The sequence below is a fragment of the Amblyomma americanum genome, chromosome 8 (genome assembly GCF_052857255.1).
Source record: "Amblyomma americanum isolate KBUSLIRL-KWMA chromosome 8, ASM5285725v1, whole genome shotgun sequence".
Lineage (NCBI taxonomy): Eukaryota > Metazoa > Arthropoda > Arachnida > Ixodida > Ixodidae > Amblyomma > Amblyomma americanum.
In genome coordinates this window covers 76,968,501-77,034,558 of record NC_135504.1, presented here as the reverse complement: position 1 = coordinate 77,034,558, position 66,058 = coordinate 76,968,501, and the positions used below count along the sequence as shown (strand labels likewise).

General features: G+C 47.0%; 1 protein-coding gene across 1 annotated transcript; it reads left to right on the top strand.

Annotated features, from left to right (window-relative positions):
- The first annotated feature begins 22,416 nt into the window (after window positions 1-22,416).
- LOC144102512 (sodium-coupled monocarboxylate transporter 1-like) lies at window positions 22,417-54,515 on the top strand. The gene is made up of 8 exons (XM_077635770.1): window positions 22,417-22,544; window positions 24,905-25,014; window positions 30,312-30,379; window positions 32,444-32,530; window positions 33,853-34,022; window positions 40,876-40,976; window positions 45,392-45,486; window positions 53,152-54,515. The coding sequence occupies exons 1-8, from the start codon at window positions 22,417-22,419 to the stop codon at window positions 53,305-53,307; spliced, it is 915 nt and encodes a 304-aa protein (XP_077491896.1). The 3' UTR covers window positions 53,308-54,515.
- Window positions 54,516-66,058: the final 11,543 nt, after the last annotated feature.

The window sequence follows — 66,058 nt, the reverse complement described above, 5'->3', positions numbered from 1 at the left end:
CGAAATTTGCTGATTTGTTATGACTGCCTCCAATATTTTTATCAGCGTTTGCTTGCCTCTTGGGCCAAGTTCATTAATTGGCTTGATTGGAATTTCGTCCATCCCTGCTGAAGTACATCTTGGAATATTTGCTTCCGCCTTTTTCCAGTTAAGATTCGTCCGTTCCACGCTGTTTTCTATTGTGCGTTCCTGTGTTGCTCCCTCATTTGGGGTGATTACTCTATCGTCTTTCTTAAATGGCTCAGCTATAACTGATGCAAGGTAGTTCACAGCGTCATCTCCCTCTAAACATTTTCCCTCCGCATCGTGAATCTGTTCCTGCTTTCTGTGATTCGCTTTGCCCAGCCAGCTTATGTGGTTCCAGAATTTTCTTGGCCCCCCTTTAGTTGCATCGCAAACTTCAGCCAGCCAGCGATCAGAGGACTGCTTTATTTTAGCCTGGACGAGGACCTGCACTTGCTGTTTCTTTTGTCGATAAGATGCCCGTTTTCGGCCTATTTCCTCTTCAGATAACTGCGCCCTCTTTGCTTCTCTGTGTTCCCGTGATGCCAACCGTCGTTGTTCGATGGCCTCCCTTATTTCCTTATTCCACCCACTTCGTGGCTTCCTCTTTCCTCTCCAGCGGTTTACTCCTTTTATTTGTTTTATTTTTGTACTAATGAGTAGTTCTAACTTATTATAATCCCACTTTTTCATGCGATGTGTCTCTATTGTTTCCCCTATGCAGGCCGCTATTTGCGCTATTTGTTCGTCATTTAATTTTGCGTACTCTTTTTGGCTTCCCTCCATTTCTCTTTTGAGGAGGGCTCCAAACTGTAAACTCATACGCTTATGACCACTACAGAGGCTGTACTTCTCCTCTACGTCTATTTCTATCATTGCGAACTTGCTATACATCCCCTGCGAGATTAAGCAGTAGTCAATGGTCGCTTGCCTGTTACGGGATTCCCACGTGATTTGTCCCTCACACTTAGTCTCTCTATTTGCAATAACTAGGTTGCGTCGCTCACAGAAGTCTAGAATCAACTTCCCGTTACAATGTGTGTATCCATCCCGATCCTCGATGTGGCCATTCATGTCCCGAAACAGAATAATATCGGCGCCTTCTCCAAACTGCTTTATATCGTCACTGAGACACATAACTAGATCCGTGTTCTCTTGCCTGCATTTGTCCCCTGTCCATAAATAAACTACTACTAGCCATGTCATTTTACCGGTAATTGTACCCGATACCCAGACATGTTCTTTGCAAGTTGACTTTATTCTTTGCCAATTTGTTCGTTGATGTATCAGCATACCTACCCCTCCTCCCTTCCTCCGTTGTTGTTATGTTGCTCCCTTCCCAGACGTAGTCATCAATATATGGTGGGTCTTCTAGATCCCTGAGATGTGTCTCGCATAGCGCGTATACACCTACTTCTTAGTCCTTCAACTACTGTTCTATCTCTAACCACTTCGCTCTCTTTCTACCACCTTGCATGTTTATGTACCTGATCCTGGTGTTAAACTTCTTTTTTTGGTGGTTTTCTTCCTGGACCTCCTAGTGGCCATTTTATTGGTGTCAGCCTGCATTGCTACACTTTCTACTTTGCTTCTACCTACCTCTACGCCCTAAGCCGCAGTGGACTCCCTAAAAAAGCTACTGCCCTGCCTGCGAGGCGCCACCCGATCTCGGCTCCTAGCTTTCCATTAAAGTGGACACCATCTCGTGTAAAGCCTCCGCCAAAGCCTGCTCTATGCACTTCCCTGTTTATGTCTCCCACTTCAAAGCCTTTCTCCTGGCTTAACTTCCTTATCTCTCGATTAACAGCCACAAAGTCCTTGGCAATTTCTCCGTTCCGTCCTTGTACTTCCGGCACTGTGCACACCACGACCTGTCACAATTCTTGTCAGCACCATCTGACTGCGCGTGCATGCGGGCGATATATGTCAGGCGCACCTTCCCTGATGTGCTGGCCTGTTCGCGTGCGCATTTCAGACAGATACGCCATTTTGGAGCCAAGCTGCAGATGCTGCTCTTTGCTGACTCTGTCGTGCAGACAGCAGGCTGTCTGCACGAGGGAGTCATCATGCGAGAGCAGCGTAACCAGTCAATCTGTATCGCAAATTGCCACCTCGGCACAACTTCTCGCTTACGTTATGCATGCTGTCCATGAAACGGATCGCTTCAACGGCAGTAATTATTTCCACAAGACCGTACTGCAGCGTGCAAGCCATGTCAGCCACCGCTCTAAAACCGCGTCCGATGGGCAAGGCGTGCGCGAACAGGCCGTGAAATTAGGGAGAGCGCATTGCGCTTATCTCGACAAACAAAAGTCACGCCTCTTTGGATAGCGCCGAGAAGCAGTTCTGCCACCATTCCCGTCGTCTTTCCACTTTTGCTCACGCCTACACATTCAACATGTGTTGATATTGTGTTTCGTACATGTGACCTCGGTGATAGCCTGAGTGGCTTTTCAGCCTAGCGACAGAGTTCGATGGCTTGCGCCGTGTTCTATAACGCCTACCGACTGCTGGGCGTTCGTACCGTTTACGGTGTTGCTGGTAATGACCCGCTTGAAAATACATCTCACCCCTTGGTACCAGGATTTGATACTGTTCGTAGGTGCTTTTATTCGTGTGGACACGTGTCTCCTTTCCTTTCGTTTTGTCCCCGGAGGCTACAACGCAGTCGACCCGGCAAGTGGGGCGATAACGACACTGCCTGACCGAATGGCCAAACAAGCCGAATACGGTGTGAACGCCCCTGGGAGCTGGCGGTTTGGAATTTGCTATGCACAACGGGCCTCAGTATGGCCACAGCGTCACTTTATGAGCAGTCCAGATGCGAGGCGAAAGACTCCGCATTGCCTGCAATGCTTCCCGTGCTCACTTCCTGTTGTTGCGACGGCCACTTAGCATAGACGCGGCAATAGCCTGTTACCGGAATCTGCCAGTGGAGCTGGCACATGTAACATACTTCACGTTTACGCAACTTTCTCGCTTAGCAAAGTTCGGTTCTCGGGGTAAATCACGTATTTGCTATTTCGAGACGCTAATTCATCAATTTACCTTGTTTAATATTTATCCGTTGGTGACGATGCTCTACAATTCTGTATGAATTTCTATGCTATCGACGAAATGCGCACCATGTGAGGTTCTGAGCATCTGCGTAGCTGGAAAATGTGCTAAGTCACATTTGGCGGAAATGCGGGTACTTCGAAAGTGTAGACTGGACAAGCTACACGTCCACAAGGGTATAAAAAAAACTGCTTAATGGCGCAGCTTCTGCACAGGCTTGAGACCAAAGCACAAATTGCGCAGGCAAGCACTCAGGTATGTAGAGCTCCTGCCCTAACTGCATAAATGACCCCTATATGCGCCCTATCTGTGCGGCGACAGCCAATACCTTTGCTAGAAACATGTGACAGCGTTTCCTGTTCGCGGCGCGATTTTGCTATCAAAGCAGGAAACTTCTGCGCCGACACTACAAGAAAATAATATTTGTTATCATTCGATACGATTCCAAGAGGGCAAAAACAAGAAATCAGCGCGGTCGGCAATTCGATGAATGTTGGTCAAATATTTACCACCACCACTGCAGGCGCTGTTCCCGATGTGAAGCATTGCTGGCCCGGCCGCCATGTTCATCATCCGGTCCTCTTTTATCCGTGTTGTACCCGCACCCTCCGGAGGGGCATGTGCACGCGACGAAGACAATTTTTTTCTTCTAAATTTATTGCAGCAGTTATTTATTACTCTTTTACCAAGACAAGCGCCACCTCCTCAGAAAGGTCAGCAGCAAGTTTTAGAACGAATAAGTGGTGTTTGAGACACATTAACTCCAAGACACGAAGCCTTCATACAACGAAATACATTGTACATGCGCTCCCGTAGCTAGTACTGTTGCATAGCGCTTTTGAGCATTGCTCTAAAACAACTCGCAGAATGTCACAGTCTCAATCCGCGCACGCCTATCACAGGTTTATTAAATGAGTGACTGAATCCGAAAGACCAAGAGAGGGAGAAAGCGGTTGAATAAAAAAAAATTTCAGCCGGCGTGCTTAACTGCCTGCCAGCTACTCTGCACACAGGACAGAGACACGGGCAAAAAAGGCGCAAGAGAAAGATTGAGAAACGTAGTCACAAAAGAGAAGATTAATAAAAATAAAAATGGGCCTTCTTAAGTTTATAGTGAAAACATTTCAAGTCATGATCAAAGTATAGCTATTCCAAAAGATCAATGCTTGGACAAAGGTAAGGGAAGCTTGATGCATGGCGCTGCAGTAAGAGGCAGAGCGAAGAACTTGGTACACATTTAATTGACTTTGGTATCATAGTAAGCGCCTCCATTTTAAAGTGGTAGCCGTCCTCTCACCTTCATGTGAAGGCTATTAGAGAAGAATTTGTTCTAGAGTTCCAATTGGGCCACATATCTCACTCTGCGGACCGCCACTTTGTCTGTGTCAAAGCCGACGACCGTCACACAAACATCGCAAAATCAGACGAAAGGGCGGCCTGAGCGCAGCTCTCTCGAACCGTTGATATTACCGTTATATAAATGACACTCCCAGGAAAAGCTCATCACTTTCCTCGTGTGTCGCTGTTTCACAACGTCAAACTTGACGTTCAACATCCTGGGAAGCAAAGGTGCAGTACAAAAAGCCGATAGCTACAGCACATGCGTTCTAGGCGAACAGCGGAACAGCGGTGAGGCATGGACCATACACGCAGCTGTTGCGTTGTTCCCCTGCAACGAATGCATACGAAATCGCCCAAATTTCAGCTCTACTCCGCACATGTGTTAGTTGCAAACCATTGCCAAGGAGCATCTAATGATCACACAGCAATTTTTTCTTCAGAAGTAGCGGCCTTCGCTAAGGAAGCTTTGCTTGTGAACAGATGTAATGATAGAAAAGCATTGCACTAGAAAATATGAGCGTCGCTCTGCTGCTGTGTTGCGTTACGCCTCTACTCTTCGCCTTCGTTTTTTCGCACTGGTAGATTATGAGACCAGCATGCCCGTCTCTTTATGCCAGCACAGTTGGTCGAAGAAGTGAAATCTGCGTTTTCATGTAGGCGATTACTTTCTACTGAAAGGTGCATTTCCTGTGTCCGATAGCAATACTGTCAAAGGCACATGGCTTCTTATTTCTTCCCAATGAAAGCCATCTGTACAATGCTTGCGGACGAGGGGTTTTACTCCTAAGGTTCACACTGCTATGTCTATAGTAGACAGGATAATAAGGAGGCAAAACGCTAAGGCTCCCGTGTGCTGTGCGATGTCAGTGCACGTTAAAGATCCTCAGTTGGTCGAAATTATTCCGGAGCCCTCCACTACGGCACCTCTTGCGTCCTTTCTTCTTTCACTTCCTCCTTTATCCCTTCCCTTACGGCGCGGTTCAGCTGTTCAAATATATTTGAGACAGATACTGCTCCATTTGCTTCCCCAAAAACCAATTATTATCACCAGTTCTGAAAAGTGTGTTTCTACCTGCGTAAACCTGGGGAAACAATCTATTTCTGCCACCTCCTACTGTCCTTGTTTAGAAGTTCTTGTCCTCGACCTATTGAACCTAAACGGTAGCATCTTCGTAACCGCAAGGAATTACTTTTGCCGGTTCTCAGAGGTTGTGATACTAATAAGCTAAACGACTCAAGTATTCACGGACGTACTGAAAAGCCTGTTGGCTAGTAAACAGAGTACAGGTGCTGACAAATGCAAACAGAGCACACTATTGGTTTCTAATATTTTTCACGCGTTCTGTAATTGAAATTGCCAGCTGTGGTTCGTACCAGCTCATACAGGACGCTGGTGCACTTTCTGATGGACAACGAATGTTTCTTCTTACCTTCTTTTTCCCCAGCAGCGGCTGAGAGCCATCCCTTCCTTTCAATAAAGAATTCATTCATTCATTCATTTCCGGTAGAGAAGGCGTGGTTGCACTCGAATCGGAATAACGTGCTCTGTTTACTTATGTCCGCGCCTGTATGGGCCACTGGAAATGTATTTTCTTTAGCGCTTACGAAAGGAAAAAGAAGGGCGTGAAGGCACACACGACGAACGCTTGAAAGTTAACGCTAAGATGGGCAGAATGCGTTCACGATTCCTCAGCATATGCGGGTCTTGCGATTATCTCCAGTTTTCTTGGCGAAAGTCTGCCTCGTTACCTGTGTCGTTTGGGTTTTAACAATTCACGGAAACCCCTACCTATGCTCAGTCAGACGGCGATGTGCAAATGATGATTTGCACGTTAAAAGGCAAACTTAGAAAGGTAAAACATCCAGCGAGGAGGACACACCAGGAGAAACAGGTTTCTGCAACTTGGAATTCTCAGTTCTAAGAACAGAGAAGCAGTCCCGTCCGCGCTATCGAGAACGACAGAGATCGCAAGTTGAGATGAACCCTACCAGCTCAACCAGCGTGAGCAGACAAGAGTGGGTCCGAGGTCATCCAGGAAACATGTGTGTAGTCCGGACCCCGTAGATATCAGTTACGGGTCCCGATTGGACTTATTTTTGGAAATGTGGCGGGGAGTTTTAAGGTTGCTTCACTTCCACCACCGGTTGGCCCGCTATTGCACTGCCTCCGGGATCGGCCTTGTTCTTTATACCGCGCGTCTTTACTATCCTGTCTTTCTAACCCATCTTTCAACTCTCCTACTATCTGCACGCGGTAGCGATTGTAGCTCGGCTTGGGCCAGTGGGCAGGCTTGTGCGTTTTCCTTTTCTTTCTTCCTGGCAACAACAGACAGACAGACAGGAAACATGTGTTTCACTGCACTGAGCCACACTCAGATTCAAAAGTGCTTGGTTGTTGAGACCAAACGTGGCACAGTTCTAGAGCACAGTGAAAACTATCGCGTGCCTTTTCTTTTAAAGACATCAGGTTCTCCATTCCTCCACGCCCACTATCTGGCACAAGTGGCAGAAATGCTTGATTCACGAATCGTCACTGGAGAGCCTGAGCTATCGCTTGAAGGCGGTGAAGAGACAATGCGCATTCGTACCGACAGCCGTGTTGTGCAACCGGACCGCTTTAGCTTTGCGGCCTACTACTAGAAGGAAGAGGTGTAGGGCCCACCACATTATAGAAACATTGTGAAAACACAGGCCACTGCGAACGCCACAGGCGCCTCAAGTGCATGGGTTTATTCCAAGAACCTTGATGCTTGTTTACCTACCTTCTTATTGGTTGTGCAATCCTAAGCCACTTGTGCCGCTTCTATATAACACTGTGCTTGCTGCGCTAGCAGTGGACCGTAGTCCACTGGTTTGGCTAGTGTCTCCTCACTATTCACACTGTACTATTCGCACTATTCACTGTACTATTCACACGGCCCCTTGGCAAGCCAGGGGCAACTTGCCATCTCGAGGGTGCCATGTGCTCAACGTCTGCTCCGGACTGGGGACGTGGTGCATGAAACATGGCCGTTACCATAAATGCGGCTTGTGACGCCCACGTTCCGCCATGGCGGTGGTTAATGCCGATGGTTAATGTGAGTGTTGCCATTTCAGTGATCAGGACCGACGCAGTCCGGAAGAACAAGCTTGCTCTACCTCACCATCGATAACAAATAAAAAGAATTAAAATGAAGGCGCCCAAAAAGCACTCTTTAATTTCCTAGTTTCTGGGTATCTTCTCGTATTATTCTTCATACCCGACTGTCTGCAATGCTGCGTCTTGCTATGGACCCATACGGATGCATCTCACGGAAATAGCAGTGTGCTTAACAATTATGAAGCAGCTGTTATTTCGCGCGTAATGCGCACTTATCAGTTTTGCGTCTCAATGAAAAAAAAAGTAATAGCGGCTAAAGGCTTCATTAAGCTTGCTCCAACGACAACAAGCCACTTGCGGTGACACGTGCGCTACATCTGCATGAGACCTGCGCGCATTAGCTTAAAGCTTGATTGTGCGCAGCTACCCGGAAAACGCGAAAGCTGACTTTGCCACATGGTCGGTCTTTCCTAATTGGCGGATAATAATGCTGCTCTACCGCCTGAGTGTTAACGCCACTTTGCGCCGAGCACTGCTCCGGCACTTCAGTCTGCTGTCCTGCATCCTTTTAAGGGGACGGCATTTTACCGTAATCAAGTCAGCCGCTGCTCCCTCCGTTCTCAGCATGAGCTACGAAGCGTGAGGGATTCTCCAAATTATCGATGGCAGTGTAGGCTAGGAAGGTCAACATAGTGCAGAAGAAGAGTTGAAAAAAAAAGTCACGAAACCAAGCGCCTACAGCCACTGCAAGGACGCTACCACATAAGGTATATGTAAGCAGAAAAATACTTGCGCCCTGAAGAGCGCTATAGATTTCGACAGCCTGCAATATGGAAGCTTGAAAAGCTCCTGGTGTTTTCCTACTTGGGGGACCCAGAAATTACGCCGACAACAAGCAGGATAAAAAGTATTGGCGAAAGAAAGCAATATGTTGTACCAAAATTTACATTACCACTGCATCAGTAAGTCACGTAGACGAGTGCTATATCTAGAAAAAAACCTGTAAGATGTCTTCCTCGGCCAATGGTCTGAATGCCGCAGACTGTGCAGTGTTCGGAGTTCTCACCGCACTGCGGTACATGGTTGCCCAGCTGGCCTTTTCTGTGGTTCGCCGATGACGTCACGTATGTATCATAAGTTTATGACGCAGTTTTCTTCAAGGACTTTACCGTAGCTCTTATTACTTTGCGTTTATAAGTTAGAGTGTGAAATGCGTAATTGATCATGACAAATACTGATTCCTAAACTCTGCGTGCAATCTAGCGTGTTGGCTAAAAGTGACCAGATTTGCAATATTCTGGAAGCTGATACCCAGGCAATATCGTGCAGCCCTCCACTCATTAACAAGAATGTTTTGTATGAGGCAGAGTTTTGTAGCGACAGCTACTTTACGGTAGCATTTGGAGCCTTCAGCGTGGCGGCGCCACCGATGGATGGATGGAAGGCAGGAGCGTCCGCTTTGAAACGGGGCAATGGAAGTTGCCACCATGCTCAGTTTTTTTCCTTTATTTTTGTTTAACTCTTCTATAAGTTGTTATTAAAATTTGCAATTTTCTTTAAAATACGTCTTCCTACACTTTAAAACTTATGTCACCTTTCTGCTTTTGATCCACCAATCCTCCAATCGCTTTTTGCTATTTTCCTCCGCTGATTTATTTGCATGACTATTGTTATCTATAAACCCTAAGACCCCAGGAAGAGTGACTCTGCCTGCTTCGACATCGGGATGGTGTCGCCACTTCGCGCACTTTAGCGTGCGCTCCCAGACACCCTTAGAGCGTGTGGGGGTAGCGGTCTTGGTCACAAAGGAGATTCCCTCGACTCAGTGTGGCAAGCTCAGCCGGAGACCAGCTACCAAGTGACAAAGGGGTTGGTCGTTTGGTGCCCAGCTTTCACCGGTCGCAAGCCAGAGAATGGGTCGGTGCCAAAAGGTTCACAAAACAAAACAAAGTTTATACAGCTGAGAGACGATACGGAGGATTTCACTATCACTCGTACGAGCATATACAAAGTGATTTACAAATACAATGCACTCGTGCAAAGTATCAACAGAGAAAGATAATAATTCAACAGAATCTTTGCACCTAAAGTGCTCTAACACAGAGAGAGACCATCAAATAAAACACAATTTGTTCACCGGGCACTGCGACAGTCCGACGCCCTGAGGAGCACGACGGGGCCGATGCGCAGACTGGCGCACGTTGCCACGCTAGTCCGTGGCTGGGCGAGTGGTGTTCTCCCGGGAGTCGAGCGGGCGCGCTTCTCGGAAGCTTAAACGGCGGCTCGGGCTAACAGACAGCGGTTCAAGCCCCTCATTTATAAGCGCAGTACGCGTCTGTTTGTTCTTCGCGCCAAGGCAGGAGCGTATATGCACTCAGCTTCAACTGCACAAAATCCTTCTACTTCTTGAGCCGGGCGCGCGACCCCATTGGTCGAGCGCGGAAGCCACCTTCTACAACAATCTAGGTCATTCGCGGCACGATGAGTCATCGGTGCAGCAGCGAAGGGGAGATGGCATCACTTTGGCGCAGCCAAGGGTACCCCCTTTCCGTCGACAACGAGCAAAAACTTCTCCGACATTCCAGAAAAATCGACGCCGCGCTTGTCTATGTTTACTTTGGCGCTCCGCCGGTGAGCTGAGTGGAAAGCCCACGCACGGTTTACGCGCTCTCCGGGGATTCTTTCCCGCTGTTTTTTGTTTTACTTTACAGCGAGCCGGCGCGATTGCTTAGGCGCAGCGCCGGTTTTTTTTTCGAAAATGCGCCGAATTTTGTGACACAGCGCCGGGTTTTTTTTTCAGAAATGCGCCAAATTTTGTGACAGATGGGTACCATCACATTTTAGAACGAGGGGTTCTCTTGTTTCTACCGATTTACCACACACAGCACACGTGTCATCTCCTTCGTTAAATTTCTTTTTGTAGCTGCGCGTTCTAAGACACCCTGAACTAGCTTCAAAGAGGAGGGCACTGCCTCTTGAGTTATCATAAAACGTTTCATTCCTAATCTACCTTTTCCAGCATCGATATAATTCTACACTATGCTTCTTTTTCAGTGATTCTATACAATTTTTACCTTCGACGTTTTTAACCTGTCGTTTAATGCTCATTCTCTTTCCTCGTCTCTGGCAAATTTATTGGCCAGCTTTCTAGTTCGTTTCCGCCACTCTGTGTCAACGCCCTTTCTGTGCAGGTATTTAAATATCTTAGCTGCTACCTTTTATCGTCCAATTTCCTCAGGCGTTCTTCGTATAGTACTTTACTCTGAGCTTCCCGTGCTTCAAACGTTGTCCAGCCCATATCCCCATGTACTGCCTCGTTTGTGGTTTTCCCGTCGGCACCTAGTGCTAATCTTCCAACAGTTCTCTGATTTACTTCAAATCGCGACTGATCTTCAGCCCTTAAGCATAGAACCGCATTCCCGAAAGTTAGCCCCGGCACCATTATTCCTTTCCAAATACCTCTGAGGAACTCATACCTGTTGTACCCCCACAATATCCATTTTTCATTATCCCGGCATCTCTTCGCCCTTTTGCTATGAGAGACTGTTCGTGCTTTTCTGTGTACACATGCCCTTTGTTTACCCATACCCGGAGATATTTGTATTCGGCCGCTCGGGGAATTTCATGGCCTTGTATTGTAAGCTCCTGATCAGTTGTACAGTTGAAAACCATCACACCTGACTTAGTTGCGCTAAAACAGAAACCTAGACTGTCTCTTTCGTCTCCACAGCAATTCACAAAAGTTTGCAAATCTTCCTGGCTATCAGCTAACAGTACAATATCGTCCACATACATTAAACCCGGTAGTCGTTGCTCAGCAACCTTTCCGCCTAATGTGTACGACAGATCATAACCTAGATTGCTTCCTTGTAGCCTTCTTTCCATACTTATCATATAAAGCATGAATAGCAGAGTTGATAGAGGACAACCTTGCCTTAATCCTTTGTGTACGTGGACAGCTGTTGTACTCTTAATTCCCTCCCATGTAATTTCAACTTTATTTTCTCAATATATTTCTGGTAGAAAATTAATTACCTCATGACCGACACCTTCACCTTTTAATATGTTCCACAGGATTTTTCTGTTCACGTGTTCGTATCCACCGCTTATGTCCAGGAAGGCTAAATACAGAGGTCTGTTTTCCGCCTTAGCTATATCTATGATCTGGGTAAGCACGAACAGGCAATCATCTAAGGTCCTGCCACTTCTGAACCCGTTCTGTAATTCTCCGAGTATTCTATTACTTTTTAACCATGACTGCAGTTTTATTTTCACCGCCTGCATCGCCAGCCTGTATGTAAGTGATGTTATCGTAATCGGTCGGAAGGATTTTATGTTCGTCTTATTGCCTTTCCCATTATAAATTAAATTCATTGTACACTGTTTCCAGCTGTGCGGAATTTGCTGATTTTTTATGAGTGCCTCCAATATTCATATCAGCGTTTCCTTGCCTCTTGGACCAAGTTCATTAATTAGCTCGATTGGAATTTCGTCGATCCCTGCGGACGTACATCTAGGAATATTTTCTTCCGCCTTTTTCCAGTTGAGATTCGTCAGTTCCACGCTGTTTTCTATTGTGTTGTCCTGTGTTGCGCCCTCATTTGGGGTGGTTACTCCATCGTCTTTCTTAAATGACTCAGCTATGGCTCAGCTATAACTCAGCTATGACTCAGCTTAAACGACTCAGCCCAGGCTGCGCCACCACGCTGTGACGTGGTTGGTCACGTGGTGCGGAGCAGCTGCCGGCGGCGCGGCTCCGTGGCTGATCACGTTGTTTGTCACGTGGTTGGTCACGTGACTAATTTCCACTCGGCCAGCTTTAGCTATCGCGTCCCTCCAGGTCTAACCAGAGCTAAACCACCGCCAATATATCTCATGGGTGACAGTGCTGCAGAAAAGATACTATTGTCCAACCTAGCATTGAAACCATGCATCTTCTGGCCCGAAACTATAGTGCCTACACAACAACACAGGTGCTCACTTCGCCAAACGGCAAAATCGCTACGCATACAAGCTGCACATGGATGTTAGATGTACACTCGTACATCCACTAAACGGGCACGTAGAAAAGATATGAAGCACAAACAAATCATATGACTTGTTCTATTGGCGTAAGGCACGTTCTAGCAAGTTTTTGTGGGGGGCGTTGAGTTTAATATATTAGGATTCTCAATGGTGTCCAAGGAGCCGCTGAGCATTTCCACCCGCATTCAGTGCAGTCAAGATGCACCTGCCCCAAATATTGTGAAGTCACCGAACCCACCTGTAAACAACCAGTGCTTGGCGGTGATGCCGACGTCATTAGGAATGTAGTAGCCTACTGGTTAGCCGTTAGACCGTGACATCATCCTGCACTTCGCTGGCGTCGACAGGAACAGCAACTGGATGTACAACATTGTGCGTAATTAACTTTTCACGCACGCACTGTCTTTTAAAGCCATTTTTCATGATGACTAGACCCATAGGCCTCTTTGAAGGTAGAAAAACAGACGCCAAAAAAATTTGTTCCTGCACCCTTTCAACTATTTGGCACTGGTGCACTTGCGATAAGCTCAGCGGAGAAATACTGATAATTAGATTAAATCTTGTAATACTGCAACGATAAAATCTTACATGAGTTTTTCACTAAGAGATACCTATGAAGGAATAAATTGTCACAGACTAAGTCATAAGCATTCATATTTACAAAACTGCCACATGCCTTCGAACACACAGCCGCCGCGGTGACTCAGTGGTTCTGGTGTTCGGTTGCTGACCGGAAAAACGCTGGTTTCGGAGTGGCCGTGGTGGTCGCACGGCCACGAGGCCCGTGTGCTTGCGAAATCAGGTCAAGTTAAAGAGCCCCAGGTGGTTGAAATTATCCGGAGCCCTCCACTACGACGTCCCTAACAGCCTGAGTCGGTTTGACGCGCTTCATGCTTTCCCTGTGTTACGATCCCCTCATGTTCACACCCTTGAATGCTCTCTTGAAGTAAATTGTCTAGCAGTCAGCGCGTATCACGTTATGGACCCTTTCGACACAGCCAGATTTTATTATTTGGCTGCAAGGTTTGAACTCCCCCAAATATCGCAAACTGAATGATTGAGTTCAAAAAGACCGCGTATTAAAATCTTCATCAAAAGGCGCGTAAACAGACATAAAATTTCTCCATTCTTTAAATCGATGTGCGCTCAGCCGCCGCACAGGCGAATAGCAACCGTGTCGTTGACCATAGAACTTCAGTGAAAGCTTCGAATTTTGCTAAAAAACTCAAAATAAAATGACTCATTCTCTTTCTTGAAATCACACAGGCAATGCACGTTGATCCGAATACAGATGAACGCGGCAAAAATGAGAAATGCAACACCGACCGAGGGAGCGTAATATGCGCCCGAATAAATCAGAACTCCTAATAATCAGAAAACGGAGAAACGGCAACATCGTCAAGGTGGGGTTAACGGAAACAGATTTTATGAAGTCGCACGGGCCAAAATCCTTGAGCTGACTGTCGCAAACATCAATATCAGATCCATAGGCTAGACAGACGGGAATACGCGCCACGGGATGTAGAACTCCACAAGGGACACGAATTGACTCTGAGGAGAATAAAAACGAACACATACTCAAGCACGAAAAGACTTTACGCAGTGTACCCAGAAGGCTATAAAGCACAATGCGCATACTGTGGTATATAGACGACATATACCACATTATATAGGCCTGGCGAAACAACACAGAAATAGGAGGGATAAAAGAGCCGGCGATTGAGCTTTGGGACAAAATTCTATCCAGCTCACACCCGTTCAGCAGGAGCTGACCGAAAGGGCAACAGCGGCTGCAAGGTCCAGTGGTCTCCCGTAATAAGGAACCAACCACCAATACTAGCAAAAATTAAAATGTTTTCATCATCACCATCAGGATCCGAAGTATCCATTGAATGAAAAAAAAGGCTAACGAAGGCGGTAGCCAAACATACTCAGATCGTTCTGTGCAAAGCAATGAACGCTTTTATATGCGGTGACAAAGCGCACGCCTCCATAATTTGAGTGCAACAAATGCACTCAACAAACATTACTGATCGTTGACAAAGAAAGGTTAAACAAAAAGAACACGCGGGGACACGGCAGTTACACTATTATAGTTTCTTGGCAGTCTGTGGTAGAACTGCATGAAATCAATAGAAATATTCCGCTTGTCTCCGGCCGGGAAGCATTCTGAGAATCGGCAACAAATAGTAGCTACTTATTTGAAAAATTGCCGCGCGGAAAACGGGGACATTAAGGGTAGAAAACACAGGACAAGTGATTATACTTGGTGATACGCCATTACCAAAATCGCATGAGAACCTTCTTCGGATGGGCCCGAAGTTCTGCGTTTAGCCGCACCTACGTAAGGAAGAAAAGTTGACCCTGCCGCGTTCGATTTCTCGCCTTGTACCGGATGAGCATCGTCCCAAGTGCGTTGAGGAGTGCACAGCTGTTTTAGCCAGGACTTCTACGGCGGCTAAACGTGGGAAGGGATTTGGGTCACTGATTAACTTCCTTGTTTCGAATAATTTGCGATTGGTAACTGCTGACAAAGAGGGTTGTTTTGTCGTCTTACCGGAAACGTTGTTTTCGGATAAGGCGATGTTAGCCATTCAGAAGAACTTTCGTCCGGTCTCGGCAAACACAAATAAGGTAAAAGGCATGGCTATGCAATTGGTTGATAATTTGAATCAGGAACGTCTGAAAGGCAGTGTGAATAAGACAAAAAGCAACTGTTTTAAAATTTTCTTCTCTGCTAAGACACATAAAACGGCAATACCGTTCTGGGCCATTGTGACAGAGAAGAACACCTGGCAACATAAAGTTTCCGGCTTTTTACAAAAGCATTTGGCAGCATTATCTGTTAACGATCCTTTCCTGATTCGTAACTCTGAGTGTGTCGTTAAATTTTTACAGCAGCAAAACCCAGGTTTGTGTACAGCTTTTAGCATTGATGTGGTAGATCTGTTCTACTCTCTTCCGCACAAGGAACTGATGACGGCTGTTTTTAATTACATTACTTCGGACAATGATGAAGAACAATTTGTGGAAGGATGTGGCATTTCGGTAGCTGGGTTCCTTGAGCTCTTGTTTTTTTTTATGTCAAGTCTACCTTCATTGAATGGGAAGGTGCGCTCTATACCCAAAAAGCGGGCGTGTGTATAAGTTGTAGAGTTTGAAAAGTTTGAAAAGTATTTTATTTATTTGAAGTGTGTTTCATACACTTCAGGAAGGAGGCCAAAAGGCGTGGTGCCTGACGAGGGCCTTCCTCCCTGGGGGTAAGCAAACTGCACTCGGCACATACACACACAAAATAAACAAATACAATAAATGTAGCGGTCGCCATTACACTTGCTGGCATGTTAAAAGAAAAACAAAGGAAAAACTGTACAACAATGTTAAGGTATCTTCGAAGTTGTTAAGATGCGTGCTGTTGGGTTACAGGGAATTATAAAAAGGAAAAAAATATATATATACAATCATGTTGACTGTTATCAATTTATAATATGTCACAGGATGTACCGGTTAGTCATGAAGTCAACAGTGCAATCACTTTTCTCTTGTATATTTTTTGAGTTCTGCATTGATGGAGGAGGTCATGAAAATTTCTGTTTTCATTCAAAAAGGTAGTCATCTGATATCTAATCGTTTGGAATCCGTAATTTGTTCTTGATTTTGGTGCTCTTATTGTCATGTGTCGAAGGGGATATGGGTTTTGCGGTAGTTCTGGTGTTGCACAAAAATTAGTTTCAAGATGAAATCTGTTATATGTTTCAAGTGCTAGCCGAAGAGTTTTTAATTGAAAAATTGTCAGTAACCCCAAGCTGTTCCACCACAAGTTAGTGCTATCCAAGTAGCCTAGATTAGCAATTGCTCGTATGGCCTTTTTCTGTAGTAAAAACAAAGCATTTAAATTAGTCTGTGTTGAGTCTCCCCATATCAGTAAACAATAGTGAAGATGTGAATGAATTAAACTGAAATAAAGTTGCTTTTTGAGCCATACTGGCAATAGAAGTCTAAGTTTATTCAGAAGGCCCACTCATCGCGAAATTTTTTTTCTTGCTTGATTAATATGGTCTGTCCGCAACAGGTGTTCATTAAATATAACTCCAAGGAATTTTATTGACTGTACTCGTTGTAAAACATTCGAATTGTATAATATGTTTGGCTCATTATCTATGACTTTATTTTTAGCTCTGAATATTACATACTTCGTCTTCGTGATGTTTAGTTCTAACCTGTTGGCCCTCAACCATAATGTAAGGTTTTCTAACCAGAGATTAGCTCTACATTCTATTGCTTGTAAACTCGCGTCATGAAAGAAAATATTTGTGTCGTCAGCATATAAAACTATTTCGGAGGAAGGAAGAATATTAACAATGTCATTTATGTGATCTAGGAATAGAATAGGACCCAGTATTGAGCCCTGTGGCACACCAGTGCGTATAAGGCCGTGGCTTGAAGGTATGTCGTTAATCATTGTGAATTGTACTCTGGATGATAAGTAGCTCTGAATAAGATTAAGTGCGGAACCTCGTATCCCATAGAATTGTAATTTGCGCAGTAAAATTTTGTGACAGACCGAGTCGAAGGCTTTTCTAAAGTCTAAGAATAGTCCAAGTGTAAAAATTCTGTTTTCTATATTGTTAATTATTTTATCCTTTATGTGAAGTAAAGCTTTTTCCGTAGATTTCCCTTTCTGAGAGCCATATTGTTCTTTCGCAATAGCTCCGGTCTTAATGAAGTACGAAGTAAGGCGGGTATTGATGACTTGTTCGGCAATTTTTGAAAAGACAGGTAAAACGGATATTGGGCGATAATTGTTAGGATCATTATAGCTTCCTGTCTTATGTACCACACAAACTCTTGCTATCTTTAATTTATCTGGAAACCTGCCTTCTTTGAGCATAAGGTTGCATATATAAGACAACAAAGGTGCGATAATGTCAGATACGGCTTTCACTACCTCACCTTTGATGTTATCAGCTCCAACGGAGCAGTTATTTTTTAGACGTATTATATACGAAGAGATTTCGGCTGTAGTTGTTTGTTGGGGAAAGAAATATCGAAGGCCTGGGTATGCCTTTAAGATATGACATTGGATCAGTGCCTGTTGTTTGCGCAGACTGATTTTCACCAACCGTCAGGAAGTGTTCGTTAAACATGTCTGATAAGGGACGACCTCTGGGTGGAACGCCATCTACCACAATCTCTACTGGAGTTGGCTCGGTTCGTTTTGATACTAAATTGTTGTATGACCTTCATATCTGATTAGGGGCAAGTTCATTAGCGAACGCTTTTGCGTAATATTCCTGTTTTGCGGTTTTTAGATCAGTGTTGAGCTTATTCCTTACAGCTTTATGCAAGTTTAGTATATTGATGTCATTGTGCTTCAAAAAATCAGCAAAGAGATTGTGTTTCTGCCTTATTCTTTTGTACAGCTCTTTCGTAACCCACGGTTTCTTAGACTTTTTGTACCTAGAGCGGCGGACTAGAGGAAAGGCTTCATAATAGGCATCTTGAATTTTTTTTCAAAGACATCGTAACAGCGACTAGGATCTTCTTCATTAAAAACGAGTGACCAGTCCACCTCTGAAATCATGCGTCGAAAGCAATTTATAGTTTCGTCATTAACTTTCCGATAGAAAGTGTTAGCTGCGCTATTAGAAAAAGTTTTCCTCGAATGGGGCAAAAAGACAAAAAATGGAAGATGGTCGCTAACATCGCAGGCCATCACACCCGACTGTACATCATTTGGTAAGAAATCAGTGAAACATAAATCGAGAGCAGTTGTGGTACTTGTGGTAATTCTTGTTGGCAGGTTTATAACATTTGCACAGCTGTAGGAAGACATCATACCAATAAAACTCTTAGAAACTGCATTCTCAGTCAATATATCTGTGTTAAAATCACCCAGCACGACAACAGATTGGCTATGTCCTGTAAACGAGTGAAGTACACTGTCAAGGTAGGAAAAAAAGCGTTAAACTTTACCAGACGGGGGTCTATAGACAAGAATTATAATAACACCACAAGATTCGGCAACAAGTACCTCAAAATCACAATGAACAACGGAAAACGACTCTAGGGAGGCGTGTGATACGCCATCACGAAAATACAGAGAGACACCGCCCCCTTTTTTGTTGTCTCTGAACAAAGACACATGAGAATAGTCTTCAAATTGAGCAACGTCAGAGGAATCAGTGAACCAGGTTTCTGTAAATGCTAGAACATCAAACTTATGGTGAAGTAAGTTCAGATAAGCGCCAACGGCATCTCCTTTGTTTCGAAGACTCTGAGTTTAAACAAAACATAGAAAGAGGCTTATTTGAATGAGAAGGTGATCCCATTACTGTATCGTTAAATTCATGTATCGCGTAGTAACTGCGGTTTTGTGAAGATGCTTCGTAATCCATACTGCTAGAAAAGCGCCTGCTCTTAGTGATATTTTTCTGTCATTCGTGGATCGAGATATTCAGAAAGGTTTCGTTGAGAAGACGTCACGTATTTTCAGATACGTGGATGATTTTTTTGGTTCTTGTTGAAAAAATAGAACTCCTTGGACACATGTCCGGTGTGTTAAAAGTATTACAAGCCAATGCGTGTGGTTTGCAGTTCACCACTGAGGTTCTGGTTATTAACTGGATAAAGTTTTCATATTTGTGTTTGATTATAGAGGAAGGACACATGAGTTGGAAGTACTCACCACGAGGCGAGAAACCGTTGCTGAATTATAATTCGCATCATTCAAATGTAGTAAAAAGCGGAATTGTTGTTTCATCTTTGTCATGGGCGTTGTCATAATCCCGTCACCATGCTTATATTAAGCAAAGCTTCGATGGTCAGGCTAAAAGGCTTAGGGATGCAGGTTATCCAGATGAGCTCATCACTTTTGGTTGCAATAAAATGGTTAAAAAGCTGAAAACCTCGGCTTTGCTGCTACCTTCACAGAATGAACAGAAGCGGAAAAAGTTCGCAGTCGTTCCCTATGTACACCGCCTGTCTCATGGTCTTAAAAATGTGGCCCATAAGTATGAAGTTGATATATTTTTTTCGACACCAAATAAGCTGAATAAAATTTGTTCATTTGTTGAAAATAAGGCTCGCAATCCTAACAAATCTGTAGCGTCTTGTGGCATTAAGCATGAGAAAAAATTTTTACCTTGCTCTGAGGGCGAAAAAAAAAACATCAGCGCTTGTCCTGTGTTTTCTACTCTTAAAGTCCCCGTTTTCCGCGCTGTAATTTTTCAAATATGTATCACCAACTCGCCCGCCTTGCTATCGTAGTAGCTACGACACGTTGCACGCCTACAAATATTCTTCAGGGCATAGGGCCACTTGATTAAAATTATTCGAAGCTCAGAAAAGGCATCTCACGTGTAACAATGCTTTTGCCCCCAAATATTTTGAAAACGTTCGCACATCACAGCTTGACGTCTGTCTGCCCAGTGTTTTAAAAAAAATTCGGCGATCTTCAAATCATCCCGCTTGTTTCTTGGTTTAGCTTGGTCATAAGAGTTTAAGTTCAAAGTTTTGTTTTGCGCGAAAGCGTGCTGGGTGCTTCCATTCAGCGTGCCCGCACTAGGGTGCGTAAAGGAATGGGCAAGTTGGTCAGACAAGCTGAACGGAATAATGGCGCAGATCAAGTGACAGGACAGCAGGTGAGTACATGGCGCTTGTGTGTGTTTGTACTCTCCTGCTGTCCTGTCACTTGATCTGCGCCATTATTTCGTTACGTATTAGGGTACATCGACATAGCGTAAGTTTCGTAGACCAGGATCACGCATCACTGCTTCATGGCGACACACGCAACGCACTAGCACGCACTTGCACTCGCGGGGAGTGAAGACGGTTCCGGCAAAACTCAATTGAAACTTTCGACATTTCAAAAGAATTGGTTTCTTTGGGGTTGGCGTTAACGTCTGTGGCGACATTAGGCTGACGCCTCTTCGTGCATTCTAGTCACACGACAAGGACCGTTACTGCGCACAATTCACCGCACTCCAAGGACACTGTTTGCTTTTCCGTGTGTGAATGCACCAAGGGTCCTGAAGAAGCCCGCTTACAGTGCTTACGTGTATGGAAAGAACTCAATACCTTTTTTTCGCACAGCTTTATCATGCTTTCTGCGGAACTGCGTATTTTTCTTGCTTCAGATGATGAGTGCTTGAAAACATTAGGGTAAGTCATTGGCGACTCGTGTAGTTGGCTGATGGGTGTGCAAGCGACGTTGTCATGCTGGAGACATTCCTGGGTGGCCGCAGCCTTTCTGAGGCAGCCCTCACCATCTCCGTTTTTGCTCCTGCCGAGAATGAGGTGAATGTGGTGGCCTACCAGGAACACATCTACGCCTACGGATTTCATTTGCTCTGGACGCTTCTCTTGACGCCGTTGGCGGCGGTCGTTACTTCGAGAGTGTTTTTGCCTGTGCTGTACGAGCTGCGAGCAGCGTCTGCCTAATCAACGTCATCTTTAGTTGTTCACATACATCTGTTCACTGCTTACAACTTGTTTTGGAACACGTGGAATCAAGGCTGTGTTAACATAAACTGTAAGCTGCCGCTGGGATATCCGCCAACGGGATCATTGCTTTCAGAGCCTAGAAGGGCAAATTTCAAAAGGTGCATGCTTGCGAACAAAGCGTGGTGACCTAACATTAGGCAACAGTCGGCAAGGTTTGTATGGGACACTCTGCGTGGCGCTCTTTTCACGATCGCTTCTGTGGTACGTTGCACGTGATCCTGCACAATTTTTGCGTAGCCGCCGCGGTGGCTCACTGGTTATGGCGCTCGGCTGCTTACCCGAAAGACACGGGTTCGATCCCGGCCATGGCGGTCGAATTTCGATGGAGGCGAAATTCTAGAGGCCCGTGTACTGTGCGATGTCTGCGCACGTTAAAGAACCCCAGGTGGTCCAACTACGGCGTCCCTCATAGCCTGAGTCGCTTTGGGACGTTAAACTCCCATTAACCAAACTAAACCAAACCAATCTTCGCGTAGGCTTGCTGGCACACAATTTTCGATCATTTGTGTCAGCACCACTTCGTAACTACGCTTCGGGGGGTGAGAACAGCAGAGACAACAGAGACTGGAGCGGCCTTTTGTCTTGTATAGCAGAATAAGGGCTAGTCCGGACAGGACACTCTTGAATCGCCTTTCTTGTCCGGTTTGATGATGATTATAGATTTTTTATGGCGCCAGGGCATCCATGGCCAAAGAGTGCCATGACACAAGGTATTTTCGACTTCTCAAGGTGGGGTCGAAGACGCATTTTCCAAGCATCTCACCCTGAATAAGCCGAGCACTAGACCAGAGGAAAACTTGTGCCCATTGTATCGCCAGTGGGTACCGGCGACACTGGGGATCGAACCCCGCACCTCCCGCATGCGAAGCGGACGCTCAACCACTTGGCCACCGCAGCGGTACTGTCCGGTTTCTGTCCCGTGGTTCTGAGAACACAGCAAAGAAGTGATAACAGTAGTTACCGTTTTATCCCTGCATATATGACTGCATATGTGGCCTAGGGGATACAAAGTGTTAAATACCAACTAGCAAAATTTGTAGCCTATGAAAGTAGCTCAGGAGGAAGATCATTTAATTTTTTTGGTGAACGGAGCTTCACAGCTTTAAAGGGTGGTTTTGCGAACTAATGAATGTTTGCTTATGAGATGTTTGCACTGACTGCGCTCATTATACGCGGTTAGCGCTTGGCTGCCGTGAAGAAGAGGCACTAAACTAAGCCGGGAGGAGCAAAACGTGTTGACAGCGCGAGCACAACGGTCTCGTGAGCTGTTCCAAGTGTCTGGCTTAAAGTGAGGAAACGTTTGCGAATGATATCAAGCATTTATTTGTTTTGGCTGAAAAGGGCCCTAAATACAAAAACTGCACGATTACTTCAATTAACAGTTTAAATTATGCAGCTTTACGAATATGACGAGAGCATGCATCACCTTTTCTAATCCCATCCAGGTCGTTCCATACTTCATGAAAGAAAGGTTGTCCGACGTTGCAGTTTTGAGGGGCTTGTTCCTGGCTGGGCTTCTTGGTGCTTCTACAAGGTGAGACTGATCTATGTTGTTGTAGTACACATTTCCTTCCTTCTGAACATGCAGTGTCTTGCAGAGCGCAACAAGGCGATAATGTTTCCAAACCTGTAGTCCACTCACTGCAGTAAAAATAACAAATGTTACTTCAAGATGACAGCTCATGAATTTTTATTTTTCGTTTCCTTCTGCTGTCAAGTATGCCATCAATGCAGATTTTTTTCAATTTGTTTGTGAATTTTTGTCTCTTCCTGCTGCCGCAACGTTCCGCAATGCTCGAGTACGCGAAAATAAGGGTAGAAAACAATTGGGGCCTCTTAAGCGAATTCTTAACGAATAAAACGCCAGAGGATTTATGTTGCCTTCTGTAGTGTGTACAATACGCGTCTAATGTTCTTCCTGCCAATTTGCAGCCAAAATTTCGCTAGAAACTAGTTCTCTTATATGGTATGCATGCGTCCACACTTTCTAGAATGCTCTAGTGCCTTCCACCGCATTATCGTATATAATTTGACTAATTCGAACCAATAACTCACCTTGATCCACCCACTAATCTCTACCGATCTGTACAACGTGTTTTCTGGCGTGGGCCTGCATCCAAAACATTGGGGGTCCTTTGGCGATTTTGGTCGTGTGCTATGTTTAAAATTTGAGGGTTCTCATGCTTTAAAACTTGGTGGTGCCCTATGATTGGGCCCCTAATCGTCATGTGGTGTTGTTCACAGCTGATGACGGATGATCGGTAAAGCGATGTGTGACTGCCGCGGTAGGTGGCTGTTTTAAACACAGCCATTGGTGCGGCTTGTGAGGTCTAGGTCTCTCTTTCCGAGCTCCCATAATGCTCAAGTACAGCGCCATGGTGGGAAGCTGGCAACTGCATTGAATTTGGCAAAGGTGCACAGTTTTCTCACAGTCCGTGGGCAGGTTGTGAGGACGCCAGAAGGTCGAACGACTTCTCTCGACCAATCAGAAAAGTTAGTTGCAGATAAGCCAGAAATTTTTGAGAGACACAAAACTAAAACGCTATCGTGTTAATAAAATCTGATTTTTTGCCAGCAACAAGGAATTAGAAATCTGGTCAGCCTCGACCACGTTGCCGATTTGAAAAATTCAGAACATGCTCATCTTCAATGTTGATGGCCTTTAATTTCGAAATTTATCTTGCCACTGAAGTGAAAGATAAAACGTTTATTAGTTTATTTTCGTTAATTAAAACTTTAATTATTGAGCTTGACGACATATATAATGTACTCCTGCTATACAATCCACCTGTCTCCTAAATGTCTCCCAGTTTTTAAAATAAATATCTGGAAGCTTAAGAATATTACCCTGTACAGCGCTATATCCTTCGTCATCATCCGTTCGGCTACGTCGACTGCAACACAAGGGCAACGATGACGAGTTAACTCTGTGCTGAGCCAGCTACGGCCAAGCTATTCCCGCTAACATTCTAGTCTCACCCTCTAATCTGATCATGTGTAGTTTCCTGCTGCATTGTGCCGCTCTTGAAGCACACTTCGCAACCATAGCGGACAGTGGGCTATCTGCTATGAGCACTACATGCCCCTCCCACGTTCACTATTCTCGATGTGACCTCAATGCCACCCTTACTTGAGCTGCTAGCGAGTGGAACGGGTAACCGATGGCCATTAACGATAACGGAGAATGGCGAAGCAGTGTTCTGAGATCAAGCGCAAAAAGGAATATGCCGTACATTTCTACTTTGCAGTGAGAGACGCTTGTTCTACCGAAACGCTTGCACGCCAACCAACATAAAGGGTTCAAATTAAATTGAGGACAACGCAGTGAGCTACGGTGTAACTTTAAGGAATAGGACGAAGGGTTCAAAGAACAAATGCGGGTTTATGAGAGGCTAGTCCAAACCAGAAAGAAGAACTTTCAATTAGGGGAGTTGGTACTGAAGCATCCTTGTAAAACAGCGCGAACAACGTCGGACAAGAACAGGAAGGACACGGGACGAGCGCTGTCTCGTGTCCTTCCTGTTCTTTTCTGTCGCAGTTCGCGCTGTTTCACAGGAAGAAGAAATGGGTTTGCACAGGGCATGTAATGCGATTGCAAGATGAGCGATGGCTGTTAAGGGTAATAGAATGGAGTCCAGAGAAGGCAAGCGTAGCAGGAGGCGGCAGAAAGTTACATGGAGGGATGAGATTAAGAAGCTAGCGGAAATAAGCTGGCCGCGGCTGGCACAGGGCAGGATTAAACGAAAAGGTATGGGAGAGGCCTTTGTCCTGCAGTGGGCGTAGTCTGGTTGATGATGATGACTATCAGCAAAAAATGAAAGGTGAACTTCAGCCACGAACATCCCACATTGATGAGACTGCACGTTGAAAAAATTACCCTCCTGAATCGTGCAGCACAGTCTCGTCTATCGTCAACTCCAACGCCGCCACCTTTTACATCGACATCGTCGCCCCGTACGTGAAGATGAGTGAGCGGACAGCCAACCATGTGGTGCGGATTCTAGGTAAATCAGCAAGAACTTGCTCTATTTCAAATGTAAACTTTTCTTCATAAAAGACACGTTCATAATGTTTCTGGCGCTTATTCGTTGGCGGAGAAAACACGATGAACCGGTGAATTGAAAACAAATGACGGTCGATTTTCGTTGTTAGGCCAAATGAGAATTAGGTGCGTGAGCAGTTCGCAATTGTTAGTACGGCAATAATCAGTTAACTGTCCAGCAATTTTGTCCTGCAATTCTAGACAAAAGCACTTTTGAACAGGAAAGAATCTATGGACGCAATTTTTTCATATATTGTAAGATTTCACTATAACAATCAATATATCTGCAGATATCCTGGCGTCACGATTGCACTATTTGGCTATTAACCGTTTTTGATATTGTCAAAAGCGTTCCCTATTGTTTTTCCACGGCACTCCTAGCTGCTCAACGCCAGCAATTAAGAAACTTCAAACGAAATTTTTGCTACTGATCAGAAGAATTAACTATTGGCTTCAATATTTTCATTACAGTATCTTGCAGTTTTCTAATAATAAATGTTTTGCCCAGAAATGTTGGGCATGGGAAGGCATGCAAATGAACACTTAAAAGGCTATAATACAAAGAGAAATCTTGAAACAGTAGTTCTTTAGTGCACATGAGAGGCAAACACAATAAACACAAGTCGTTCACATGCAACTGCGACAATCCGAAGACCGGAGGGTGATGATGACATCGTCCCGAAGACAACGCGTGTCCCCTCGCAGGTCCGCGGCTGGCCTTAACGGTGTTCCCCGGCAGTCGTGCCGGGGCGCTTCTTTTGATGTCAACTAGAGCCCGGGCGGACCAGCGGCGATAAGCGGCCGTTATTTTTAGGACATTCCGCGCCTGCTGGCCACTTGCCTCAAGGCAGGTCCAGACACACGTAGCACCAACAGTATAAGCGTTAGCTCACACTCCAACCGGCCCGCGCATCACCATCGGTCAGGAAGGGCCAGGTTCCAGAAGGTTCGAGACGTTTCTTCGCCGTCCTGGCGCCGCCGCTTCCGAGCGAAGTGGAGAAGGTGTCAGTTCCCAAGCAATGTTACGTACCATCCGGTGATGATGTGGACTTTTCTGCGTCGTTGTCTACGGCGCGTGCGGGCCAGAAAAATTGCGCTCTTGCACTACGTTCATCAGTAGTCCCACAGTTTAAAGCAGGTAGGCCGCAGGTATGGGGTTGATGTACTTTTTTCTGCACCTAATAAGCTTTGCAGAACTTGCGCCATGGTTGATAGGAAAACAAGAGAAGAAACACAAGACAAAAAAAGAGGTAAAAAAAGCGGGCCGAGTAACTCCTGGCTTGGAGTTCGTCCATTGTGCCGAGGGTGTGGTGTATAGTGTTCCCTTCACGTGTGGAAAGAGTTATATAGGCCAGACGGGAAGGTGCCTGAATACCCGCCTACGTGAGCACAACACTTCTTTGGGACGGGCCCCTTTCTCAAACCTACCCTTGCACTACACAGAATGTCGTCGTAACACCTCAATGCCTGCTGCAGAACCATTCACTCCACTTTTTAACGATACTAAGATCGTGTAGAATCACAAAGATAAACTAACTAGAGATTGATTGTAAAACATTTTATTCGCCAGAAAGAGCTTGGTAAGAGGTCACGTTGAGTGGTCGAGAGAACAATGCCCTTGTCGAATTTGTCAGCCCACTCCACCGCCAGAACGTTCGTTCTGGGGTCCGAGTTAGCCAGCACGGCCTTCAACCGTTCGAAAGAAGGAGCCGTAACTAGATCACCCGGAGGAGGCTCTATTTTACAATCCCACAGGATGTGATCGTAGTTGGCTCCTTGGCCACAGTGTTTACACTTCGATTTGCATAGATCCGGATAAATGTGTGGAAGGAGTGATGGGGTGCGCATCGATCTCGTCTGCAGACGACGCACGTAACTTCTTGTTTTTTAATCAGGCTTTTGTGCGGGGGGGGGGGGGGGGGGGAGTTCTCCACTCTAGTTTAAAATGATTGGTGAGATCATGATATGGGATCATAAAGTCCTCCGTGAAATTCGGAGAGCCAGACTCATCCACTGCACGGTCGACGAAACCTCGTACTTTATTGTTGGCTGCCTCGTTGCCCGGATTCCCCAAATGGGAGGGGACCCATCTCAGTTCCGAATAATTTGGTGGCGTTAAGGATTCTAAGGGAGGTGTTTGCAATTCGCCCTTTTGCGAAATTTATTGATAGCTATTTTGGAGTCGCTGAGAATGATGCTCTCTTGGGTATGCGCTAGGGCGAGGGCTATAGCCGCCTCTCCTGCCGTTTCAGAGGATTTCGTTTTGATTGTTGCCAAGACGATGTGGTCACCATTTTCGTTCACAGCCACAATTGCAAGTGCATTCGTATGTTTGTATTCTGCCACAACTACATAAATGTTTCCAGCATACTGCCCGTATTTATTATGTAAGGCTTTGGCTCGTGCCTGTCTTCTACGCTTATGGTGTATGGGGTGGATGTGTTTGGTTAGTGGTTGGATTAGTAGGGCTGTCTTATAGTCGCGGGGCAAGTCTACTTTAGCGTCTTTATTCGCCGGTTGAAAGTTAATGCCAAGCCTGGTAAGAATACTCGTGTCAGATCTGGAATTGGCTTATCTCGCTGTTAGAGCCATTAAATGGGATTCTTTCATTTCATTTTAAGTGTTGTGTACTCCTAAGCTCATAACACTTTCGGTTGAGGTATTTAGTGGGAGTCCTATGGCAGCTTTGTAGGCCTGCCGTATCATGCTATCCAATTTGTCCTTTTCCGCTTTAGTAAATTTGAGATAAGGGGTAGCATAGAGTGTCTTCCTTAGCGCAAAGGCGGGCACTAGTCGGCATAAATCTTTCTTTCGCCCCTTGTCTTCGATTAGCGATGCGGCGGATTAATCGCGCCATCGCTTCTACCGTGCAGTTTAGCTTAGTGAGTGTGTCATTATTCTTTCCATTTGTTTGTGAATACAACTCCATTGACATAGACGTTTATTTGCAGGGTGGGGGGGGGGGGGGGGGGGTGTTGTAGTTCTTCTACCTCTTTGTTTCTGGCGTATCACGAAGAGTTCAAATTTTTGCTCTGAACAAGTGAGGCCGGATTCCCATGCGCATGCCTCAATGATATCTATTGTTTCTCGGGGTGTGTCTTCTCGGTAGCCTTCGCATGCTTTGGTTACGCAAAGCGTGATGTCATCTGCATAGAATGTGTGATGTAGGTCCGGTATTTGTGCAAATTTGGGGGGGGGGGTGTGGTTAATGAGGAAGAGGTTAAAAAGGAAAGGGGACCGGACAGAGCCCTGTCGTGTTCCTTCGGTTCCTAGTGTGATTGGGGCAGACTCTATTGTTCCGACCGTTATCACTGCACTTCTGTTAGTGAGGAAAGATCGGATGTAGTTGTACCTCCTTTCTCCGGTGTTCATTTCTGACAAGTTTGTCACAATGGCTTTGTGGGTCACGTTGTCGAAAGCTTTAATAAGGACTAAACCCAATATTGCTTTCGTTCCTGTTCCCTCGTCAGCTTCAATTGTCCTTTTTAAGCTGCAAGAGTATCTCCTGGGTAGATAGTTGGGCCCTGAATCCTAACATAGTTTCAGGTAGGAGGTTCATGTCCTCCGCATAGTTTTCGAGCCTGATGAGGATGACATGCTCCATTAGTTTGCCTAGGCATGATAATGATATTGGGCATAGATTCTCACTGCTGAGGTTTACACCCTTTAGGAAGAGAAGTGATTTTCGCGTGTTTACACTCTTGTGGTATGTTACTTGAGTGCCAGTATTTGTTCATAAAGTCTGTAATCGCCGCAATCGACGTTGTGTCTAAGTTCTTGAGAGTCTTATTTATTTCGTTGCCTGGTCCTGCAGCAGATGTTGTCCGCTAATTTCCAATTGCGTACCAGACCACCGTGTCTGTGGCGTTTGCGTCTAAATTTAGATTAGGAGTCCCCGGAAGTCTTGTTGTGTGGTGCCCTCATCCGTGTTTAGATAGCGTTCTGTTGGCTCTTTGATTAGGTCTTTAGTTGTAGCCTCATATTTATGTATGAGTCTGTACAGTTGGTTTCGTTGCACGGGACGTGTTTGTTCTGGGTCAAGCATGTGCCTCAGAAGATGCCGTCTTCTTATTTCCGAGCTGTCCGTTGATGCTTTCTCATATTTGGTTCTATTATTGCGTTTGTATTGTAAGTGTATGTTCCTCGATTCGCCTTTGAATTTGAGCTATCTTACATTGGAAGAAGCAAAAATACAAGAAGCGACTCCACTTGTATTTTTGCTTCTTCCATTGTTTGTGGAGGCCTTTTTGTGCCTGCCACAGGTGTAAGAGTTTGTGTTCTGCAATCTGCTCCGCTTTCTCGACTGGCACCACAACAACGCTAGTGGACCTGACATCTTGATTCAGGGAGATAACCCAGTCGCTAAGGTTAGAGATCTCCTTTGGAACTGTTTTGTTGCAAAGTTCCCTGAACTTGCCCCAATCCGTGGTTCGTGTGTTTTTACTTTTGTTTTTAAGTTTTGTCGCGTGGAAGGTGCGGTTAATGATGAAGTGATACCAAGATTTTGCCCGGTGTTGAACCACTTTGCGTCCTTGACATCTCTAGAGAGGGATAAGTCTGGAGATGTGTCCACACATACATTGTTACCCATTCGTGTGTGGCCGCTCGGGTTGTTTAGCGTTGTGAGCCCTAGTGATTGGATGGTTTGACAGAGCTCGTTTCCTTTCGTAGTTGCTTTGGTATCATCAACGAAGCATTTCATATTTTCATATTTAAAAAAAACCGCGGCACATGCGTAAGCGCCCCATCTGTCTTCGTCCATAACTGTGAACTCTTGTATCTCGATCACCATGACTGAGATTTATCAGTGTTGCTGATGCAGCTCATGTGCGCTCTCGGTTTTAGAGTATATTTTACGTGTTCCTTTTCAATGAACCTCCAGTTGCTAGTCAGCGCCTGTTCCGTCTTCTTTCTTGTCCCTATTGCTGTGCTGTTTTAGTTCAAGTATGTACCAACTCGCTCAACTCGCCATTAATGAAGTTTCCAACCATTGTGGGTGCTCCATACAAAGTTTTGTACATGACTGTAGCAGAACAACCGTTGGCGTTCTGCGTGAAATCCAGACTAATTACCTTTCTTTAGACCCGCGCAAACAGTTCAAGGAGGCAATAAAATTCTGACGAGATCTGACGAGCGACCCCTGCAAGGGCTATACTTCAACCAGACCTGCAAAAATAACCAGAAAACGTGGGAAGGGCATATACCAAACACCGCAGTTGTGAGTAACAAAGCTTTTTAACTTGTGAACGCTGGTTTCAGCTCTGGCAAGCGGTATCATCATGACCCTCTATGCCATTGCGGTACCATACATGGGCACAGCTACCAGAGTACGTATCGACTTTTTTAGTTCGTCAATGAATCAACCTGTGTGTATTTGTCTCTATGTGTCCTTGTGATCGAGCACCCACTATTCATTTGGGACGTGCTGGGTTCGCTCCCCATTGCCGTTGGGTACCCACCGGATTTCTAATTAGTACATGATCGAGCCTTCAACTGTTACTTTCCCATTCATTAAGATAATCTAAATCCTGCCTAACTGCATAAAATCAGAGCCTTAGAGGATATACTGTCATGACACTTATTCTGCTGCCGCGTAAGAATAAAGCGCCTAAACACAAACAGTGCTGTTCGCGGTATTCAACTTTGTTGCCACTGCATGCATGGCCTGCCCTTCAAGCCCACTGCGGCTTTGGTTCGCCTATCGTGTATAGCTGCTGCGGAAATCTTTTATTATTAAAGTTTATTGTTATTACTATTATTAATATATCTGCCTGCCCGCTTCCCCGCCTGCCCGTCCGCCTGCCCGCCTCTCCGCCTTCCTGTCCTCCTGCCCGCCTGCCTGCCCGCCTGCCTGCCCGCCTGCCTTCCTGCCTGCCATTTCAAGATCAAAGGCTGTTGTGGCCGTATGAGAGTTCTGGCTATAGAAAAAAATGCATATAAAAGTAGCGAAGGAGTAACGTCAACGCCGCTACATATTAATATTACCAATTATCAACTCAGATGCACTGGGGTTAGTTGATATGCACGCTGGTAAGCTCGTTCAGTCGACGACAGTGCGTGGTATGTATGAACAAATATGCAGATGAACGACACGCGATTTTTTTAAGTTTGTGAGGCCGGTCCAGGCACGGAATCAAGGCTGGTGACTGAAAAAATTATGGATTACAGACGGATGGGTCCAAGGTTTATGCAAGAGTGCTAGTCGTTAAGGTTCATGGCGCTGAGATAAGTCCTCTAAGTAGGCACTATTTCTCACAAAAACAAAGTAGTAAAGACCAATATTAGACTACCATAAACTGTTTTTATGCTCATAAGCTCTGTCGTTTGGCCATATTTTTGGTCACTCGAAATTATCACGGTAATTTAGCACATTATAGTTCCTTACGTGGCGACATGGCAGTTAAGATTCAACAGCTTCAGCCTGTTTAGAATTATTTTAAAATATAATTTCTATAACGAATCTTGGCCTAGCTTCACGAGACGGTTCGGTCTGATCCGTCACAAGGTAAAGTGCCAGGCAGAACGGCTAGTACAGTCGGGGACAAAAGTATGTGGACCATGTGTTTCTCAAGAGAAGGCGATATCTTTATTATTGGCCGGCGGCTGGAGACTGCCCTTGCGGAAATGAAAGAACAAAATTTTGGCTTTCATCTCCACAAGTGCGGTCTCCAGCCGCCGGATAATAGCAGAGCTATCGGCTTCGTTTGAGGAGCGCGTGGTCCAAAGACTTTTGTCCTCGACTGTACAAACTATATGGTTTTGTTGTATGGTTTTATGGTGTGGTCCCTAAGCGACGCAGGCTATGAGGGACGCTGTAATGAAGGACTCCGAATATTCCGACCACCTGGGGTTCTTTTACGTGCACTGACATCGCACAGTACAAGGGTCTCTATCATTTAGCCTCCTTCTAAAATGCGACCGCCGCGGCCAGGATCGAACCAGCGTCTTTCGGGTCAGCAGCCGAGCGTCATAACCACTGAACCACCGCGGCGGCTTACATTATATGAATACTGCAAGGAGAAAAGTTATTGTGCAGCAAACGCGATGTACAGCGCCCAGTACACAATTCCAGCGTGAAATAAAAGCTTCGCCGTAAGGCCATGGAGGCCTGAGGGATTCTCAAGCCCGACGTGCCTAAGCCTAGCTGCTTAATAGTAAATCTGTGCTATCACTGCGTTTCCTGTCACGGGCTGCCATAAGTGCGAGTTTCAGCTAAATAACACCCCAAACTTTGACAACGCACAAAACACATAAAAACGAGGTGTCAACAACAGCGTACGCTTTGGGCCACAGCAGCCACGCATACTTTCCACCAAGCCCTCTTGGCAGGCTGGCGCATAATGGAGAGTGGCTCCGTTTCCTCACCAACCCTGTTTGCTATTTCTCCGCAGTTGTTCGTGTCACTCTACTCATCAGCTTCGGGGCCTTTCATCGGTCTCATCCTCCTCGCCGTCTCGTCACCGTGGGTCAACGCAAAGGTTGGCATGACATCGACCTTCTCTTAAATTCACGCAGTTGTCTGCTGGCCACGGCGCCGGGATTCCATTCTTGTTCGGCACTATGCTAAAAAGCGATTTTCTCCTGGAACGAAACGCGAGGTATTTCAAATTCTTGCGGAAAGGCGAGTAATGAGCAGGGATGCCCCCAGCGTCAGAAAAGACATCACGCCTACCACTCGCTCATTTCTCGATGGCCTAATGGGTATCTGTGCTTGTGAGCGGAGCTGCAAGGTTCGAATAAATCTAGTGCAGTGCACTAAAATACGAAGGCGAAAATTTGGCAACATGAAAACAAGAGTTGCGTTTAGATCGGCATTCAACATCAGAATATGCTGTGCGGCAAACATTTCGAAAACATTAGTACCGACATGGGGGATAAAGGCAGGCGGTATGCTAATGAGGCATTCGTACTTAAAGTAAAACAGGGTGTGGATTCTGGAGGACACTCTGCAAGCAGTCACCTAAAAAAGTCATGCCTAGGTGCATATAAGCCCGGTGTATTCGGGATAAACCCACAAATGTGGAGTAGGTTTCAATTAGGAACTAACTACATACTTATTAGCATTCACCTGAGCTCAGCCATAGCGAGAAAATGTAAAAGAAAATACCTTTTCCTGGTTCCACTTCGAAACGTCTTAGAAAGCTGAATAGCTTTCCTTCGTAGCCCTGTGGATGCGCTTTGTGTGATGCTAATTAGCAATTACTCCCTATGTGGATATACATTGCGTCTACGTGAGTGCGTGACAGTAGACTACATTTAAGATTATGCTCTCGATTGACCACAGAGAGCATTATGAGCACTGCATGACGCTCGCTTTCTAAATAACTCGTTCGCACAGTCCTGTCTGTCAGTCATCCTGGCACTATCAGTTAGGAAGCAAGCAAATTCTGTGACAGCAATGAAACCTTAGGCGCGTGACGATGCAGCCCCCGAACCCTATCTGGGCCACCCATGCTGACAACGGCACATGTTCTGAATGCTTCAGCAAGAAAAACGAGGGAAAGGCCAAGCCACTTGAGCCGATACTTGGCGCTAACACTTTAAAAACAGGAAACATTTAGTCTGATTCACAGAATCGACACGATATTTTTAACAAGTCAATCTTTTGACTTACGCGTTTTGCGTATCCCAGCCCCCTGATCATGCCACAAGCAAAAAGGTTTTTGTTAGGAGTATAACGCGCAGAAGTGGTCTTGTTCGCTGCTCCTAACCAAGATAAACCAAGATGGACGAAACGCTATTAAGCGGCATATATTTGGAGCATATTTCCCTACGGGCCCCATGACTGCTGCGTGTGCAGGGCGCTGCATGGGCCAGCCTGCTCGTATGCGCGATCCAACTGTGGCACGCGGTTGGTCGGGGACTGTCGGCAGTACCACCACCGCCTGTGATTCCGGGGACGCTCGACCGATGCCCGCCGAACACCAATGGCACTGTTGCAGATCTGGTGGGTCTGTCCGCTCGCCATAGGTAAGGACTTTGTTTCAATGCGAACATATGCTTTGTGCGCAAGTGCTCAAACGAGCATCCGCTTGACTTATATTATCGGCTGAAGTGCATGCATGAGGTTAGTTGCAGGGTCAGGGACGGCAGTTAACATGCTGGACGTGAACCTGACTTGAGAAATCTGTGAAGACCAGAACTATCCGAGATGCACTGCATGCAAGAGCAGTGAAGGTTATACACTTTTAAGTTTTGAAGGGCCAAAATAATGGTGGCATTACTAAATGAAAAAGTTGCGCGAAGTTGAGTGAACGATAAGTTTTGACAGCACTGTGAGCTCTCGGGAACTTAACTTGTACAAGAGAGCATGCCCGCTTCCTGAGAAAATAGCACCAAAAGTGTAATAGGCTGGGGTAAGCGACAAAAAGGCCGTTGCAAACCCTCATGATGCAACACAGCATCACAGAACGCAAGAGCTGAAAATTTAGGCGTTGTGAGCAGATAGCCTTGGTGCTTGATGTGTGGGCTTTTGCAGCATACCTTCATTTTACTGAGATAATAGTTTTCTTGATGCAGCTCAAGTCACAGAGTCAGGTTCCTACAAGTAACACGCCTACCATATGGATGTTTCTGAGCTCACTGAAAGCGACCGCGATTTGTGCTTCCAGAACAGTCGGCGCTAGATTCTCCTCCTCGCTCCGATTTACAAGCCGATTGAGAGGCTGGCGTGATATGCCTCAGTGGGCCTTAAGCACGAGACAGAAGCATTCAGGTGTATTATACAATTCTTCTCCATAGCCCACCGCAGCACACTATCCACTACTAGCGAAATTCACGTGATCAAAAGGGAAACGAAAATAAATATATAAACAAAAAGAAAAATTACAGTGCAGCCCTATGCTTCCTACGTGATAGTTTTATTTGCTTATGCGGTGGTAAACTCCAAGTACTGTGTATACCCTGTGCGATTTCATGGTGGAAAAGGGTGAGAAATAGAATAACCACCATAGTACGCCAGAAAACTGCTGCCAATAGCCGCCAAACAGACATATTGAGTTTCAAGGGGATGCCTGTTGCAGCACGGACCCTTGAGGCACCAAAGCTCAACCATTACCTGCACTGTGGCGATAGGTTGCAAGGTGAAGGGTAGAAACTACGAACTGTTGCGGTTGGGGTCTTGGTCTTTTCCCGCATAATGGGCTTCCGGTCTGTCTACCAGGTTGTGGCCTCTGGGACCTTCCCGATTGTATTCAGGTGAAGCACAGGGGAAATAATATGCACCCGTAGTCCATACATGCCCTATGGATTGAAATTTTTCGGCCCCAAAAATTAGCGCACTTGGAAACGGTTTCGCACCGAAGTATTCAGAGCATCACTTCACGAGTACTGTGAGAGCTTCCCTCAAGTTTTGATTGTACACTCTGTTGAGCACAACGCTCCAGTTGCCGCCAGAACAGTTTTTGTCATTGCAAATTGTTAGTGCGAAAGCACCATTCCGATGGGAAAAACCCGAGCAAAATCTTGCCATGTTTGTATGATTACGGGGTTGGTGTGTTTTTGTCGAGTGAAATAAATAAAATTCCACGACTGGGATTCGAACCCTTGTGGCGTGAGCAGATCTGCCTCGCAGGCCGCGGTTTAGCACTCAATGTATTATGCCACAACACACTTCCACGCTGTGCAGTGCACATCGTCTTGCTCATCAACTAATACTACTGTGAAAGTAATATTAATCAACAAATAGTACTATCAAAGTAATGTTCGAGCTTTGAGCTATGTGGCAGTAGTTACAGAGATGTACGCTTCATTATTTGGCGTGGACAACGCAGTGGCAGAAGCGCTGCTCTTAAGCATAGGCTGCCGGCGTATATGGGATAAATTGGCATTGATGATGAAAAAGCTGTAGACGTGCATAACTGGCTTCCTGGGTCTGCGACACCTCACTCGTGCTTTCAGGTACATGGAGCTAGTGTCCACTAGCAAAAAACTGCGCTTTCACAAAATAATTCGTATTTAGCAATGCTAAGTCGTCTGCCATTTTCGTCATTCCAAAATTATAGGGTAGGAATGTGATGCACAGGAACTTTGGGGATCTGCTTGTCCTAGCGAAGGCAGCACCGAAGCGACATTCCATTGAACCAACAGAACTCGTTTCGGTCGTACCGCACAGAGGTCTCAATAGTGTCCAGGGCGTACTATAGGAGCAGGTGTTGCTCAACGAAAGACGGTGAGATTGTTGAGCATTAAAGAGATCGAGGTGTGACTTCTCTTCGCGTACCACCTTACGGTGGAATTGTGAGGATCCAGATTGGAACAACACACAATATGTACCCGCATTCGGCAAGACTTCCTTGTCGGAGTCTCACCGTGTTGGGTTTATTCACTGTTCCTTTCGCCTATACAAACCCAACACGAGGAGGGCTTTCAAGTGCCACAAGTAGGACCATGTCGTACGAACTTATATAGGCAAGGAGACCTGTGGAAAGCGCGCCAGAAGTTACCGCCGCACGGACAACTGTAAAACATTATAAAGAAAACATGCAAACTGTCAAGGGCCACATGCTGCTTAATCACAGACATGCGCAATAATCAAAACAGAAAAGCAAATTATCCGCCTCAAAACATCTACGCTAATTCAAGACTAAAGTATGCAAAACAGATAATCTGGATCCTACGCTGAAACTGTGGAAAGTAGAGCCGAGTGGTTCCTGGTGACAGCAGGCAGAGATTGCAGCATTGTTGACGTGTGCCGTCTTTGTCTGTACGAAAAATGGTACCCAGGTGATGAAACTATTCACATTCCAATGTCCCCCTTACGGGAGCCTATGAGACTGCCAAGACAAGTGAGAGGGACAGTGTTTTTCCTTTCGTATCCGGGCCTCTCCCAGAGACGATGCAGCTCTCAGTGATTTAAGGGCAGCATGAGGCTCCTCTTGCTCCACGGGCTCCAAGGTGGCACATCTCTGCGGCCTCTGGATTCCAGACCATTCCTGAGAGACCGGGCCAGCCGAAACCGTTCATCAGCCTTTAGCCATCAGGCCCACCGGCGCCTAGAGTGCTGAAAGAGTCTCCTAAAGAGCAGTACGGTCTGCTATAACGTACAAAAGAGAAACATCCAAAAATTCCTAGGTCGGTTAAGCGTGGGAAAGTACAGTTCTTGCAGGTATAGTGTTCATCCTCTGCGATAATCATGACTCACAAGCGTCTCATCTGGTGGAATTGGAGAGGACTATTAAAAACCGGTATGGCAGATATAAATATTGAGAGAATACCAAATCAACATATTATATCTGGAAAAAACAGACTTAAGCTCAGCCAATACAGAAAAATAGGCAGGGCAGTGCTGTCTCATAACGTGGCTTTGCTCTAAAGACTCAGAAATCGATTCCATGGGAAGCCGATCGCTGATTGCCGATCTTGTGGCTGTGGCGATAAGAGCCCTAACGATTGGTCACTATTTGTTGTCATTCATTTGTTGTCATTTGTTGTCAAGCCAGGAATTCGAGGCGTTAATTGATCAAAAACCAGAGCCGTTAATTGAAAAAGGCCAGAGCCAGATCCGTGCTGATTCGAAACTCTAATGCACACTAACCGCCATGGGGATGCACGCGAACTTACTCCCGAGTTGTGCGTCTCGAAAAATTCGTGTTGGTCTCCATTCATGTCTTTATAACATGATTTACCATACTATATTATGCTATAATACACTATACTAAACTATACTATGCTCTATAAAAGAGCGAGCATGTTATAAAATAGCACACATGGGCACAGCAGCAGGCCTTGCTATCGTTGCTCAATTGGTCATGACGTCCATCAAACGGGCTGTTATTATAATGCGTATAGGTGCAAGCATTTCTCTGTGATTCTCAGTCACATAAAAAAATGCAAAGTAAATCTCCTTACGAAGTTTAACTAGCAAGCTGCTGATTGGAAGAAGTTAAGAGAACGCTCAGAGCTCAGTTCTACACCTAGGCATTGATCACTTTGAATAATTCATCGCATTCCACATAACGGGCGACACAGGACGCTGTATTTCACATACATCAGAAACAACACTAAACAGGCGTATATTGTTGTAGAATGCGCATTTAGAGGATGCCCGTGAGCGCCAGAGTAATGCATGGTTGAAATTTCGCAGATACGGGAAGTTCAAAACCTACTAGCCTTTAGGCTTGCTGAGGGATACGGAAGGCGTATTCGACGTGTGTCGAAGCGGGAACGCAGGGCATTCTTTCTCTCATCATTCAGTTTTTACACAAATATACACAAAATGTGGAACAGTCTTAGCGACCTTAGGGGGAATAGTGCTCATCCAACACATTTTGTGAGTGCTGTGGCAGCCTACTGAGTCTCCAAGACGACGCAGAAGGTAAATGTTTTGAATAAGTATTCAGACAGCATACTGTATGCATTTCTTTCTGCCCAGACGCTACCTCTGGAGTGGAAAGCTATTCATAAAAAGAGCTCATCCGCGGGAAGGTGCAATGTCCTTTTTGCAGTGCTGTAGCTGAATGTTGCGTTAGTCACGTGGTAACGCAGTGGTAAGATTACATACAGCATTCTGGAGCGTCTATGAACACCCTCATCCTATCTCTGTTCAATAAGATCCCCTGGGCGCTTTCACAAAACCGGGAAAGCGGTGATTATCAACCCAATACTTAAGCAAGACAAGGGAGCCACACCTGCGGCGAGCTATCAGCCAATTTCTTTATCGAGCTCATTATGTAAGAGTTCGATAGCGTTATGGACTAACGCCACGCTGTTATTAGGGCCGGCTGGTCATCAACAAAACACCTTGTTGCTTTAGTGTTATGTTATGGGTAGTTTGGTGCACAACTGCGCTATTTATCTGTTTGCTTTGCTCTGGAGAAAGCTTATGAGAAAGCGTAGTGCTATGGTACCCTATGTGAGCTCGCCTCTTAGATTATCAAGGGATACGTTCAATGCTAATCAGAGTTATCTGTACGAAGAGTCTTTAAAGCTTTTGTTTGAAAGTCTTTACCAAAACAGTCCAGGCATGGAAACGGTGATCATAAAGGCACCGCTCTCAGTTGCACACTTTTCATCCTCAAAATGCATGAACTGATTATCGCACTGCGTTGATACATCTATTACTCTGTTTGCTTGGATGATGCACAACTAAGCTTCGATTCATGTGATCTGTTTATCTTGAAACGGCAAACGCAGTTAGGAGTTTACCCTTTCTCCAAGTGCGCAAGCGAAAATGGCCTTAAAATTAACGAGGACAGTAAGTGCCCAACATCGAATGGAAGACAGAAGTAAGGAACAAACTGAGCACAATGAAACAAAGTACAGCGAGGTGTGTCTAAGAAAACTGAATCTAAAAAAGTATGCCTCTGCAGGGTTAGGGTACGACATACATACATGTCACACACACATCGTCTAAAGAAAACACCAGCACACCCTGCACGAGTTGTGGTTGCAACATCGCTGTTATCCACATCGTAATCATATGCACGCAAAGTTAAAAATAGAAAGGACAGGATTTTTCGCAGTTTTACGCAAAGAAAGTACCAGTGCTCCGAATCATCTTTCTAGGCGATGAACGAATTCTTACTTTAGATATGGTTTTTGTTTTTAATGTTGTAGGATTTTAGGCGGAATCTCTTATTCTGAGTGGCCTCGGCGCCTTACTTAGCTTGCTGCGTTATGTTCGAGGGGCCTCGCACTTTTTCCTCTGAGAAGGACTCTGGTTGAGTTTGCCTGACCATGTCTTTAAATTAAACGACGATTATTGAGCACTCTTACAGGCAACATATGCCTTTTCATTTTGGTCATTCCGCCGGACTCAGTTGGCTTCACGACAAAATACGAACATGCATATACCCATTGCATCCAGGTCTTTAACACGAGCGTTGGTTTTATGGCAGTTTAGAAATTTTCTATAATTGCGTGCGTTATTTATCCGAGATGGCCGACCATCCCGCATGTGACAATCTTTGCCCAAAAATGCCCTTGAGCCGTAGAAACTGATTATCATCATCTTCAAGAACAGGCGAGAATATTAAACTGCACTCATCCCTCAAGAGCGCCACTTTTATGCGCAGCTGGACCACACGGCCTTTTAGATGTCGCTCACAATCTTTAAGCACACCCAAACATATTACTGGGCAGCGCTAATTCACCTAGAGCAACATTATTGTAGGTAAGCTCGAGAGCGAGAGATTCAGTTACAGCTTACAAACGTGGATAGCACAAGATCAAGGAAAACAAGTTCCATCGTAATATTCGCCAGCTGTTTACACTCGCTAATTATTCTCATAAACATGATGAGAGAGAGAGAGAGATAAAACATTTATTATTTCATTGAAGTGCTCTACGAGTCAGGTAGGCGGACTCCTCTGTTCAGGACTCTGGTGGCTTGGGCGGATGCCTGGACCAGTCTGATGATGCGACACTGGTCCTCCAGACCATTGCTGTTCAGGGCTGCCTCCGACTGCTCGTATGATGTCTGTAATGTTTTTAGATGAGGTGGTTTTTGGGGACAATTCCAGGAAATGTGAAACAGCGTAGGCTTATCGCCGCACCATGGACAGAAGGGGCGGTATTTGGAAGGGTGGGCTAACATGATGAAAGAACATAGCTACGACTCGTACATGCAGGCGCTGGTTCTGAAAAACTGGTAAAGCAGCAGAGGCGCTGGTATCCCTTTCGACCACTGGCCGTGTAACGGTGGCTACTCCGCTTAGTAACTAAAAGGGCCGAGCTGCGCATATGCGCCAGACAACGTAGCGCAGTCACTTGGCCAAAAAGGTGCCAGAGCACCGTTCTAGAACACAAAGAGGCTTTCTGCAGAATACACGTTAAGGTGAAGCTCATGTGTGCGCAATAACTTTCCTATTACTTTTTTGTGCAGTCCTTACGTGTTCCCGCTGTACCGGCTCTCGTTCTTTTGGGTCGGCTTCTTTGGAACTGTTGTCACTCTTACATTGGGGACAGCCCTGAGTTTGGTCACAGGCAAGTATACGGAAAACGAGTTGTCTTCAATGCGTTCAGTAATGAGTGAACTCTTAAACAGAAGCTGGTGAGCACGCTAGTTGGCTGGCCGAGAGACGCTGATGAGAAAGTACGGTGTGCAAGTGATAAGTACAGGAATACGCAAGACATCCTGTGCAGTTTTGTTTGCACGAAGTGTGCGACGTTAGTAAAGCTAAGAAGCGCGAAATAAAACAGGCAAACTGAGTGTCTGTTATTTTTTAAATAAATTCTGATGGCACGTCACCGGAGACCCTAGATAGCACCAAGAAGATGCGCGCAGCAGATCTGTACTTGCTGTACCATTTCTTTATACGTGTAATATTTAGCTGATACTACTTCTCAAATAAACTAAGACATCCTGAAAACAAGCCTAAGGTATTAAAAAAACACCCGTTAAAACGTTTTAAGACATATAAAGGTTACATAAAAAGGTGCTCAGTTTTCTATATCCTGTTCTATTTTAACCAGCTTCTCTTTAAATACTCCGATTATAGTCTTTTTAAAACCCAGATCTAAAAATGTGTCTAATTATTTCTAGAACGCTGTAAGTACTTCATTGTCATGGCTGCTGAAGAACAATCTAAAAGTTTTGTTGACACGCCTTGTGAAACGCGATTGTCTTTACTTGTTTCCTATCAACTTGTGTACTAAGAAACAATTTTCACAGTGTGCAAGTGTGATTGTTGTTCATATTTTCTCTTGTTGCTTTGTGTATTAGTACGCTGAGCTTTGCATTTTGTTTAATTTTCGTTTCTCCGTAAGTTACACATCATGCAATTTTGTCTCTGCTAAGTCTGCACTTCGCATGATTGCCATGGCCCGCACACTTGTGCTTTTTGTTGCGGTTCTGCGAGCACACGTATTTTCATGTATTTATGGTTTATGGGAGTTATGGTCCCAAACCGACTCAGGCTATGAGGGACGCCGTAGTGAAGGGCTCTGGAAATTTCGACCACCTGGGGTTCTTAAACGTGCACTTACATGGCACAGCACACGGGCCTCTTAGAATTCCGCCTCCATCGAAATTCGCCGGCCGATGCCGAGCTCGAACCTGCGACTTTCGTGTCAGCATCTAAGTGCCATAACCACTGCGCCACACCGGCGGCCTAAATTTTTTATGTGTAATTCTGACAAATAAATACATATGTGTAGCAAAAAGTATTATAGATTTCAAACAAGATCAGTTTTCTTCTTTCTTGCCTGTCTCATGCTGCAGCACTTATTTCACATACTTTATCACATGTATTTATAGAGCAGCAAGTCATTAGCTATTTGCGTATATGCTGGGCTATTTTGTTTTCAGTTATTTTTCTTGCCCATTCTACTCGTAGTTTCTATTTATATGGCACGCTATATCTACCCTTCACCATTAGTAAAAAAATCGAAAAATACTACTAGTAGGGCAAGCTCCGTGAATTTCCCGGTGCAAACCATATATTACACGTCGGGTTTTAACACAAAAAATATTAAGTTCGTTGAGTTGCACTATGCCGGCAGTTGTGCAGCGCGTTGGCGCAGGACTGCTGAATGTGACGTCGCTCTCCTGATTGCTCTGCAATCTAAGTTCGCACGTGCATATAGGCGCGCATCTCGGTTCAGTTCAAATTTATTTCCATCATTTCGCAATGTTGACGGACTACCTGACAAAAAGCTGTAAGGAGCGCTTGACGCGGTCAGGGAGCCGGCGGAAGCAAACAGTGGCAGTAATAGCAAGATTTCTGACAAGCATCTGTTGGTAATCAAAAAATTTAGTACCTTTTATGACTTTGGTTTGGTTTGTGGGGTATAACGTCCCAAAGCGACTCAGGCTATGATGGACGCATTAGTGATCAATCTCTGAAATTTCTACCACCTGGGGTTCTTTAACGTGCACTCACATCGCACAGTACACGGGAATCTAGAATATCGCCTCCATCGAAATGCGGCCGCCGAGGCCGGGATTGAACCCGCGTCTTGCGGGTCAGCAGCCGAGCGCCATAACCACTGAACCACAGCGGCGGCGCCACTTTTATCACATGTTTACAAAAATTAGAGTTGAAGCAAAAATAACAACTGTACGGATGCAATACGCAGAAAATTTTGTTTCCATTTATAAAATATTGCTGCAGAAGTCATGATCGTGCAAAAGACTGACAAAAAACTCACATTTTAGTTCATTACACGTGGTATCATTCCGCGAGTAAACTGCAACAAAGGTCATTCTAGAAACAATGAGCGCAAAACATTAGGTATTATTGCAACTTGACTAAGATTGCAAAGAATCATATTCAATAGAATTGGCACTATATACGTTAAGGTCTCCAAAATGTAATTTGTTCGCTGGTGTGGAACCATCCATTTTTCAGAGCACGTGTTTTAGATATATGAGTGCATTATTATGAACAGTAGGCCTGTGGGGACGTTTTAGCACAAAAGCATCTGCAAGAAAAAAAATTAGGGCGTATTGGTTATTTTCGCAACCTGCAGGGGATGCCTTAATTGTTCGAACGGGACGGCGTTAGGGAAGATTGCTTACGGGGTAAACAAGAGTAGAATTGCGCATGTTTTATAATTACACAATAAACTCGCAGTTGTCTGTCCATGGTTCCAAACTCGAGTGAGCCACAAGGCCTCTTTTCTCGAGGCGGTAAGAAAACGTGACCAGAGACAAGGAAGAAATCGCAATTTCTCATTTTAATAGAAGTTAAAATCAGTGACATCAGCCGTGAAGACTCTTGAAGAATGGGTCGATGACAGAACTATAAGCGAAGTCATTTCCATTTAGGATTACAGGTCAAAAACACTCAGGGATTGTCAATTTGTAGTACTGTCTCGAAAAAAAATCAAGTTACAAAAGACCCGGTTACTGTCGCGCAAGTCTGAAGCGATAAAGCAGCGCTCTGCTGCGCTTTTCCGCACTCAAACAGTTTCTACGCCATGTCCTGTCATACACGTGAACGTAAATTCTTAATCACTTGTTGACGCGGAAGCCGGAAACACTAAGATCGCCTTTTTCCGTCCACTATCTTCTCGGAGCAACTAACTGGGCCATAACCTGCCATGTTTCTCGATGCAGCAAAGGGAAGGCACACAATTATGCAGGCCACTATACTCGTATGATACAAATTTTTTCGTCTGGTTATTTTTGGGTCCTCATAATCCGCCTGTGCGTCTGCGTGGTTTCAACAACAGCGAGGGCATGGGTCAATGGAAGTGTGATAATAATCAGCATTAAAAAGTTCAAATGAGATTAATATATTCTCCTCTCCCCCTTATACGTAGACAACAATACTCGCATGCGCAATAAGGCCGGCAATATCATTAACAGTCAAGCACAATACTGTTCGAGCTTCAAGTATGCGCGTTACTCATGTGTGCCATGCAAAATTTGTAAAATAAAGAATGGCTGGAGTTGAACGTGGGTTAAACCTAGTAATCCGAACAAAAGCTGTGTTAAGCATGGTCTCCGGCCTCAAATCAATTTTAAAGGTCAAGGGTCAAGTCAAAGGTCAAGGTCAGGTACCCAATAATCAGTCATATTATCACGTTGTCATACTACCAAAGCTTGGGTTATACCACCGCGCCGTTAAGTTCGGCTTGACTTTGTGAGTCATTGAAGGCCATTGTTGATGTGATGCCCACTGTCTTAAATCAAGTGTCAAGGTCAAAGGTCAGGATCAGGTATCCAATGGTTATAGTCGTACGATCATGGGGTCATACTAACATAGCTTGGGCCACACCACCACGCAGTTAACTTCGGTTTGACGTTGTGAGGCATTGAAAGTAATTGTCGATGTGGCGCCCACTGTCAAAGCAAATATCGAGATTAAAGGTCGAGGTCAGGTACGCAATGTTCATAGTCACATGATCATGTGGCCATACTACCATTGCTTGGGCCATACCACCAAACAGAAAAGTTCGGTTTGGCCTTCTGAGGCGTTGAAGGTCATTGTCTCATCCACATTGAAATCGAAAGTTGTATCGCGGGGTGTAGAGCTAGCACTATAAAACGGCACCTCGTATTTGCATTGGCTGTTATAGTTCAGTCTAATCATCTTTTTAGAAATATAGGCTGAGTTCTTCAAAGAGATCCTAGGTAATCGTTCTGCAATAAAGCGTGGACACTTTTTGTTCCCACGTTCTCGCTGCATTGCTGGCATCAGAAATCTCTCGCCATGATGCTTAGCCGTTCTACTATCTCGTTAGCGTGCGAACATCACAGTAACATTGTTCCTAAAATATATATATTTTAAGCAAGACTGAGACAAATCATGCCAGAATATGGCGGTGAACAACTCAGGCTGGGGTATATGACGCGGTGTTCCAGGCGCCAATTTTTTAGACTAATTGCGGTGGTGCGGAAACGTCTCGTCGATTTCGTAAAAATCGTCAATAATTTTTTCGCTTTTCTTTAGGTGGAGTCCAGAGAGCTCCAAAATACATGCATCTCACCAGCCCTTTGTTTCTCAACTTCTGGAGGCGCTTCAAGTTTCTTCGCCAAGCCGTTCACGTAAGTCGGATGTTGAGACGGAAATATCGTGATCCGTCACAGGCAGTATCCCGAGATTGAACAAAAAAACTCACAGCACGATTACGATAGTCAGCAATGCGTTATTCCAGCAAAGCTAATGTGGGCGCTCTCTGCGTGTGAAGACAAGAGTTTTCTTATTTATGCCTGTGTAAGAATTAAAGTATTGAAGCGGCTTTCAGAGATGAATGTCGTCGGCGTTGCGCTCGTGCTTCAGCAGCTTGCAAAGCTGTATCTTGTAGCTACCCTGCTCCGAGGGCGGCGCGTTTGCAGCTGTGTAGTAATTACGGATTACATAATATCGTAATCGAGCTCCTTTGGCTTTCATCTTCCTTCAAAGTACTGTACAAGTGTCCAACTGCTGTATGACTGCCACCTCGCCTTTAGATAGAAATTCTTAAAACTTCTGTACAGAGTGCACTGAACTGCTATCTGTGTGGTGGTGTATTACGACCAGGGGCCCCACTCGATGGCAACGAACGTTGCACGATACGCGAAACACGGCACGCGTGCAGAAGGTAGTCAACCGATTGCGGTTAAGAACTACTCGTAGTCACGTCACCACCCAACCAGCGTAGCCAATCGGCCCCACATTGCAATTGGATGACTTTACTCTGGACATTTGCCAATATGTGTGCAATATTGGGCCGATTACCCATGCTGCTTGGACAGGTGATGCCCCGGCACAAGACGAGAAATACGGCGCGAGGCACATGTAGGAGGAGGGGGGGGGGGGGGGGGTCACATGATCTGCTACACCAACACCGACGCCAGTGAACCGGCAGATGGTTAACAGCTGCGCCGAAAAGGACGAAGAGGCAATGAGGATAACTCCATCGAGTTATAGTTTTCAGTAAACGCACACTGTCTACAGTTGGGTAGTCCAGGCATAGCACAGATTAGGCCGGCACTCATTTTGATGCGAAAGCATTACTAGTCCCAATACTAGAATACTAGTCCCAATACTAGTCCCAATACTAGGCGGCGTGCAAGTGTTCCTTGCAGATGGTACAGAAAATTCCATCGATGGCAAGAAACACTAGGTGACATCACCAAGCGGCCGTATGACGCACACAGCAAGCCGAACGCCACCTCTTCAAACAGTCCTATGCATTTAGTTCGTCTAAATACCTACAGAATTCCTACAGAAATTCCTACAGAAGCCCCGAAGCCTACAAGCAGTGTATAAACGTGCTGTGTATATACGGTGTCCAGTGGTTATGGCACTCGTTCTCAAATCCATACCACCATGACTTGCCAGTGGCGACAAGTCCTCCACAACGCACAGCTGGTCAAGAGCTGCACGCGGCGCATTTAGCGCGTACCGCCGCATTTCCTGTTGGAACCTGCCGGTCAAACGAGAGCAGAAATCAGGTGATACAGCCGGACCATACGGATACACAAGCTCTCTTCCAATAAAGAAGTAATCCACGACGAGAGCGACTCTGTTCACTACGGCTTCGTAGACAAGTTCGGGTCTCAACATAACTGAAACAATATGGTTCATGCCATAACGGTTGAAGGATTGTCGAAGTCTGTTTAAGAGGAGCGCAAGCACATCAGGGTCGTTCGTGGAACCGCAGCCTGCCCTCGGCTTCTTCCAGTCAACAGCTACTCCGTTTAAGCGATAACGACTCATTGCGTCAGTTATGCTTAGCATCAAGCGGTTCATGGTAGCACTGTCCCGACCCAGCCTGGAAAAATGCGGCGCATCATATTCGAAGCCGCCCAAGGCCAAAAGTATCTTGATTCCTGGAAATCCAAGCCTGTCTGAAATGTTCCGCAGCTGGTATAGGCCTTGCCGGCGGTCAAATCTGGGCAGTCGGCTCGTCACCAATCCATTGTCGATTCCCACCGACCAGTAGATGACGTAAGAGCAGAGGGAAAACGGCAATGTTTCGAACAAGAAGTGCCACCGGGTGCTGCTTCTCATCACATCCTTGTTGTCGTAGGCGCAGAAAAAGGGCATGGTGTTCAGATTTGAGGCCGAGCCGTTGTAGTGAGGGCCTATTTGTAATATTGCAGGGGGTGAGTTGACGACGGGTGTTTGCAGACATATGCTTGGCACCCCGCTCCAGGCATCGGTGGAGGTCTGTGGTGACGTCGGGAGGTACGTTGTCGCGTTAGATGATGACACTGGAACCGTTGTTGAAGGTGATGTCACCGTTGTTGATGGCGAAAGAGACGTTGGCACCCGCGAGGATGGCACTATAAGCGTTGGCGCAAGTGTGGTCGCTGAAGAAGGGTAGCTTGGCACTGTAAACGCTGACGGTGGAAGGGATGGTGAAGAGTGGCTTGGAATCGTAAATGTTGTCGCCGGAAATGAAGCTGTGGGACTTGTCATGCTAAATGTTGGCGCTGGTACTGTCTGCGAGGGATATGTTGGCAACGTGTGCATTTGTCCACCCCCTGGCGGGATGGCTCCATGGACGAGGTAAGGGACCAGCAGCAGCCACGAACCACGAACCAGCAGCCACGACCAGCAGCAGCGTGCTAGCGCCGACCACTATGGTGCCTCACGTCAACCCCGTGTGCAGTACCACCACCTGCGAGCCCGCCGTCAAGAGCCCAGGGAGACGTACCAGGACCTCGCCGCCGCCATTGAGCGCCTGGCTCTGCAGTCGCTGCCGGGAGCGCCTCAGAACGCCGTGGCCCTGGTCGGCACGGAGGCGTTTGTCGACGCCATCCGACTCCCCGAGGTGCAGCGCTTGGTCCGCTCTGGCCGTCCTGATTCCGTCCGCGCCGCCATGGCGCTCGCCATCGAGGCGGAATTGACTTTGCTGGCCACGCGGGGGTCGCCACCGTCTGCCGAGCTCAGCGTCCGGGTGCAGGCTCCTCGGTCCGCAGCCCCAACTGCGGCCTCTATCCGACGCCTGTGTAACGACGTCCGCATGACCTGCTTCCGCTGCGGCCTGCGGGGACACTACGCGAGGGACTATGCCGGCCCTCCAACGTCGGGAAACGATTTGGCGGAACTCCGGGGGGCACCGTTCCGCCGAATAGAGTCCGTCCCCACACTCCTTCGTTCTCCGCGTCCCCTCCTTTCGTCGGCTCCGATTACCACTGATGCTCCTTACGTGCTCGTCGACGTCGCCCTGCTTGACCGGCACGTAAAGGCCTTGGTTGACACTGGAGCGGCTGTCAATGTACTGCACAAATCGTTTGTTGCTAACGCGCCCCACCTGCTTCTGCCAGCCGCCAAAACCCGGCTCTTAGCTTTTAACGGCACCCCTGTGGAGCAAGTCGGACGTGTCGTCGTCAACCTGACAGCACTCGGAAATACCATCTCCACCGAGTTTGTTGTCGCAGACAGCCCTATTTGGCCAGTGGTCCTCGGGTGCGGGTGGTGCCAGCAAGCCGGAGTCTTCCTTAATTTTACTAGAACCAAATCACGGGCGAGCCGAACTCTCTGTGGGCCGGGCTGGCTTGGCCGGGTTTCCAGCCTCGGTGTCGCCCTGTGGCAGTCCCTGGTGTCGGCGACCAAGCGTGCCTCAGCATCTCTGCGTGACCTCGCGACGAAGTGGCCGTGTCGAGTCAAGCCGTTCGACGTCACTACCGTGACTGTGGCGTCCGCCGTGACCCTGCCACCGGGTGCGGCAACGTGGGTGTATGCCAAGCTTGACAGTCCGGTCACAGCAGACGTGCTGTTCGAACCCATCCGGTGTTCAGCTCCAGCCCGTCAGATGACCTCCCCTCGAAGCCTTCTGCCGGTGCTCAAAGGAGAGGCCCACGTATTCATGCTCAACATCAGCAGCGTACCTCTCGCGCTGACTCCCGGCACGCAATTGGGTACAGCCTCAGTTTTGGACCCCGGGTCACCAGTGGCGTCTCTGCAACCAGAAGCCCCGCCTCGCCACCCTCCAGCGCCGGCGATCCTATCATGGGAAGAATTTAACTTTGGACCCAGCCTGACCTGCGCGGAGCTCGCCTCTCTGAAGACCTTGCTGCTCGAGCATCGCAGTTGCCTTGCTCTCAGCGCCGGTGAACTCGGGTGCACTTCCTGGGCTCAACACCGGATCAACACCGAAAACCGCGGGCCCGTTCATCACCAACCTCGCCGTGTAGCGCCAGCCGAACGGAGAGTCATCCAGCAGCACGTGTGCGACATGCTTGACCAGGGAATCATTGCCCCTTCTTGTAGCCCTTGGTCCTCCCCTGTCGTCCTTGTGCGCAAGAAGGATGGAACATTCCGCTTCTGCGTTGACTATCGGAAGCTAAATGTTATTACTAATTGCGACGTGTACCCGCTGCCTCGCCTCGACGATGCGCTTGACCGCCTGAAGGGGGCCCGTTATTTTTTCACGCTAGATCTGCTCTCGGGCTACTGGCAGGTGCCTGTTCACCCCGATGATGCGGAAAAGACGGCTTTCGTGACTCCCGACGGCCTTTACCAGTTCAACCGTATGCCCTTCGGTCTCTCGAACGCTCCAGCCACCTTCCAGCGTCTCATGGACCGAGTCTTAGGCCATTTGAAGTGGACTATGGCGTTGGTCTACCTGGATGGCGTAATTGTCTACGCGGCTACATTTGAAGAACACCAGAGACGCCTCAAACTCGTCCTCGAAGCCCTTACCTCTGCTGGGCTTCGCTTAAAACCAAAAAAATGTTTCTTCGGTTTCGCGGAGGTGACGTACTTGGGTCACGTTGTGAGCCGGCATGGCATTCGTCCCGACCCTGAAAAGCTAAAAGCGCTTACAGCTTACGAAGCTCCCACCACCGCCAAGGAGCTCAAAAGTTTACTTGGATTTGCTTCGTATTTCCGTCGTTTCATTCCGGACTTTGCCCAGCGCAGCGCTCCATTGACCGCCCTGCTGAAGAAGAATGCACCGTGGAGTTGGACGCAGGCCCAACAGCTCGCGTTTCTTGACGTCAAGTACGCCCTCCTCGAGCCTCCTACATTGGCCCATTACGACGAATCGGCCCCCATCGTCCTCCACACGGATGCCAGCCAAGATGGGCTCGGCGCTGTCCTCCTGCAAGAAGACGAGTCTGGTGACCACAAAGTCCTAGCTTATGCCAGCCGCCAGCTTTCCGACGTTGAGCGCCGCCGCCACTCTTCAGAACTCGAGTGCCTCGCCGTTGTCTGGGCCGTCGAGAAGTTCCGTCCCTACCTGTACGGCCGTCACTTCACCATAGTCACGGACAATAGCGCTCTCACTTGGCTGCAGTCCGCCAAACATTTGAATGCCAAGATTGCACGCTGGTCCCTGCAACTTCAAGAGTACAATTTCACAATAGTGCATCGGCGCGGCTCTGCCCATCAAGATGCCGATTTCCTTTCTCGCCACCCTTGTTCCGTGACGGCTTTGACGGACCTGAGGACTGCACAAACGCAAGATCCCGCCATTGCTGCCATAATCCACTCCCTTGGCACCGCTGCCGGCGCAGGCCTCCGCCAACTACGCCGGGTCTATCGAATGAAGGACGACCTCTTGTGTCATGTGAAGCGGCTCCGTGGTCGACCACCCGTCTGGTTGCCAGTTGTGCCGGCAACACTGCGGTCGCAAATCTTGCGGGGCTTACACGACGCTCCCACGGCTGGTCACCTTGGTCGCGGCAAGACCTACGCACGAGTGTCGGAGCGGTTTTGGTGGCCTAATATGTCCAGAGATGTCAAGGAACACGTGGCGTCCTGCCAGACATGCCAGTACAGAAAACCGTCCACAGGTGTAACCAAGCCACCCCCGCAGGCTTTTTCGCCACCAAGTTCACCTTTCGAGCTGGTTGGACTGGATCATTTGGGCCCGTTTCCGAAGACGCGTGCCGGCAACCGGTATGTTCTGGTTGCGATCGACTACTTCTCCAAGTGGGTCGAAGCACTGCCCGTTCCAGACCCGTCGTCCGCTCATGCCGTCGCGTTTGTGGAACAGCATCTCGTTCTTCGGCACGGTGTTCCCCGGCGCCTCATCACGGACCGTGGGAGCTGCTTTATGTCCCATGAATTCGAGCGAGCCCTCCGCTCCTTCGGCATTGCGCATTCCACTACATCCGTCAATCATCCGCAGTGCAATGGCCTCGTGGAGCGTGTTAACCATACCCTCACGGATATACTCGCATCCTACGTCGCTCCGTCCCACACAAACTGGGATCGTTTTGTTTCTGCTGCAGCTTTTGCAGTCAACGCTGCAGCGCAAGAAACAACGCATGTGACGCCGTTCTCAGTCGTCTATGGCAGAACGCCCTCCATCCCTCTCGACGCGCAGTTGGGCCTTCCCCATCCTACTGCGTCACCAACTGAATCTGCTCAACGACTTCATTCCGCCCGCCTCGACGCCCAGCGCAACCTCCTCACGGCTCACGCGCGTGTGCAAGCGGCCAACGCGGCAGCACCACCACATCCCCCCTTCCGGCCCGGTGACTTGGTCCTCGTTCGCCGCACCATCCGTGCGACTGGCCGTGCCGCAAAGCTCTTGCCCCGATACCGCGGCCCTTACCGTGTCGTTGCCCGACTCGGCCCCGTGACATACCGCCTCGAAGACCTGCCAGAGCGTCGACCATGCGGTGTGCACCACATTTTCCCAGAGCATGTTTCAAACATGAAGCGATATGTCTACGGCGCCCGCGGTGACTCCGACTTAGCTACCGGGTCCTCATCAGTGCCGTCGTCGCCTGCTGGCTCCATGCCTTCCCCACGCAATGCAGTCCCATAAACAGATCGCCGCTCAATATGCATCAAACTCCCTGAAGTTAGCCTAACCGGTGTGGGACCGTCTTCGGCGACTGCAGACACCTTCGCCCAGCTCACACACTTCGAATTCAACGAACAGTGTGACCGTTTCCTATCTGCGAGCCCACATTGCATCGCCCCAGGAAACCCTGCATCAAAGCACGGCCTGACTTCTGCGCCCCCCCCCCCCCCGGTGGAAAGGTGATACGGGAATAAAAGAAGAGGCGGAGAGCGAGCGCGAGCGGCGAGCGCGCGGCGCTAGCACTAGGGAGATAGAACGAAAAAGCTTGGCCGCCGCCGGTCGTGCTTCGCCGGCTCTCTTCCGTACTGCTGCTATATTTCTCTGGGCGGGCCCGTGGCCACCCCGTGGCATCCCACACCGTAACAATATACTCGTCACTGGTCGACCTTTATGTTGCGCTAGTTCTCCCGACATTTGTTTCAAAATTTTAACGCAACCGTTGGTCGTACCGTGTTCCGTGTGGTTTCATACGACCTCTTGTTGAATGTAGCTTACATGTGCTGCAATTTGGAGGGTGGCTTGCCACAGGGATCCGAACCAACGACATATGCGCCTTCAATTTTATGCCTTCCCAGACTTTCGTATCAAAATTGTGATGCAAGTGTTTGTCGTACAGCTTTCCGGGTGGTGTCATACGCGTGTGCGCCTGTGTGCGTGTGTGCTCATTGTAATATATAGATGCACACAGGAATAGTTCTGCTTCCCCATTCCCACACGTAAGCAGTGATAAGCGTCTCTGCCGAATTTTTATTTTTTAACGCTTGTGTTTCCAACTGTTCAAAATCTTGTTTAAAAATCACTGGGGTATTACAAACAAATATATACAATATGGACTGGTTAAGATGGGTTAGAAAGAAGCATCATGTTTTTCCTCTACAAACCTCTCTTCCTGATTTCTTAGACAGAGTGATTGATCCTAATTTTTTTTGTCTCTGTCCCTCTCTTTTTCTCTGAACAGCTTGACGGGCGGGAAGCAGGCAATGGAACGAAAGTTGCGCCCGGGCAACATTACGAAGAGGAATGCGTGGCGCTCAGCTCGGAACTGGCTATGCACAATGAAGGGCATGAATCCATTCATCTCAAGGTTGACTACCGGGGAATGTCGGCTGCTTGACACTAGGAAGCATCCAAATATATTGAGTGGCAACAACGTGTCACCATATGTTGTGCAGCAAATGCACGGCAAGAAACAATTACCGGGTGGCAATAGCGATCTTTTTCGCAATATTTCTCGTACGGTATTTCTCTGAGTTAGTGCGTTTATTTCCATAACGCATATCCAGAAACAGACACTCCCCAAAGGATCCTCGAGACAAAATGCACAATCAAACGCCTGGAAAACGGCATTTATTGTTCCCAACAATTCCTGGTAGGCTCATTACCGCGGATTTCTTTGACGTTCTGCTGCGTCCCAACAGCGAGGCCTCCAAGAATCAAGAATTAAAACATATGGCTCAAAATTCCAAGTTCAAGCCGCTGTTGGGTAGCCCGCTTGAGGTCGGGAAAACAGCTGGTGTATGCAACCTATCTTCGCACACGCTTGACACGGATGAACACAGCGTACTTCACCGAGGCCTAAATTTCAATATGGCGCTCCTCCAAATGCTGCCCACATGACCTCCGCTGTTGAAGAGGCTATGCGCGAGGTCGCCCCAAGCTTACATCGCGAAGCATGCTCACGGGCCAATGGAGCTGTCTCTAAGCTTGCTAAAAGAAAATTCGCACTATCACACGCGCAGAGCAAACAGCATTGGGCAGGCTGCAGAAGAACAAAGATATCGTGATCTTGCCTTTTGACAAGGGTAACGCCACTGTCGTCTTAGACCGCACCGACTATGCGCGAAAAATAGACGCTCTCCTGGAAGATACAACCACATACGTCAAGCTGGCCCGAGACCCTACAAAGCAAATCGAAACGGAGCTGCAAAAGCTTCTTGTTGACGTTTTCGGGACTCAAGTTGTCGGGACACCTCCACCGGGCACTTGCGCCTTTGGCAGGAAATACGCCTACGCACATCAAAGACTCGGCACACTTTATTGACAAACTGAAGGCTGCGACTTTTGGCGACGATAATGTTATGGTGTCTGTGGAGTTCGCTGACCTTTCCGCGAACTCGTTGGCCTTGTGTTCGCAAGGAAGGCCGCTCAGCGGGGTCGGAAGTCCCCAACAAAGGGGCCCGTCCCGTCCCTGCCTCCCCTTTGTGCAGCGGACGTCCTCGTTTACGCCGCGCCGTCACGGGGATGACCCGCCGGGAAAAACGCGAACCAAGTACAGCTGACGACATGTGGTTGTTAAGGGGTGGACGAGGTTTCGAGGGCGCACGAGATACGGCTGAGTGTTAGTCGGGTGACCGGAAACCTACTATTCCTGTAACGACTGTCTACTTCCCTTAACGACTGTCTTCTCTTTGTTGCTGTCAACAACCTGAGTCATCGCCTCGTCGGCACATGTTTCTAGCGTCTGTGGTGCCGTGGGTGGCGTGGGGAACGGAAGTCGCATTTGTGTTGTTTGTCTATTTGATTGCAACCTCTCCTTTCCCAAATGTTTAATCAGTACTTTTTCCCCAATCTCTGATCAGTGGGCGGACCTTATTGTCCTTTCCCTAACCACTGATTGGCGAGATGGGTGGTTTGTTATCTTATTGGTTGCTGTCCCCGCTAAGGGCGGAGACAGAGGGTTTAAAACCAAGCGCTCTGGGTTGAGCGGGGGCTGAATTCGTCTGATCCACGATTTAGTCATGTAAATAGTTTTCTCCTTGCTTTGTTTCTTCTCGTTTTTTTACCTATGTTGTAAATAAATAGTTAACCTTTTCCTTTCCTTGAGTAATGTGAATGTTTGCGAGTAGAACCACCGGGTCATCAAGAAACCCCGATTTCATCAAGTAGTTTCCTCTCATCACCACAGGAAGGGGGAAACTCAACTGGCGCAGTCGACAGGATCGCAAATTCTTTCTACTCAAGGCATTGGACGGAAGGTGAGAAGAACAAGTCGGTGGACAAGCTGTTTGTCCTAAAGGAGAAAACGTGAAGCTGCGTCGCAAGACTGACATCGAAAGCTTCAGGATCACGGGTCGAGTTCGAGAGGACGCCGGAGGCTCAAGTCAGCTAGGAGCTGAAGGAGCCGGGCAACAACAAGGCATCGAGGGTTCGAGTCAGCGAGCTGCTGAAAAGTAACCAGGCGACCAAGTCAAGCCAGTCAAACGAGGCAGAAGTCAGCGAGCTGCTGAGAGATCCAGAGCTCAAGTCGTCCGCATCGAGGAGCCTGTCGTCATCACGGAGGACGACGAGATCACCGGGGCAGAGAGCAACCAGTAAGGTAGGAGACCTTTCTGCTTTCTCCGAATTCACCATGTCGGTGTAGTGTTTATGTGCTAGAAACGATAGCACGGAAAACGGAGATGGCTGCCGTACGGTATGATCAGGAGGGCAGGATGCGACGTGTTGAGCAGGAGGAGGCTGAACAGCTGAGTGAAATTGAAAATTTGAAACTCCAAATTGAACTAGAAAAGAAAAAACTTGCACAGATGCAATTGAAGTTAAGGCAGGGGGCGAAAGTTGATAGCGAGATCTTATTAGCAGCAGTTCAATGTTATACCTGCATGAAATTTGGACACTCGATGATTGACTGCCCGAATTCAAAGCAAAAAGAAGATGTTCCCGCGGTGAGGACCGATGTGTGCAAACTAGAAGCTCAGGTAGAGATACTGGCGCCTGATAAGCTACATTCCCGGTCGGAGATGACTGTTAATGAGGTCAGTCAACCAGATGGGACAGAGGATCTGGCATGCGGAGACTTGCATACCGAAGGTCAGAGTTCTGAAACCTGTGTGGATTCAGGGACTAAATAACGTTACCAGGGGAACAGATTCAGTCACTTTCTAGGGGTGAGTGCTCTGAAGAAACAAAACAGGAAGGTGCGGTTCCCCAGGTAGCGGACGCTAATCTGACGTGTGTGCCGATGACTACAGCTTTGACAGCTGAAGCGGTCAGACAGCAGGGCCTAATCTTGTGTGTCGCACCAGAAGAGATAGGCATAGGAACGTTAGTCACTCCTGTGACGAACATGTTGTCAGAGCAACCCAATATAGACCAGACCCAGGACACACATGAGTGTATTGCTCGCGAACAAGAGCTCAGCATCGTACCCCAGCCAGTGTGCGCTAACTCCGACGCAGCATTAAGGGTCGAGGACGAGGAGAAGGCGGATCTGATAGTGAGAACGCTCTTCGCTGTAGATAGTAATCCAGCCGCCAAAGATGAGTTGTTTTGCCAGCCGGTGCTGACACTGTGCGTGCTGACAGATCTGGCTGAAGGTGTAGGGCAGCTAGTAACATCGGAAACACACTCGGTACTAGAGCAGCCAGAAAGGAACCAGCCAGACGAAGAACATCAGAGCTCAGATTGCGATGAGCATTTCAGAAGCTCGGACGAATCTGTTCGAGACAGACTCGTGGCTTCAGTGGAGCTTCAGGCAGGTCCCGAAGCTGCAAATGTTTCTGCATCAGATTGGGAGCTAACAGGGACAGCTGCAAAGAATTTCGCAGTGGATAGGACACTGGTGGATGTAGGCAATTCCTCCATTACTGTAGGTTTCCACATGGAGCCACCTGCCCCATCATCAGAAGTGTGCAAGCTCGGCGGCGAAGGGGGTCGTAAAACGATAATGTGTGAGGGCAGGCTCTTCTCTGAGGAGAACACCGGCCGCCAACGCTGTAAACAGCTAGCACTGCCTGAAACACGATGTCAAACTGCAGGACAAGTTGACGATGACAGGCCTAACCCGACGGTAAAACTAAAAGTAAGGGTGTATGCAGACGCGATGGCAGCAGCAATCTTCTTATCCCGCGAGGAGCCGGTGAGCTCTACTGATCCGATAGCGGCGGCAGCCTTTGCAACCGGCGCTGTGCCGGACAATTTGAAATATTGGTCCAATCTTATGGACAAAGCTAAGAGGAAACATCTTCTTTTTCGAGATGTAGGTGGCTAGAAATCATTCGGCCAATTTGGTGCACCGATCCGACATGGTGGTTCTGGAACGTGCAGATTGGTGTCCTAACCTTGTGTGCACGGAACGAATTGAGGCTGCGTATGTGTGTGCGCAGTGCTGCTTGGAACCTTGTGGCCGGACTTTAATGTCACACTGACAGCAAGTGTCCGCGTGACATTCTTGGTTGGGAGGTGTGGAGTTCGCTGACCTTTCCGCGAACTCGTTGGCCTTGTGTTCGCAAGGAAGGCCGCTCAGCGGGGTCGGAAGTCCCCAACAAAGGGGCCCGTCCCGTCCCTGCCTCCCCTTTGTGCAGCGGACGTCCTCGTTTACGCCGCGCCGTCACGGGGATGACCCGCCGGGAAAAACGCGAACCAAGTACAGCTGACGACATGTGGTTGTTAAGGGGTGGACGAGGTTTCGAGGGCGCACGAGATACGGCTGAGTATTAGCCGGGTGACCGGAAACCCACTATTCCTGTAACGACTGTCTACTTCCCTTAACGACTGTCTTCTCTTTGTTGCTGTCAACAACCTGAGTCATCGCCTCGTCGGCACATGTTTCTAGCGTCTGTGGTATCGTGGGTGGCGTGGGGAACGGAAGTCGCATTTGTGTTGTTTGTCTATTTGATTGCAACCTCTCCTTTCCCAAATGTTTAATCAGTACTTTTTCCCCAATCTCTGATCAGTGGGCGGACCTTATTGTCCTTTCCCTAACCACTGATTGGCGAGATGGGTGGTTTGTTATCTTATTGGTTGCTGTCCCCGCTAAGGGCGGAGACAGAGGGTTTAAAACCAAGCGCTCTGGGTTGAGCGGGGGCTGAATTCGTCTGATCCACGATTTAGTCATGTAAATAGTTTTCTCTTTGCTTTGTTTCTTCTCGTTTTTTTACCTATGTTGTAAATAAATAGTTAACCTTTTCCTTTCCTTGAGTAATGTGAATGTTTGCGAGTAGAACCACCGGGTCATCAAGAAACCCCGATTTCATCAAGTAGTTTCCTCTCATCACCACAGGATGGGGGAAACTCAACTGTGTCATTCGATCGACACGAGCTCCGTGTTTACATGCGTGCCGGTGGACTTCGCAGCCAAGCGTTGCAGAAATGCCCGGAACAACCACTTATCTCTGCCGGAACGTACGCCCATAGAAACAGACGACCTGTGCTCACTCCTAAAATTTTGCCTGTCAAGCACCCACTTTGTGTTCCACAAGACGTTATGCAAGCAGATCTTCGGGACAGCAATGGGAGCCTCCATTTCCGTAGCCTGCTCCAACCTGGCCCTAGAAACGATAGAGAGTCGTGCGCTTGCGTCGTTCGACCCGCCACCTAGGTTTTTCCTGCGGTACGTCGACGACTGTTTCTGCGTCATCCGACGACAGGATGCGAAAAAATGTCTACGGCACCTGAACTCATTTCAAGAGAGGGTTCAGTTCACGATGGAAGAAGAGAGCAACGGGCGCCTCCCTTTCCTCGACATCCTCATCGAGCGAACAGCAAACGGCATCACGACGAGCGTGTACAGGAAGCCTAACCACAAAGGGAAGTACCTGAATTTTCATTCTGCGCACCCAATAGGGCAGAAACGCTAAGTTGCCGCGGTCGCTTTACAATCGAGCCTTCAAGCTTTGTGCAAAGCCATGCAAAAGAACTCGTGAAGTCCTCCTCATAAGAAAGGAGCTGACAAAGAACGGATACCCGTGTCAAGTACTATAGTGACAAGGACGACACGCTGCGCCCCATACAGCCGAAGCAAGAGCCAAAAAGAAAACTACGCAGCCATCCCATATGCTCCTGGTGTCAGCGAGACGTTATGCCGGATATTTGGTGACTACGACACCCAAGGGTCCCATGTTCCATCCACCAAGCTCGGAAACCGTCTGGTACGGGTAAAGGACCTGCTTGAAAAGACAAGCTATCATGGGAACGTTACCAAAATTCCTTGCAAAGGTTGCGGTGCAGCTTATATAGACGAAACAGGGGACTTCAAGAGACGTTTCAAAGAACGCCAGTGTGACGTCAGGAACGAAAAAGTGACTTCTAACGCTCTCGGTGAACACAAAAAAAAAAAAGTGGGCCACTTGATTGACTGGGATGCCACGCGCATACTTGAAAAAAAAATCTACTCGCCTACTCACCTGCTCAAGGAATCCCTTCACATACAAATGACAAGCTAAGCGATTAACAGGATACGGGCAATCTACCCGAAATAGACATACGCACGATACATAACTTTTTCCTACATAAGCAGCAGCCCATATCGTTTTCATCCTGTTGTGAACCACGTACTCGTAGTGCTGCCGACACAATGCTTTTACGTTTTCTCTTGTATGACCATAGCGAGTATTTGTTTCTGGATATGCTTCTTTCTCTCGCCAGACGGGTTTCCGTCTAACCCTCAACTATGTTTCTGTAACGTTTTCAAGGATTAAAATGGCCCATTATTGGACACACACAGCAAACACTATAGTATTTCTTCCGTCCTTGGAATGGCTCATTACAAATGCTAATATTAACACAAGAAATACAGATAATTGGCTAATCCTGCGTTTCCGCACTTTCTACAGATGCGAGTCCCAAACCTATAGCCTGCTTGTTGGGCTGAATACGTATAATTCCACTGATGGCTTCAGTCCTACGGAGTTGCGCTCATATTTTAACAATCCATGATTTGTAACGCCGTTTTATTTTTATTAAATTCATTAATCTTTTCTTGAGAACAACATTTGGTATTTAAATGCACAGTGATGTGCAGTTAAATTTAACTGCACAGCGAAGTTTTTGTCTATTCTCTTGACTAACGTGAAATATTTTTGTGCTGTATATCTCATGCGTGTAGTGAATCGTATTAATTGTCATTCATGTAAGTTTTTGTATAAATATATTTTAAGTGAACGTCTTCGTACAGTTTTGTACCGTGCACTACTACCAAGTATTGGTATACTGGGTTTTGTCGAGCTTTCAGCTTTTAGCCCAGATCTTTCAAGTTCTTGCGCGAATAAAACGTGTGTGTGCGTGCGTGCGTGCGTGCGTGCGTCCGTGTGTGTGTGTGTGTGTGTGTGTGTGTGTGTGTGTGTGTGTGTGTGTGTGTGTGTGTGTGTGTGTGTGTGTGTGTGTGTGTGTGTGTGTGTGTGTGTGTGTGTGTGTGTGTGTGTGTGTGTGTGTGTGTGTGTGTGTGTGTGTGTGTGTGTGTGTGTGTGTGTGTGTGTGTGTGTGTGTGTGTGTGTGTGTGTGTGTGTGTGTGTGTGTGTGTGTGTGTGTGTGTGTGTGTGTGTGTGCGTGCGTGCGTGCGTGCGTGCGTCCGTGTGTGTGTGTGTGTGTGTGTGTGTGTGTGTGTGTGTGTGTGTGTGTGTGTGTGTGTGTGTGTGTGTGTGTGTGTGTGTGTGTGTGTGTGTGTGTGTGTGTGTGTGTGTGTGTGTGTGTGTGTGTGTGTGTGTGTGTGTGTGTGTGTGTGTGTGTGTGTGTGTGTGTGTGTGTGTGTGTGTGTGTGTGTGTGTGTGTGTGTGTGTGTGTGTGTGTGTGTGTGTGTGTGTGTGTGTGTGTGTGTGTGTGTGTGTGTGTGTGTGTGTGTGTGTGTGTGTGTGTGTGTGTGTGTGTGTGTGTGTGTGTGTGTGTGTGTGTGTGTGTGTGTGTGTGTGTGTGTGTGTGTGTGTGTGTGTGTGTGTGTGTGTGTGTGTGTGTGTGTGTGTGTGTGTGTGTGTGTGTGTGTGTGTGTGTGTGTGTGTGTGTGTGTGTGTGTGTGTGTGTGTGTGTGTGTGTGTGTGTGTGTGTGTGTGCGTGCGTGCGTGCGTGCGTGCGTGCGTGCGTGCGTGCGTGCGTGCGTGTGTGTGTGCGTGCGTGCGTGCGTGCGTGCGTGTGCGTGCGTGCGTGCGTGCGTGCGTGTGTGTGTGTGTGTGTGTGCGTGTGTGTGTGTGCGTGTGCGTGTTTTGTTTAACTATGCTGTAAGTTGTTAATAAAATTCGCCATTTTCTATAAAATACGTCTTCCTACACTTTAAAACTTATTTCACCTCTCAGCTTTTGAGCCACCAATCCTCCATCACTTTTTGCTAATTTCCACCGCAGATTTATTTACATGACTATTGTTATCTCTAAACCCTAAGACCTCAGGAAGAGTGTCTGTGCCTGCATCGACGTCGGGATGGATACCATCACATATTAGAATGAGGTGTTCTATTGTTTCTACAGATTTACGACACACACAACATGTGTCATCTTCTTCGTTAAATTTCTTTGTAGCTGCGCGTTCGAATACACTCTAACCTAGCTTCAAAGAGGAGGGCACCGCCTCTTGAGTTATCATAAAACCTTTCCTTCCTGATCTGCCTTTTCCAGCATCGATATAGTTCTACACTATGCTTATTTTTCATTGAATCTATCCAATTTTTACCTTCGACGTTTTTAACCTGTCGTTTAATGCTCCTTCTTTCTCCTTCCTCGTCTCTGGCAACCTTACAAGCCAGCCTTCTAGTTCGTTTCCGTCACTGTGTGTCGACGCTCTTTCTCTAAAGGTATTTAAATATTTTAGCTGCCCTCCTGTTATCGTCCAATTTCCTTAGGCGTTCTTCGTATAGTACTTTACTCTGAGCTTCCCGTGCTTCAAACGTTGTCCAGCCCATATCCCCATGTACTGCCTCGTTTGTGGTTTTCCCGTCGGCACCTAGTGCTAATCTTCCAACAGTTCTCTGATTTACTTTTAATCGCGACTGAACTTCAGCCCTTAAGCATAGAACCGCATTCCTGAAAGTAAGCCCCGGCACCATTATTCCTTTCCAAATACCTCTGAGGACTTCATACCTGTTATACCCCCACAATGCCCTATGTTTCATTATCCCGGCATCTCTTCGCCCTTTTGCTATGAGAGACTGTTCGTGCTTTTCCGTACACATATGCTCTTTGCATACCCATACCCTGAGATATTTGTATTCGGCCACTCGGGGTATTTCATGGCCTGGTAATGTAAGTTTCTGATCAGTTGTACCGTTGAAAACCATCACACCTGACTTAGTTGCGCTAAAATAGAAACCTAGACTGTCTCCTTCGTCTCCACAGCAATTCACAAAAGTTTGCAAATCTTCCTGGCTATCAGCTAACAGTACTATATCGTCCACATACATTAAACCCGGTAGTCGTTGCTCAGCAACCTTTCCGCCTAATGTGTACGACAGATCATAACCTAGATTGCTTCCTTGTAGCCTTCTTTCCATGCTTATCATATAAAGCATGAATAGCAGAGTTGATAGAGGACAACCATGCCTTAATCCTTTGTGTACCTGGACAGTCGTTGTACTCTTAATTCCTTCCCATGTTATTTCTACTTCATTTTCTCGATATATTTCCTGTGTAAAATTAATTACCTCATGACAGACACCTTCACTTTTTAATATGTTCTACAGGAGTTCCCTGTTCACGTTGTCGTATGCACCGCTTATGTCCAGGAAGGCTAAATACAGAGGTATGTTTTCCGCCTTAGCTATTTCTATGCACTGGGTAAGCACGAACAGGCAATCATCTAAGCGCCTACCACTTCTGAACCCGTTTTGAAGTTCTTCGAGTATTCTATTACTTTCTACCCATGACTGAATTTTTATTTTCACCGCCTGCATCGCCAGCCTGTATGTAACTGATGTTATCGTAATCGGTTGGAAGGATTTTATGTTCGTCTTATTGCCTTCCCCTTAATAATTCACATTAATTTTACTCTGTTTCCAGGTGTGCGAAATTTGCTGATTTGTTATGACTGCCTCCAATATTTTTATCAGCGTTTGCTTGCCTCTTGGGCCAAGTTCATTAATTGGCTTGATTGGAATTTCGTCCATCCCTGCTGAAGTACATCTTGGAATATTTGCTTCCGCCTTTTTCCAGTTAAGATTCGTCCGTTCCACGCTGTTTTCTATTGTGCGTTCCTGTGTTGCTCCCTCATTTGGGGTGATTACTCTATCGTCTTTCTTAAATGGCTCAGCTATAACTGATGCAAGGTAGTTCACAGCGTCATCTCCCTCTAAACATTTTCCCTCCGCATCGTGAATCTGTTCCTGCTTTCTGTGATTCGCTTTGCCCAGCCAGCTTATGTGGTTCCAGAATTTTCTTGGCCCCCCTTTAGTTGCATCGCAAACTTCAGCCAGCCAGCGATCAGAGGACTGCTTTATTTTAGCCTGGACGAGGACCTGCACTTGCTGTTTCTTTTGTCGATAAGATGCCCGTTTTCGGCCTATTTCCTCTTCAGATAACTGCGCCCTCTTTGCTTCTCTGTGTTCCCGTGATGCCAACCGTCGTTGTTCGATGGCCTCCCTTATTTCCTTATTCCACCCACTTCGTGGCTTCCTCTTTCCTCTCCAGCGGTTTACTCCTTTTATTTGTTTTATTTTTGTACTAATGAGTAGTTCTAACTTATTATAATCCCACTTTTTCATGCGATGTGTCTCTATTGTTTCCCCTATGCAGGCCGCTATTTGCGCTATTTGTTCGTCATTTAATTTTGCGTACTCTTTTTGGCTTCCCTCCATTTCTCTTTTGAGGAGGGCTCCAAACTGTAAACTCATACGCTTATGACCACTACAGAGGCTGTACTTCTCCTCTACGTCTATTTCTATCATTGCGAACTTGCTATACATCCCCTGCGAGATTAAGCAGTAGTCAATGGTCGCTTGCCTGTTACGGGATTCCCACGTGATTTGTCCCTCACACTTAGTCTCTCTATTTGCAATAACTAGGTTGCGTCGCTCACAGAAGTCTAGAATCAACTTCCCGTTACAATGTGTGTATCCATCCCGATCCTCGATGTGGCCATTCATGTCCCGAAACAGAATAATATCGGCGCCTTCTCCAAACTGCTTTATATCGTCACTGAGACACATAACTAGATCCGTGTTCTCTTGCCTGCATTTGTCCCCTGTCCATAAATAAACTACTACTAGCCATGTCATTTTACCGGTAATTGTACCCGATACCCAGACATGTTCTTTGCAAGTTGACTTTATTCTTTGCCAATTTGTTCGTTGATGTATCAGCATACCTACCCCTCCTCCCTTCCTCCGTTGTTGTTATGTTGCTCCCTTCCCAGACGTAGTCATCAATATATGGTGGGTCTTCTAGATCCCTGAGATGTGTCTCGCATAGCGCGTATACACCTACTTCTTAGTCCTTCAACTACTGTTCTATCTCTAACCACTTCGCTCTCTTTCTACCACCTTGCATGTTTATGTACCTGATCCTGGTGTTAAACTTCTTTTTTTGGTGGTTTTCTTCCTGGACCTCCTAGTGGCCATTTTATTGGTGTCAGCCTGCATTGCTACACTTTCTACTTTGCTTCTACCTACCTCTACGCCCTAAGCCGCAGTGGACTCCCTAAAAAAGCTACTGCCCTGCCTGCGAGGCGCCACCCGATCTCGGCTCCTAGCTTTCCATTAAAGTGGACACCATCTCGTGTAAAGCCTCCGCCAAAGCCTGCTCTATGCACTTCCCTGTTTATGTCTCCCACTTCAAAGCCTTTCTCCTGGCTTAACTTCCTTATCTCTCGATTAACAGCCACAAAGTCCTTGGCAATTTCTCCGTTCCGTCCTTGTACTTCCGGCACTGTGCACACCACGACCTGTCACAATTCTTGTCAGCACCATCTGACTGCGCGTGCATGCGGGCGATATATGTCAGGCGCACCTTCCCTGATGTGCTGGCCTGTTCGCGTGCGCATTTCAGACAGATACGCCATTTTGGAGCCAAGCTGCAGATGCTGCTCTTTGCTGACTCTGTCGTGCAGACAGCAGGCTGTCTGCACGAGGGAGTCATCATGCGAGAGCAGCGTAACCAGTCAATCTGTATCGCAAATTGCCACCTCGGCACAACTTCTCGCTTACGTTATGCATGCTGTCCATGAAACGGATCGCTTCAACGGCAGTAATTATTTCCACAAGACCGTACTGCAGCGTGCAAGCCATGTCAGCCACCGCTCTAAAACCGCGTCCGATGGGCAAGGCGTGCGCGAACAGGCCGTGAAATTAGGGAGAGCGCATTGCGCTTATCTCGACAAACAAAAGTCACGCCTCTTTGGATAGCGCCGAGAAGCAGTTCTGCCACCATTCCCGTCGTCTTTCCACTTTTGCTCACGCCTACACAATCAACATGTGTTGATATTGTGTTTCGTACATGTGACCTCGGTGATAGCCTGAGTGGCTTTTCAGCCTAGCGACAGAGTTCGATGGCTTGCGCCGTGTTCTATAACGCCTACCGACTGCTGGGCGTTCGTACCGTTTACGGTGTTGCTGGTAATGACCCGCTTGAAAATACATCTCACCCCTTGGTACCAGGATTTGATACTGTTCGTAGGTGCTTTTATTCGTGTGGACACGTGTCTCCTTTCCTTTCGTTTTGTCCCCGGAGGCTACAACGCAGTCGACCCGGCAAGTGGGGCGATAACGACACTGCCTGACCGAATGGCCAAACAAGCCGAATACGGTGTGAACGCCCCTGGGAGCTGGCGGTTTGGAATTTGCTATGCACAACGGGCCTCAGTATGGCCACAGCGTCACTTTATGAGCAGTCCAGATGCGAGGCGAAAGACTCCGCATTGCCTGCAATGCTTCCCGTGCTCACTTCCTGTTGTTGCGACGGCCACTTAGCATAGACGCGGCAATAGCCTGTTACCGGAATCTGCCAGTGGAGCTGGCACATGTAACATACTTCACGTTTACGCAACTTTCTCGCTTAGCAAAGTTCGGTTCTCGGGGTAAATCACGTATTTGCTATTTCGAGACGCTAATTCATCAATTTACCTTGTTTAATATTTATCCGTTGGTGACGATGCTCTACAATTCTGTATGAATTTCTATGCTATCGACGAAATGCGCACCATGTGAGGTTCTGAGCATCTGCGTAGCTGGAAAATGT

Excerpts from the sequence above, each read along its gene's own strand:
- LOC144102512 (XM_077635770.1), top strand. The coding sequence starts at position 22,417 with ATGACGAGAGCATGCATCACCTTTTCTAATCCCATCCAGGTCGTTCCA. Across the intron at positions 32,531-33,852 it reads CACCGTGGGTCAACGCAAAG|GGCGCTGCATGGGCCAGCCT; the intron begins GTTGGCATGACA and ends CTGCGTGTGCAG. Across the intron at positions 45,487-53,151 it reads TTCTTCGCCAAGCCGTTCAC|CTTGACGGGCGGGAAGCAGG; the intron begins GTAAGTCGGATG and ends TTCTCTGAACAG.